The sequence below is a fragment of the Lepidothrix coronata genome, unplaced genomic scaffold (genome assembly GCF_001604755.1).
Source record: "Lepidothrix coronata isolate B3197 unplaced genomic scaffold, Lepidothrix_coronata-1.0 Scaffold20, whole genome shotgun sequence".
NCBI classification, from domain to species: Eukaryota; Metazoa; Chordata; class Aves; order Passeriformes; family Pipridae; genus Lepidothrix; species Lepidothrix coronata.
The window spans coordinates 5,923,933-5,991,677 of NW_016690200.1; the positions used below are offsets into that span (position 1 = coordinate 5,923,933).

General features: G+C 43.7%; 4 protein-coding genes and 2 long non-coding RNA genes across 8 annotated transcripts in view; 2 read left to right on the forward strand and 4 right to left on the reverse strand.

Moving 5' to 3' along the window:
* PFKFB3 (6-phosphofructo-2-kinase/fructose-2,6-biphosphatase 3) overlaps positions 1-1,687 on the reverse strand; it is a 44,662-nt gene extending 42,975 nt beyond the window's left edge. The window contains exon 1 of one of the 2 annotated variants that reach the window (XM_017807817.1): positions 1,527-1,687. In XM_017807817.1, the coding sequence (XP_017663306.1) occupies positions 1,527-1,542 (16 nt within the window). In that variant the 5' untranslated portion in view covers positions 1,543-1,687. The remainder of the gene's footprint in view (positions 1-1,526) is intronic. The other variant, XM_017807814.1, reaches the window with a different exon arrangement.
* A 2,645-nt stretch (positions 1,688-4,332) lies between these two features.
* On the reverse strand, positions 4,333-5,648 carry LOC108493886. The gene is made up of 3 exons (XR_001873634.1): positions 5,490-5,648; positions 5,126-5,355; positions 4,333-4,419 (listed from the first exon to the last, which is right to left on the reverse strand). It is a non-coding gene; the product is annotated as an uncharacterized LOC108493886 (long non-coding RNA).
* A 123-nt stretch (positions 5,649-5,771) lies between these two features.
* On the forward strand, positions 5,772-6,836 carry LOC108493885. The gene is made up of 3 exons (XR_001873633.1): positions 5,772-5,946; positions 6,428-6,568; positions 6,644-6,836. It is a non-coding gene; the product is annotated as an uncharacterized LOC108493885 (long non-coding RNA).
* Positions 6,837-12,925: 6,089 nt separating this feature from the next.
* RBM17 (RNA binding motif protein 17) lies at positions 12,926-26,496 on the reverse strand. 2 transcript variants are annotated; one of them, XM_017807831.1, is made up of 12 exons: positions 26,415-26,496; positions 24,263-24,403; positions 22,982-23,098; positions 21,944-22,110; positions 20,003-20,097; positions 19,398-19,454; positions 17,539-17,680; positions 16,013-16,164; positions 15,427-15,500; positions 15,012-15,110; positions 14,622-14,694; positions 12,926-14,476 (listed from the first exon to the last, which is right to left on the reverse strand). In XM_017807831.1, exons 2-12 carry the CDS (start codon positions 24,383-24,385, stop codon positions 14,373-14,375), a joined length of 1,203 nt encoding a protein of 400 aa, XP_017663320.1. In that variant the 5' UTR covers positions 24,386-24,403; positions 26,415-26,496; the 3' UTR covers positions 12,926-14,372. The 2 variants fall into 2 exon arrangements, with proteins under 2 accessions (XP_017663320.1, XP_017663319.1); XM_017807830.1 differs by having other exon boundaries at positions 20,003-20,100.
* A 19,028-nt stretch (positions 26,497-45,524) lies between these two features.
* Positions 45,525-60,744, forward strand: LOC108493836 (interleukin-15 receptor subunit alpha-like). The gene is made up of 5 exons (XM_017807720.1): positions 45,525-45,600; positions 54,261-54,446; positions 54,661-54,783; positions 55,439-55,666; positions 60,728-60,744. The coding sequence occupies exons 1-5, from the start codon at positions 45,525-45,527 to the stop codon at positions 60,742-60,744; spliced, it is 630 nt and encodes a 209-aa protein (XP_017663209.1).
* A 3,274-nt stretch (positions 60,745-64,018) lies between these two features.
* On the reverse strand, positions 64,019-67,739 carry LOC108493837 (endonuclease domain-containing 1 protein-like). Its single transcript, XM_017807721.1, has 3 exons — positions 67,573-67,739; positions 65,103-65,593; positions 64,019-64,127 (listed from the first exon to the last, which is right to left on the reverse strand). The coding sequence occupies exons 1-3, from the start codon at positions 67,729-67,731 to the stop codon at positions 64,019-64,021; spliced, it is 759 nt and encodes a 252-aa protein (XP_017663210.1). The 5' UTR covers positions 67,732-67,739.
* Between the last annotated feature and the right edge of the window lie 6 nt (positions 67,740-67,745).

Here is a 67,745-nt window from a genome sequence, read left to right on the forward strand (position 1 = left end):
GATCTGCCTGTCATTTCTATCACTGGGATCCCTGCTGAGGCTGCAGCGGGGCCACGGGACCTGCCCTCCAGCATGAGAAGGTCCCTCCCATCTTTCCGTGCTCCCCACCAAGGGCTCAGCGCTTTTAAAGCCTGACAAGTTCTGCTTTCCTCCCACCGCCCACCCCCCAGCATCTCTCCTTCTGCTCTAAATTAGTCCGTTTATCACCTAAAATTAAATCAAGATCTGCAGTCTGCTGCTCTGTCAAGATGCGAGGGTGTGAACCACATCACGCTTCGCTGAGCCTTAAAAGGCGACAGAAATCTCCGCGCCCGAGATAAAGGTTCTGTGAACATCACTGCGGGCAAACTGCCGCACGCCCAAAACATCCTCCCCAGCGCAGGCAGAGGTGAGAAAAACAAATCCAGCCCTCTCTCCGCAATTTTCGCTCCCTCCCTGCTGCCCTTTGATGTCATGCCAGCCTCAGAATGTGACATCTCTGCAGTGTCCCCTCTGCCTCTGCCCCGTCAGCCCCAACACGGCACTGGCTGTCCAATGGTCCAGGACACCGATCCACTCTGGCAAAGCACCTGTGTGGGATCTGAGCACAACCTTCTCCCTGTGTCCTTGCCCATCCCAACTTAACCCTGGTTCCCTGGCTTTTCTGTCTCCTGGAGAAGAGTTTTTCCCCTCCCTTTCTCCTCCCAGTAGAGTTGCCAGGGCAGGGGACCACCACAAAGCATCCCTCCCTGTGCCTCCACCATGCCCGCACATCCCTCCGGGCTGAGGAGGAGGTGACATTAAAGTCTCCTTCACAGCAGCCCGGAAGGGATGTAAAACTCCTCCATAGCCCCGTGGGGCAGCACAGGAACACCCATCAGGGTTTTAGGTCCCATAACTGGGTCCTTCTTGCCCAGTGTCAAGAAAGGGGATGGCAAGGGGGAGGTTTCTGTCAGCTGCTGGGATGGAGTTTTGGGGAAAAGAAATGGTTTGGGGAGCAGCTCGGAGAGCACCACGGCGTGAAAGAGGCTCGCCCAGGTGAGGTACCCTTCCGAAAAGCCATTTACCTCCCCAGTCTCTCCTCCTGGGCTCCCAGCCCCTCCGCTGAGCACCTCCCAAGGACACAAATGAGCGCAGCTTGCCAGTTCTCAGCCTGCATCGCCCCAAAACAGCCCCCGGCAACAACCCCTGCCCAGAACCGTCCCACGTCCTTTTGTCCTCAGCCCTTGCACCACCCAGAGCACCTTGCATCATCCAGTTTATCCCCACGGGCAGGGACAAGACGAAAAGCCCCTCAGCTCAAGGAAGGTGGAGGGGGGACAGTTGCCCTTTGCAGGCTGCACAGAAATATTGCCCCCAAACACAGCATGGAGGGGTGTCCCCCGTCCTCCCCCGAAAGCCAGCGGTGCGGCAAAGCCGGGCACAGCCCGGTGCTCCCGTCTCCTCACATCCCTGCCGGGACACGGACCCCAGCCCCAGCCCTGGACAGGTCCTCCCACCGCTCCGGGGGAGCATCCCGGGGTGTTGCCCCTCCATCCATCCCCTACCTTTGCGGAACGGCATGGGGTAGGGGGAGGCAGGGCTGCGCTCGGACGCCTGGGTTCCGTGGCTGCGGACGCCTTCTCTTAGATATTATATATATTAAAATATATATGTTTCTTCTGTATTTGTATTTTCTTCCTTCCTCCTCCTTCTTCTCTTAGAAGGAAACGGACATATTTGGGCAAAGCCCGGCAGAAACCCGCGTCATTCGGAGGGTGGCACTGCGGAAAGGAGGAAGTTCTTGCAATTTCAGAGCTTTTAACCCTTCGCTTCCTGGAGGCAGCAGGGCTGGGAGAGAGGCAATAGGGACAGGACAAGGAGCTGATGGCCTTAGAAAGGGATGGAAGGCGCTGGGAACGGGTTTTTGGGTTGGTCTGTGGTGAATTTTTCCTTGGTGGGACCAGTACAGAACTGAGTGTAATGGATGTGAGTGGGATAATGGAGTTTTAGGCTCCTGCATCACTTCTGCTGATTTCTGAGCTCAGCAGAACACCGATCCCATCTTCTTTGTGGAGGCACTGGAACCAGCTGGGAAAATTCAAACACTTCCAAAACAAGGGTACCAGAAACACAGATCCCCCTGTTTAGCATCTCCTGCCTGCCCATGTGCAGGCTGGATCACTCAAGGCAGTTGGAAGTTCAGATCCTGCTGTTCTAACCCCCATGCTGAGGATGGGCAAATCCCTCTCTCCCAGGATCATGGGGTTGGGATGAGTCGTGAGCTCATCCCAGAGTCTTGGAGCACCAATGAGGAGTATTATCACCTGGGACAGTTGTTTATTTTTACTGTGGCTCCTTTACTGCCCTCCCTGGAGGTAGAAATAGGCATTGGCTTGGAGCTAGTTCAAGAGAAACACTTTGAACTGTGAATGACTGGAACCCAGCCTTTCATCTTGGTGGTTAACAGTGATACCACGAGCTCCTTGCTGTGTCTTTGCTCCCTGCAAAACTGTTTTTCCCTCCTGAAGTCACCAAGACTTTCCTCAAACCACCCCTGTGGTGTTCTAAAGCCTTCCTGCCCATCTTCTGCAGCCTCCAGCCCCATCCAGACAACCATGATGCTCAAGGTGAAAATTCTTCATCCTCTCCAGTGCAGGGTCAGTCAGATTTGGCTTAATTTCCCCTGAAGAAACCTATTTAAGCCAGTGAGTGAGGAGCACTCAAAAAAAAAATGCCCCCCAGGCTGTTATGAGAGCTGTGGCTCCAGCAGGGATAGCAGGGAAATCAACATCTTACATGGCATTGCTGCCTCTGCCCTGCCTGGGGAGTGATGTCCACTGCACATGGAAATATTCCTGAGCCCCAGCACCCTGTGAGGGGAAAAAAGAACAGAAGATTTGGTGGCATGGGTTGCTGGGCTTCCTTCCAGCAACTGGAACCAGTTACAGCTCTGCCCCCACAGACATGGCTGGACAGGCTGGAGTTGCATCTGCCCAGGCAACTTGAGCAGGCAACCATTTTCTTGGGGAAAAATCATCCAAAAATGGAATTTCTCAGGACATTTAGTAACCTTAAATGGTCATAGGCTGGGAAAATTTAAGGCAGGTGGGTTGGACATCCATGTGCTTCTGCCACACAGCCCAGAAGGTAAAGGAGATCTCTTCTTCACTCCAGGTGATGGTCCAACATCCAGGCAGAAGGGAAGGACACCCCAGCCACGCCCAAGGCCAGGGCAGCATGACCCAGGAGCTCTGCTGGTTCACCCTGACTCTAACCCAGTCCTCTGCTTTGCCAAATGAGTGATATTCCTTGGAGTGATGAGCTTTCAAATCCCTATAAAACACAAAAATAGATTTTTACAGTTTTATTACCCAGTATAAATGTGGATTAGCAGATCATCTCCAGGAGAGTATTTTCAGCACATGACTCCAAGGCTTGGCAAAAGAAACAGCATGAAAAATACTCAGGGTTAGACCCAATAATGAACTTGAGTGTCTTGTCCACCGAAATACATGTTTGGATGCTCATGTCCAAGTCTCTTGTCCCTAATATTGTGCTCAGTGCCTGCATAGCTTGGAAGGGGCTTAACTCCTTGTGCAGTTTTTTTTCTGCAGCACTAATCTTGCCTGGACCCTGTCACTTCAGCTCCAAAAACTTCCCAGCAGGAGCATTTTAGAGCCTTGTAGGTGTGACCAGGTCCTTTATCAGAGGATGATGGATCAGGTCCCCATTAAGGTGCTTCTGTCACGTGGTCCCTGCTCTCGGATTTGCTCCAGTCATTCTGTGCCTTGGCCCAGAAAGATCTCAAGTGGAACCGTCTTTGGTGTCCATTTTCCCTATGGGAAAATTCCAGAAATCAGCTTCCAAGCTCCAGCCAAGGCCATCACAGGAATCAGAGCATCTTGTTGCTTCATTCCCTGTATTAGATACTATCGTTTTTCACCCACAGAAAGCACCTCAGGCATCTCAGTGGTGTCAGGCAGTTTAAATAAAGAGAGAAGACTTCAAACATAGTCTGGGTACTTCTGGTGGATGAGGATCTTCACCCCTCACTGACTGTTCAACAGCTTTCCTGTCTGGGATCTAAAAAGAACAACATAAAAGAACAATATTAATGATAATTAAAAAATTGCTGAGAATCAGGCTGGTCCCAAAAGAAGGTTTAGATTAAACTAAACAAACTATGGTCCAGGACAGTGAAATCAGGGCATCTCCTCTCGGCAGAGCACAAATGCCAGGCTGCACAGTCAGAGAGGGTGGCAGTGGCTCAGCATCACTTGAGGTTTTCAGAAAAGTTGGGCAAACATGGTGGGAAAGGTCTCAGCCAGCACTGATCATGCCCTGGGGCTGAGGGATGCTTCTGGAGATCTTCCCAAGTGCTGGTTTCCATGGGAGAGGCACTCAGAGACTTGATTTTTGCCAGCACCTTTCCCAAATGTGTCCTGTAGGAAGCTGTCTCTGAAGGAAATAAAAGCATAATTTAATGACTATTAATATTTTAGGGGGGTTGACACAGCAAAGGGTCCTTTTACCTGTCTCCCCAGGCTTAAACCCATATTTTGTAGAAACACAGAATGGTTTGGGTTGGAATGGATCTTAAAGACCATCTCATTCCAAACCCCCCACCATGGGCAGGGACACTTTCCGTTATCCCAGGTTGCTCCAAGCCTCATCCAACCTGGCTTTGAACACTTCCAAGGAGGGGGTATCCACAGCTTCTCTGGGCAACCTGTGCCAGTGTCTCACCACCCTCACAAGGAAGAATTTCTTCCCAATATTCCATCTAACTCTGCCCTCTGGCAGTTTGAAGCCATTCCCCCTTGTCCTGTCCCTCCATCCCCTGTCCAAAGTCCCTCTCCAGCTCTCCTGGAGCCATTTTAGGCCCTGGAAGGGGCTCTAAGGTCTCCCTGGAGCCTTCTCTTCTTCAGGCTGAACACCCCCAGCTCTCCCAGCCTGTCTCCAGAGCAGAGGAGCTCCAGCTGAGATGCAGTGACTGCAGCCCTCAGCTTCATCCTCAACCCCAGAAAAACCCTCCTTGGCCAAGATGGAGATGGAGACTGGATTGGCCTTCCCCACCCTGCACTGGATCCATAGGGATGCACAACCAGGCTTTGTATCGAGGGGCACAGAGATGAGCTCAGCTGCTCAGCATTTCTGCACATACCTGAGGGGAAGCTGAGATATCCTTACCTATACAGGGAATAATTGATCTTTATATCAGTGATTGCCCAGCCAGGAAATCAGTATCAACTCTCCTCCCTTTCCAGTCAGTTAGATAATGGGTGGGAGCAGTCTGGGAGACAGGAATGTCAGTGCTTTTCCTGAGCTGGAGCCACGCAGTCATTTCAGCTGAGAATCAGTCACGGGGATCTCCTTCAATACAGGAGTTGTACTCTACAAGCAAATAAGAATGCAAACAGCTCCTTTGAAATATTTATAACATCTTGAATGGCTTGTGTGGCACAAACCCAAGAAAGACAAGGGTGCTCGTAATTGCTGGCTCTGGGTATGTCAGGGGATGTGCTTACATTGATTGATCTGCCTTGCATAATCCTATTTTGTCCTTTTATAGGATGTTTGGGTGCTTGAGCAGGCTGAGAGCTGCTCTTGTGCCTAAGCCAGCCTCCAAGGTGGCACTTCAGTGACCAGGCACTGACAATCACGCTTTCGTTTCCAGCCCATGCCCAAGGTGTTTGCTAATTTTCCCAAGCTGCAGCAGCCAGAGACACCTGGTTGACAAGGAGGTGTTAGGTCATAGGTCGGACTCGATGATCTCAGAGGTCTTTTCCAACCCAGTCAATTCTGTGTGATTCTGTGCATGGTACCCAGCTCCCTTTCCCACAGCGAGCTCTCCCCACATGTTGATCACCAACCTGATTCTTCAGCCTTGCAAATTTAGCAGAAGAGAAAGTTGCAGAGAGGCTCATGGCCTCTCACTGGGAATGGAAATGCTGTTTCTGCTGGGAGAACAGGCAGCACAACCAGGTCATCAGGGCTTAATATGCAGCAGGGACTGGGAACAATAAGCTTTTGGAGACTTTGCAGCCAACCTCCCCCCCCAGCCACTAAAACCTGACCTTGAGAGATTACTTTTATTAACCTTTGGTATTAGAGCTGTCCTCTTCATATCTCAAAGATTAAGTGCTCTATAAAGGTGTGGGGACGAGATTAGATTAGAAAGATACAGGTCAAAGACTTAGGACAAGGGGGAATGGCTTTAAACTGACAGAGGACAAGGTTAGATTGCAGATTAGGAAGAAATTCTTCACTCTGAGGTGAGACACTGGCACAGGTTGCCCAGAGAAGCTGTGGATGCCTCATCCCTGGAAGTGTTGAAAGCCAGGGTGGACAGGGCTTGGGGCAACCTACTGTAGTGGAAGGTGTCTCTGCCCATGGCAGGGGGTTGGAACTGGATGATCTTTAAGATCATCATCCAGCCCAAACCATTCTATGACTCTGTGACCAGGTATTCTTGGTGCCTTGCACAGCTCCAGATCCTGGTCTCCTGTTTTGCACAGTTATCAGCTTTTGGGTTTTGGAGAGGAAGAAGGAACTGGACAGCATTTCCCAGGAGTGGTCTGCAGGCAGTAGTTACTGCAGCTGTCAGGTACAAACCCTCATGGCTTTTCTACAGCTGCCAGCTCCAGCAGGTTTCTAACGTGATTTTGCTCTTCCCATGCAGGAAACTCTCTCTCCCTTCTCCATTGATTTCCATGGCTTTGAACTGCTACCACATACCCAACCTGGCACTGAAGAGGAAATGTCACATTTGGAGACACAGCTGCATTCTTCTTCTGATGCATCCAGAGCGACAAATAATCACTTTTACTTCACACACTCCAGGCTTGCTCCTTGCCATGGAGTTAAACCCCCCCCATTTTTTTTTAATCAGAAAAAAGAAAAAGTATGTATTGATTTTATGATGCCAACATCATTACTTTTTAATATAAAAGCTGATAGCGGCCTCAAGTTTCCAGGCTTTTGTATTCCCCAACACTGCAGGAAAAACAAAAACCATCAGGCTTTTGCCCATGAATAAATCAACACACTGGATAGAGATAAATCGAAGCGAAACACTTCTAAACGATCAGGTAGAAATCCAAGTGAAGAAAGGGCAGGAAATACATGACTAGCACTGTGATAGCTGAAGATATTTTCAAAACTTACTTGATTTCCCTATTAGCTGTAAATTCCTGACTTCCTTGGAAGAGCTGAGCCCCTGCAGGAGAACATGATACTTCTGAGACAGTACCTGTGGATGCTACTGTTATGTGGGACGATGTGCAGAGCTGTAACTGGTGTGGTGCAGGGAGAAGGGCTGGCTGCACAATCCTGGGTCTTCCTCTGAAATTTGTGCTTGAAGCAAATCCTCAAATCCCACTTTTAAATTTTGCTTTAAGTCTTTAAATTTTGCTGGGCAAGTGCATCACCCCCTCCTACAAAGAGGGAAGACAAGTCACTGGGAATTGCTCCAGCCCATATCCTCTCCCAGTGATTACTCTCCATCACTACAACTGCACAAACCCAGCACTCTCCCAAAGCAGAAAAACACAAATCCCCACCAGTTTTCCCTTCCCATCCTCCCAAGAGGAGCAGGTGCTGGAAGAGCCTGGTGTGTTTTGCTAGAGTATCATTTGAGTTTTGGTTCACAGTTGCTATACAAGTTTTACAAGTTCAAAGCAGTGAAGTCCAAAAATGCTGCCCAGCTTTATGCCTGGGGCAAAAGGTGGAGAAATCCATGATGAGATGAAGGCCTTTGTCTTGGCAGAACCACGTGGATTCCTGAGCTGTTGACTTGCTGCAAGCTCCCAAATGGAGGCCAGAGATCACACCTCAGAGACTGGGAGAGGGAAAACAACTCAGGGGTATGAAGTGGCAAAGATGCTTAAAAAATGCTTTGGCAAAATCCCCCACATTCCTCCTAGGGGAGGAATAAGAATCAGGAGAGAAGAAAGGAAATGGTTCGGCATCTTCCTGGGAAAGATCTTGTTTTCCATACAGTTGACCTTGTCTTGGGCTTCAAGCATGGGATACAACTTGTGGGAGATGGGGAGGAGCACCAGCCTTCAGGCTGCCCAAGCAGGGATGTCCTGCACAGCCCAGTGGGAGCAGGACAGTGGTCCCCTGTCCCCTGCTGTCCACAGGTACAGGGCTGAGAGTCTGGGGAGTGGTAACACTGTTTGGACATAAGACATAAGGCTGTGCTCTTACATTTCTATACTAACTAGAATTAAATGCAGCATGAATCCCTGTGCTTTGGGATTTCCCCATTTCCTGATGCTAAAAAGAAAAGGAAAAGAAAGGAAAAGCCATAAAGCTGCAATTATGAGCTCTGCAGGGATCAGAAATCAGAGAAAGCAGGTAAGAGAGGAAACATCTGCAGGAGTATACAGGCTATCCCTTCTCCAATTAATGCAATGTTTCCTTTGGCTTTCATGTGTGTTCTTCCACTGCAGCTTTTCCACCTCGATGCCCACTTCCCCCCCATTCAAGTAGGAGTTTGCTCACTGAAATGGAAAGCTGTGTTTGCACCCGTGCACAGAAAGCCACGAGCAAGACCCAGCCCTGCCTAAAACAGACAGACAGCAAGATCCCTAAAGGAGCACAGCTCACAACGGGATCACATTTGTATTTACTGCCAGCTACTGCACAACTCTGGGTAAGTTACCAAACACAGGCACACAGACAGGGACTTTATCATCCATTTTTCTCTCTTGAGGAACATAAGTGGAAGAATTTGTGTTTGCCCAGCTTTCATTCCAGCAGTTATAAGTCCTGCAGACTTTACAGTAATTTTTTTCTCCTTGCCACTAACTGGACACAAAAGTATTTTTGCAGTAAAAAGGAGGTAAAATCATGCTGGGCATTCAAGGCAAGTGGGCACACCTATCCCACTGACCTGCTGAAAAAGAAAGGCAACCTTACCAATCTAAGCATTCATTTAGAAAAAGTTTCAGAGTTCATAGATCCTTTGGTGAGGAGGAGGATCCTTTGCTCCTGACACAAGGCATGAGTATCTATCATTACATCTAGGGCTGCCCAGGGGTTAAAGGCTCTGGAGCTGGCTGGTGCTGTGAGCAACTCATATAATTGCCAAGTTTTGCATCCTTAAAAAATCCTTTCTGAGGCAGGAAATGTCACTAAAGTCCTTTGAGGAAAAGGTCCATTTTTCAGCAACCTGGTCTAGTGGAAGGTGTCTTTGCCCAGGGCAGGGGGTTGGAACAAGACAATCCTTAAGGTCCCTTACAATCCAAACCATTCAATGACTTCATGAGTCAGAACAAGGCAAAACAGATGAATTTATCCACTAAACTACATCACAGGTGAAAAACACTTGCTTGAAATGCATTTTTAGGCCAAAGTGGGACAGAGATGAGGTTCACATATTAAACAAACAGTCAAGGGTCATGTGTCCTGCCAGGAGCTGCCTGACCATCTCCAGCTGGGCTTTGCAAACCCCTTCTACAGCTGTAACCAAAGCCAGTGGTGGTGTGTGAGGATAAACCAAACTGATGGGATGATAAAGGCACTGGGGTTGCTCTTTAACTGCCTTGCAGCTTGAATAAAATCACAGCATCACAGGGCAAGAGGGAAGTCCTTTATTAGAAGTCCTGTTTACAGGACACACCAAAAAAATTCCCAAGCCCAGGCACTAATCTCAAATCTATCTATGAAAAGCCACCTCTCCACAAATCAGCATAGCTGAAAGCCAAATCTCCTGGCTGTATCTTTCCCTGCTCAGCAACAGCAAATTAACAGTCAGCACACACTGCCAACACAGTCAACCCCTACTCCTCTTTAAGGACAACTAAGGGCAGGAATTCTCCTAAGGACTCAATCATTACCACACTGTACTGCAGTTATTGGTACAGGAAGTGCTTGTAAGAAACATAGTAAGTCCTCCACGATCACAAGCAGCTCCTGCTTTATTGGGAAAAGGAACAGAGAATTTTAATTCATTTCTACAATTCTAGAGTAGCTAATCCTGAACATTGTTTTTTATGAAGGACAAGAAGATCATTAGCAGCAGCCAGCATGAATTCACTGAGGGGAAGTTGTGCATGACCAACCTGATAACCTTCTAGGATGAAATGACTGGCTTGGCAGACACTGTCACTAATTATCTGGATGATGGGGCAGAGTGTGGTCCCAGCATGCTTGCAGATCACACCAAACTGGGAGGAGTGGCAGATACTCCAGAGGGTCCTGCTGCCACCCAGAGGTGCCTGGAGAGGTTGGGAAGAAGCTGGCAGGAGCATCATGGACCTCAACCAGAAGGGCCAAGTCCTGTACCTGGGGAGGAACAACCCCAGGCACGAACATGGGATTTGATTTAAAGCAACTCAGGATGATCTCAGTCTTGCTCAGGGCCTCTTGCACCAAGTGCTATAAGGACAAAGTACTCACTCCCTCATTAGACTTCTGCTTGTGGAGCAAGAAAGATCTGAGAGGTTCAAGAACCTCTTTGAAACCTTCCATGTTTGTCCTCCTACCTTTAAGAAAACTATGTGGGGTTAAAACGCTTATTTACCCCTGCAGACAAGGGTAAAATACCCTGACACACTCAAACCTTCCACAGGACCTTGGTTTCAGATAAACCCCTTCTAAAGCAAGCACCTACCCAGACTGCAGCACACAAATTACAAATCCTTCTGAATTTGCTTTAGAATCTAAAGTTCAAGGATAAGAGAACTTGCCATTTTCCGCTGTCAAAATAAAAAGCAGCACCACAAGGAATGTGGTTTTTGGCTGCATAGTTGCAAGTACAGGGCAAGAGGGTGTAATCCCAACTCTCCAAACCACCTTCTGCATGTTCTTGGGCAAGACACTCCTTGTACCTCCCTCTGTGTTCAGACAGCAAGTTCTTTGGGGCAACAGCTCTCACCTTTCACGTAACAGTGGCAAAACAAGCTTAGATTTTGACAGTAGTGTTAAAAATGTTCCCTGTGAGCTCCAGCTCATCAGATTTTAGTCTGACATGGAGGAGGCAAGTGATAAACCAAGAGAAATTCAACTTAGGCTAAGCACATAGTACAATAAATCATAACCTGTGTGCTAAATGATGGGCTCTGAAATAGCTGCTACTGCTCAGGAACACCTTGGGGCTGTAACAATTAGGGAAGCAATGAAGTCACTAAATCCCTGCTGTTAAAATAGCAGCCAATGTTCTCAATTAGGAAGAGAACAAGGCAGCAAAGGGTGATGCCACTATGCTCTTAAGACCTCAGCATTGCTAATGCACCAAGCACCTCATTCAGCCCCGAGCTGACACGTCCTACACGTCCCTGTCAGCTCCTTGTTCCCTTCAGGACACTGTCAAACCTCTCCAAGTAGACATCTGATCCAGATTCCCAGAAGCAATGAACAGTTCATACTTAGCCTGAGAGAAGGTGCAGTTATTCAGCACATTATTCAGCACACAGAGAATCACAGCACTTGCAGAGGCACTTAAAACGTGGAATTAAAGCTTAACTTTAGTAAATTGTACCTGAAAGACATCCAACGCTTCAGCTGAAATAGAATAACCAATCCTGCAGTGCCAATAAGGCAAATGCTCTTAACAGCCCATCACCCTCTTCATTTCCTGTAAAATCAGAACCTTCTAAGGCACCACACAAAAAGAGGAAACAAAAATCTTATTGCTTAAGACCAGAGTCACCAGCACGTACCTTACAGAAAGAGGCGGCTGCACAATTTCCAGAATGCAAAGATAAGCAACCAAGCAAAACTTGGTGGCTGCAAAGAACTCCAAATTAAGTGCTGCTGAGCCTTTTGAAAGGGCACTGATGAATCACAGAGGAGAAAAATGGATGTATAAGCAGGGAAAGCTGGAGGTGTTAGATAAAAAGTCATATGAGAAACTACTAGAAATAGAAGTCAGTAACAAGATTCCAGAGGAGCCCAAATTCTCCAGCAGAGAAATAAATTCAGAAGCAAATTTTTCAAGGCATGCAAGATACAGCCATGCCCGAGGAAGTGTGAGCCAACACAACAGTGTTGAAGAACAGGGAGAATGTACATTTGCAAAAAAATGCTTCCTGCCAAGGAGATTATCAGTGACGAGTGAGACCTGACCATGCTCAGTCAGTGTGTCTGACCCTTTGCAGGTCTCCACACCTGTGCACCTGTTTGTATTGGCTGTGGCAGCACCCCAAGGCCACCTGGCTCCAGTGCCATGTCTTTGTAAAGCACCCACCACAGAGATGAAACTCAGGTTTGTAGCTCTGCTACCACTTTAGTAGGTTTGCTTGTGATGCTTCAGTGACCCTACTGTACAGAAAAATATCTCATTTATAGCATCAGTCTCCTACACAAAACACTAAATGAACAAAACCTCTCCTAACGTTTTCATGGATAAATGTTACCCTTGTCTTCAACCACAATAAGGATTTTTAGAACAAAATGATTCAAAAGTTGCCAATAAAGTGATTCTCAGCAAATGGAAAACCTCCAAGTTATCAGACTGGAAGCTCAAAAGCTGGTATTAAACAGCAGAACAGCTGGTTAAAGACACAAAAATTAGTGTGTGCACCTCAGGAAATGCTTACAGCCAGTCACCCAAAGGTATTTGCTGAAATAAGAGCCATAAATAAATCACGTTGCTTGAAGCCAAGTTGTATTTCAAGCCAAGTTCAGATCATACTAAATCTGCTATGACTGCTTAATTCTTTACAGCAGCCACTCAAATTATCTGACTCCTATAAGCAAATCTATGCTAATTCATATCAGGCCAATCTCTTTGTTTTACTACAGAGCAGCAAAGGCCTTAAAGTGTTGCTCAAGGTCAAAGAGAAAACTAAGAGCAGTAGAATCTCTTACTGCCCCAAGTCCTGTGGTTTTGGTGTTAGTCAGGCCTGCTCCTCACCTCTGTTCATGAGGGTTCCTCGGGGTGGATTAAGGCCTGACTCTGTGGGCAGGCCTTGTGCAGCAAGAGAGCAGAGTAAGGAAGCCAACACACAGGAGGTAAAATACAAGGCTTTTTTTAAAAATTCTGTTTTACAAGCGAGTGTTTGTACAGAGGTTGGTGGAACACAGGCGGACAAAATAAGCCAAACACAAGACCAAGGGTTTGTCATAGAGATCTGCAGCCAAAACTTCATAAAAGGGCAGCAACTGGAGATATTCACAGCACTGAACTAAAGGTCTATACACCCTCCCCCCAATACATAAATGTAACAGGAAGAAGACATCCAGCATCATGTTTCAAACAGCTAAATTGCCTTCAGAGCTCACAATAATTTCAGCATCTGCACAATTCTGGGTGCAAGGGGGCACAGAAACAGCTGCCACCATTGCAGAGCCACCTCTTGCCAACTCTTTGTCACATGCTGTTCCCAAAAGAAAAGCAAACATAAAACCTGAGAGCTGTGTAGTATTTTACATTTAGTTAAAAATAAAAGAGTTGTAGTGTTTAGTAGTTCAGTTTGTCAACTCTTCAGATTTTCACACGAGAACTTCCCTCCATGGCCTCCTACTTTGAAAACTTCCACAGGCACTCAAGAAAAAAAAGAAAAAAAAAAAAAAAGGAGGCCTAAGCCCGATGGTATTTGACCTCAAATATAGAAATACACACAGAGAGAGCAAATGCCAGGTTTGAAATGATTAAACAAAGTTAGTTACCTACGTGTGATGTTGGAGGAAGTGAGAATTTGACGCCTGGCCAGATACAGGAACAAGTGTCCCTCAGTTCTACCTACAGCATTTCACTAAGGGCCTGTGATCAGTTATGCCTGGGTATTTCTAGCACAGACTGCCTGACAGCACAGAGCTCCTGCCAACAGTCCATTAAATTCCTTCCTCCTTCCTTTTAAACATGGATTTTCTTTGGGTCTGGGAAGACAGACAAACTCATTCCTTGTTGCTTTAGTCTCCATCCTGGCATAGAAAGTATTGTCCTGGAGTCAGGAGAACAAACTAACTGCCAACTGTCCAACGAGCCCAAATCACTGGTGTGCAGAGACGAGGACTTAGGAGAGCAAGGCTCTAACTCTAGGAGATACCACCAGGGGAGAGAAGCATCACAGCACGTAGTCCTTGTCCAAAGCTTCCCACTTATCGTGGATGCAGCACAGGGACTCCATGATGAAGCACCAGAACAAGGAAAGCAGGAATACAGACAAAGCATCTCCTCAGCAGTGGGTTTTCAAAAGAACAAAGTCATCTGAAAGCGCAACAAACCCCAGGATCCCCAGAGCAATAAGCAGAAATGTGCCAGTCAAAACCACACAGATGTGAATCTTTCAAAGGGCTTTATATTACAAAAAAACATAGGTCACAACGAATGTGAAAAATCCATTCAATGAGGCTTGTTTCCAGTTTGCTGGGAAAGCTACTTTTCTCTTCTTCATTCCCAGTCTACTGCTGAAAACGTGATTGCCAAAACAGTGACACCTCGAGCCAGATTTTTAAAATCAAACTTGCTCCGCCAGATCCAGCACTCTGAACTTGTCCAGGTTGTAGAAACAAGCCTTCACGACTCTGCCTCCAAAATACCTTCCATTTAGATCCACAACAGCTGGAATTGAAACCAAGAGCACGTCAGCAAGCAGCAATTCAATAAAGTAAACATCTCTTTAACTCAACAGTCTAATCAGTGAGACTGTTTAATCTCTCTACAAAAGGTAACTCTGAGGGTCACAGGACACAATTTAGGATCCCACCTTTGATGGCAGATTCAACCCGTTCAAACTCTAAAAATATTCTTACAGCTTCATCATCAGGGGCACCAGGGATCTGAAACAAAACAAAAGCCCCAAACCAGAAGTGATTAGAACAATAGCAAGCCCACTGTTTTAAAGTGCTGTTCTTCACAAAAGTAGTGAAGGGAACAAAATAAAAAGGTTCCAAAATCACAGTACCCCGAGATTTTTGCCCAGATTCTGACACTGAAAGTTTGTATCTTACAGATATGGAAAATCCAGAATCCCAACACAGTGAAGCACCCTGAAAGATCTTTTATCTATGTCCCTTCTCTTAGGCAGTAACACACCAGTTGTGAGGGACAAGGGCCCAGTTTTACTTTCAGAGTAGCCAAAAAGATCCTCTCTTACCTCAAAGATGACACATTTCCCAACCTTGCCATATTTCTCGCATTCCTCCTTCGTTTCAGCTTCAAGATCTTCATCCACCTCTCCAGCGCCCACCATGTTCTGAAAGTTAAAAGAATAAACCCAAGTCACTGGGTGGAGTCTGTGCAGATGGTTGTGTAGATAAATTAGAGATGCCCTGTGAACTGTGACCATGCATGCTTTAAAAGCTCAAGAGCCACAGGAGGAGAGAGGGGAACTGTACAATTTAAAGCAGCGTTAATTTGAAATACTTATCTCAGGAATACACATATTTTCTCCAGAACACAAAGCACCACATCTGTGCAGGCCAGAACCTCTGAACTACGCAGAGTCTTGTAAGAGGAACGTAAGTTTTAACATTTCAACATCAACACATGTTCTCTGAGTCCCAACTTACCCTTAGTAAGACCACTTTAGTTGGGCATTTCAGTATCTCGGTCAATGGGTTGGAATCTGCTTTCTTGCCCGTTTCTGTTACAAAGACAGAACAGTGAATCGTGGGTAAGATAAGATTAAAGCTCAACTGGGGACTTTTATCAGAATCTTATTGATTGAAAAATGGAATAAAAGCCACAAAATGTAGTTTCATATTGTAGGGGAACAGTTATTCACAACTTGTAGCTACTTGGAAGGACAATAAGCAGAAAAATCAATTCTAGTTATGTGAATTAAGTTAGAACACTGACAATGTACTGACAACGTACTGCTTCTTTGGGGGAAACAATTCCTAAGTTCAGAATTGCATCAGATTCCCTAAGAACTAAAAATCAGCTCTCCTGACTTCCAACACTTGTGCTCAGGCAGAGGTGCTGTGGGCAGGCTGAGCTAAAAAACATATACAGGACTTCACAAGATAAAGAAGATAATTTCCACAAGAACGAATAGGAGCCATTCTTCCAACTCCAGTATTTTCTCCAAGGAGAGATGGTAAAAAAAAATCCATGAGCTTCATTTCTCAGGGACTTGTTGTAGGACACAATTACCTTTCTCTGTAGACTCGCCAACGATGATCTTGCCACCCCTCTTGCTCGTTTTCTCTACTGACAGTGCTGTGCTGAGCCCCTGTTCATGCTTTCCCAGTCCCTGGCCCTCTCTGAAACCATACTTCTGCATGATTTTGTGAGCTACTGTCCCCCTGCAAAGAGAAAAAACATCAGTTAGTGAAGGTTTCTTCCATAAAACATTAGCACTGCATTACTCCCGACTGCTCAAATATTCTACCTCCTAAAATCTCCTTACACAGAGACAGAAAACATAAGAGCTTCTACAATTTACAACCTACTATCTATTAGTTCCAAGTTGGTGTAAGCTCCAGAGGACAAGACCTTACTAGCCCTTCCTACAAGAAATCTGGATATCCTCAGTATTAATTTAAACATGTCTAATTTTTCTGAATTTTCCAGAGCATCTTGAGGCAGCAACATCCCCAAGCTATTTCAAGGTACATTTTTGTAAGAACCTTACAAAAAGCACCTCCACTGACAGGTTTTGAAATTCCTAGTGAAGGAACAGTCAGAATGAAAGCATACCTACAGGTGTCAACATTTCTTTGGTGACCACAGCTTGACAGGTCCAGACACAAAAAACATGTCATGGTGTACTAGCTTAAACCACAGTAAATATTCTATGCTCAGTCACCCCCATTTTATCAATGGGCAAACAAGATAATAGAGGAAATGCAGGATCAGTGACTACATGGCTATTTCCTAAGCACAGTACCTGAAACACACATTAAAAAAGGCCAAGAAGTCTGGCTGTGTAATGCTGAAAGATTAAAACACTAAGTCACTGAATAAACAGACAATTGTGTGGTCAGGTTAGGTCAGATTTTTAGCCCTTCCTTCAGTAAAGTGAAGGTCCCAGGGTACTGCTAACTAGAGGTGGTAATGACAAACAAACTGGTCCAACAGTACCAAGTTTGGTTATCCTTTTTTTGGACAACTGGAAAAAAAACAAACTCAAAACTGAGGTCTCTAAGCTGTTTTTAACTATAGATTCATCTTCACTTTGTTGCCACAGTAGGAACACAAGCCTTACACACAAGGCAGAAAAGTAAATGGGCAGGTTTGCAGCCACAGCTGATACATTCAGGTAAACATGCTCTGAATTTCTGAACAAACAAAGCAAAGCTGAAATGATTTGCCCACTGGTATGTAGCAAATTTAAGACAAAGCTGAATAAGAAATCTAGAGGAACTAACATACCACCTGTGTTTTCCTGTATACTCCATTAGCTTGGCTTGTACAGGCCATAAACACTTTAAACTGGAATGTGGCTTCAGAACTCACTAAAAACACAGTGTGGAGTGCAACCACCTCAGATGTGTTTCCCTCAATCCAGTTAATCCACTGTCTTCTTCTGTACCCTGTCAGTTTGGACTCTCTGCACTCAGAGTAACCACATACATACATGGGCTGTGTTCTTCTCCACTGACAAACTATTTTAGCTTTTGGTTTCCACCACTTTCCAATGCCTTTTTCCACAAAATGTGCAGCAGTCAGTCATTTACCCCATGTTAGCAAGGAAGGAGTTGCTGGGTCCCGTGGGGGAACGAGGCCTCTCTGGCTCATCATACACTGGAGGAGGAATTGCTGCTTTGGAAGATGGTGCCCGAGGTCTGGACTCCTCTTCATATGGGAATGATGCTACAGCTGAAGGAAAAAACCAATTTGCTTTTTCAATAAAATCCCAACAAATTATGAATAAAAGCCTCCCACATAAATCCAAATCAGAAGAACGTTTCCTTCGCATGTGTTGTTTTAACATCCTGTCACCTCTCTCTCACTCTCAGAAACAAGATTTGAGTTATTCTGGATCTTCCTATGGATATAGATACCCACAACTCTAAAATATATTTATTAAACTCTTATTAAATGGAGAAAAAAAGCATTAAGAGGCCACCTGGACTACAATGAGTTTATCCAGGCAGAGGCCAAGCAAAACTGAGAAGGCTCATTCATGAGGAACAGAATTACAACAAAACTGGATCAACGTACACAGCTCCAGGTCCAAAGACTGTGAGTAAAAATACACTTTACATTTACACAGAAGAGAAACCAGTCTATTAAAAAGAATGAATGCAACTCATCTCACTGAGAATTTCTGAACTGCAGCTCTTCCTGGGGGATGGAGATATACCTGGACATCTCAGTCATACGGGTTAGATTGCTAAACTACCTTCCACTGACAAGTCTAATGGAAAAATGTAAAAAAACAGGTTACAGAACACCAAAGAAAATATGCAGAAACACTTTTGAAAAGTCTTTTGGACTTCTATGAGACTGACTTCATTTTAGAATATTTTCTTGGGAACGAGTTCTTGGATCTAATCAAATAAAAGGTCAGGTGTGAAGTTTGGGGATGTCATATGAGGAAAAAAAATCCTATTTGAGCAGCAAATGGATTGGACTTTTGGATTTCTGCTACAGCAATATTTTCTCTTGTTTTTCCAGCCTAGATTTAAGCATCAAGTAAGAAGCCATACAAAGGTTTCCTTGTGGGATCATGTCACATTTTAAAAGCACTCCCCCTCAGGATATTTGTACCATTTCCAGCCTATATTTACTTTTCACCCAATTGCTCTTAATTATTTACTCAAAACATTCTCTTTCTGTTTTTGATGTTTACACATGTCAAATGCCTTCACTATTATATTACTCACTTAAGCTTTGGGTTTTTTTTTTTACATTCCAGTCTTCTCATAAATAAACTGAGGACTCCCAAAGGAAAGTTTGTGCGCCTAGGATTCTTTTTTCTTATTATTTTTTAGAGTAGACAACAGACTGCTAATTATTTTAATTTTAAAGTACACAACAGTTAGACATGGGGAAAAAAAAAGGGAATGGTTTTGTTCCTATGGCAAGATGATGCCACCTCGTGGACAACTGTGATCTTCACTGAGGGAAACACCAGTGCACACCCATCTCTCCAGCTGAACTGTACCCCTGAAAAACTTACAAAATTCTGTCTGTAGTGCATAATCCCTTCAGAAAAGATACTCACAAAGTACTTCCTAAAGCAAAGGGCAACAGAAAAATTCCCTCTCCACGCTGTGGAGGCTTCTAGTCTACCCAGAGAAACCTGCCTGTGACATTTCTTTTTCCACATCAGAAGTAACTGAACATGGTTATAACACCCCACTGCGCCAAACCACTTCTCCAGCAACATAGAAAGAGTCCTTCAGAACACAGATGTGAAGCACAGCAGCATCACAGGCTCCCCACAGCTTCCCCCCATCAACAAAGAACTAGTACAAGTCCTGCTGCCACAAAGAATCCTCTGGGAAAGGCAGGAAGACTCAACTGAATAGCATGCTGAGTGAGAAATAAACACTGCTGGGTTGAGAGAGGAGGGTTTTGTAGTACTCACGTTCTTTGTCCTTCTCAACCAGAGAAGTGGGTGGTGCAATGGCAGCTCCTCCCATACCTATGAGTAAAAAGGAAAGCAACAAATTTGGATGACATCACAACAGACATGCATTATTGACTGTAACTTTGCTGCTGAAAGACAACAAAGCTTAATTTTGTTTATGCAAGGACATATTTCACCACCCTGATCCACATCATCTGACTGGCTCTGAGAGCACTGAAGTAACAAAAGCAGGAATGATGAGCTGAAAACTCAACAGTGATTCTCGTAGCCTGATTTTATCTCCTGGCTCACTCGTCTCCTGGAACCTAAACCATGCAGAAACTTAACACAGGTATCCATAAACTAAGGTAAAAAGAGGTCTTTTCACAAATAATTTAGCTGCCACCTGCCTCCATGGAAGAAAAAAAATCAGTTTTCTGCATTACAACAGTAATGCTGTAACAAAATGCCAGATTTATTCTAAAGGCTCAGAGACAACTGTGGACTCATCTGAGGAAAAGAAACACAGAATCCATGAAACAGGAATGAGATTGTGCATTCCCCCCATCCCTCTTTTTCCTCCTCCCCTGTCTCCCCATCAAAACCACAAGCAGTTCCCTTACTCCTTTTCCGTCTCTCCCTTTCATAATCTTCATCTTCATCAGAATCTGGATCTGGTCTTCTGGAAAACCCACTGGCTTCATGTCTGTCTTTACGTCTTCTAGGAGACACAGTAAGTTAGGATAAGAAACCATCAAAGTTAACTCTGTGCCTTAATTTATGATCCCACCTTTGCAGTGTGAATTATTCTGCCCCACTCCAACTGGCATTTTACCATGTTTCCCATGAAGGTGTAAGTAAACACCTCTATTATTTGTTTCTCTGCTTTTATCCTCATGGGGCATTTTTTAGTGAAACATAAGATGGATCTAAAGCAAGATTGTTTTCCACTTACAAGTCAGCCAGGAAGAATGTATGGAAAGGAGGAAGCACCTGAATAAATCTAGTTCAAAGAGAGCAGAGTTAACTGAATGACTACAGACATTAATTAATCACCCTGCTCTGGACAGAATCCCTTATAAATTCTCCACCACAGGCTATACAGAGTCATATCATTTACTCAATTAAAAAAATCATCATGCCTAAACATCCTTGGCAATTAAAGTAAGATTCAGGCATAACTTCTAACATTAAGTGAGGAATTCTTCAAGAATTGTTTGCACTTCAAGTGTTATCTAATGTGACCATGAAATCACTCATTTTAATACTTCAGAAAAAAAAGGAAAAGCATTTTTTCCCAAAAGTTAAGAGCATAGCTTGCTGCATAAATCAGATCTCACTCCTAGCACAGCCATCAGAACTGTGCTACAGGATGCTAAAAACAGCTCTACTGTGGAACCACACAAAATTTCTGGATCTCTACCCTGTGAATGCAAAACAAATGTACAGCCTGTTGTCCCAAAGCAACATCTGATGCAGGTTTGGCTGAGATTGCTTCCCCAATTTGAAGTCAGAATGCATTATGCATTTTTCACTTCCTTTCTCTAATGTTATGTATAAAGACTCTTGGCCCACACACAAGTACAAACATGACTACAGAGCAATCAGTGCTGAAGCTGTGGGAATGACATCCCAGATTTCTGAGGTCTTGCATGCCAATGGGGTAGAGCCTTAGGCTTCCTCCTCCATCAGAACAATGAACATATAACAAAGAGAAGACAGAGAAGTCCAAATGACTAGAAATATTAATTTCCACAATCTAAACAGGGCAACAGATCTGTAATTCCACCAACTTTGTACTGTGACAAAGATAGTTTATTAACTTCACTTAAATTAAGCAAAGATAATCTTCTGCCTGAAGATATTTTACCACTTATTTCAATCAGACACTGAATCTGCATTCAACTTCCTTAATATGATTAGAAAGATTTCTTACTGCAGGGAAAGGGTATTAAGGTAATTAAAGATAAGTATATTTTTTTTTTTTGTGCAGAGACAAAAGAGTAATAAACACATAATTAACTTACTTAAACTGAATGCAGAGTATCAAAAAAAGGAAATGCAACTATGACTCTCAAAAACTGTGCTAACTACATCTTTAAAACTGAATGCATTCCTGGATCAGTCTGTAATATTTAGGAGCAGAAAGGATTTTTTATCATTGAGTGTTGAAATGCCTTTCTGCATTCTGGTTACACTGACATCTAATACTATAAAATACCTGCAAGGTCAAAGTCTTACAATGATGCATGAAGTACCCAAATATTGCTGCTGTTATTGAAACAAAGTAAATTTGGAATACAGAAATGTCAAATTTAGAAATCTGATATGCACTTTTCAGCCAAAGAGGCTGCAAAACTGAAAATTCTGATAATTTTTGCACTGTTAGGTGACTTCAGCAAGAGAATTAAAACATTAATTAAAGCACTGCACTTGTTTCCACAAGCACAGGGTGCTCTTCACTAAACCCTTCAGAATTTCCCTGAAATCGTTTGGAGGGATAAAGCTAAACAAACTGATGTGTCTGAGTGTCAATATGCCACGAGTTCACACAAAAGCCTTACTTTTCTCTTTCTTCAATCTCCTTTTGCCTCTCCAGCTCACGCTGCCTCTGTCGTTCCTCTCTCTGGCGTTTCACCACCTTCTCGTAGTCATTTGGGAACATGGGATCATACTCATCTGCCAGAGGAATCAACACATCTCCTGCAGAAAAACCACTAGGGACGGGATCCTTTAAAAAAAAAAAAAATGGAAAAAGGAGCTTGTTCAGCTGAGATCTGAAAACAACATCCAGTTGGAAACCAAGAACTAAACACTTCCAATTCCTGACTCCTATAATGGCAGGTAACATCCTGATCCCACTGTGAACAGAAGAAATCTTTGCTTTACTTGAAACTAACACTTCATCCAGTCTCTCATTACCTCACATGAATCACCCCCTCCCCTTGCCAAACACAAAGCAGCAGCAAATCCGCATGGACAAGAATTTTTCAACCCCCATTAATTCATTATTACAAGTTTTACAGTTTCTTGCTGCTGCAGCCATCTGCCAGGGTCCTCCCACACAATCTCATCAGGCTTTTTCATCAGCTGCTATATGATACCAGAAGAGGTACACAGGCTGTTCTCCTCTCAGCTGAAAGAACTGTTTCAGAACTATCACCTTTGAAAAAGCTTCAGGGAGAAAGTTTCTCTACATTCCTCACCATGAGAAATCCATTTTAAAAGGTTAGGTGGCTTTTCTTTTATTTTTCAGTTGACTGTTTTACAGGTCCAGTTCTGGTGCAATCACAATTAGTTATTATTTACCTGACCAAATTGGTGTCTTGCCAAGTACTTTGAAGCTGTCCAGGAGAAATACTCCAGGAACACTGTTTTATAACTGCACATTAACCTTGGTAATTCCATGCTGTACCACATGGAAGCCTGTATTAAATTGAAATGCTCATTAACTAAAGAACTCTGAGCAGAAGAAGACATTTTCAGAAAACAATCACTTCTCTGACCACTAGGAAAGATGATGAAAAAATAAAAATAGAGACTGCAGTCAAAGAATTCCATTTCCAAAACATTTGCTAACTTTTTAGCTGCCTTGGTCTTACCTTTAACCCAGCTGCTACATGAGGTGGCGTGTCCACGATCTGCCTCTCATCAGAGGAGTTCCCTCGTTTCAGGTCAATCACTGGAGCAAGGACTGTGCTTTGTTTTGTTCTCTGACTCTGCAAAAAAACACCAAACCACAAAATGTCTAAAAAAGATAAAACAGTTTTCTAAAAAGCAGCTTGATATACTTTGCAGTGGTAGGTGAGTGGTCCCAGGTTCAGACTAGAGCCAGAAACACACACTAAAAATTCAGACCATCTTTTCAGATGAGTTTAAACCGAGTCAGGTTGTTAAGAAGTTTTATTCCAAAGATCTACTGTTCTTCACATTAATCATCTGATAACATATATTAATCTATTCTGAACTCTGAGTTTTCTAATCCTATTCTATTCTTCCATTAGTCTATGGATATCCTGTACATCAGTTACATGGACAAAGAATATAACTGATACAGTAGTCATTAGGATTTTATTCATGCACTTTGTTCCAATTATCAGCTAAATCCTGCCCTCAATTTCACCAGCCTAAATCAGGAGGAATTCCAGTGAAAAAATGCTGTGCCTACTTAAGTATTTGGCTACTGCTTTTTTAATTAAGTAATCTCACTACAGAACCTACACACCACAAAGAATACAGTGTCCTGCCTCAACCAAAATATCAACACTGCTCAAAGAAAAAGGGTGAAATACTGCAGCAATAAAAAGAGAAAACGGTTCTGCCAGAGTTTAAACTCAAGGAATTTGCTTGTACTCCCCTTTCTCATGTACACTGGAAATATTTGCTGTAAAAATTTCTAGTGCAGGATGACTTGCACTTTAGCACTGAAAGCCTTTTAAAAAGCAGCATAAACTGATGCAAACATGTAAATATCTGATGCAAAATGCCAAGAATGATCAACAGCCAGTAGTGACAACTATCAATCACAGCATGACCCTTATTTACTCTCAGAACAAAGAAAAAAGCTTAATCTCACTATCTTTGATAGTTAAATCTGAAGATCAGCTTTTGGCTCTGTTCATTAAAAGCTCTGAGGTCTGCAGCACATACATCAGCTCTTCATTCAGTTTTAATTTTGCAAGAAACTCTCTAACATACTTCAAGAAACACACATCTCACCTTTTCCCCCGCTCAGTTTTGCTGGGTTCCTTGCTACAAACTCACAGACATATCCCAGCAAAATTACCCCAAGTTGGTATTCTAAGGTCACAAACACAATGCACCGATCAATAACATGCAATAATCATAAATAACAATAAAGCAAAACCACAAAGGGACTATACCTTTGCTTGTGTGAGAGCTGCTTTCTTCACCTGCAGCTGAGACTGCAGCAGTTTGAAATTCTTGGACCAGCCTTCTGTTTTAGAGTCGCTGGTCTCAACTCCCAAGTCATCGTAAAGTGACATTTTTTCTTCAATTTAAAACTGAAAGACAAGAGGAAAAAAACTCCAGATGACACAACAAACCTACTTCCAGGTTATGTGCTACTAATTTACATATGTTGGTACACCATATTTTTACATATTTTTTTTTCGAAGCCAGGGAAAATTTAAAGTAGTAACATTTTTCTGGCTGGTAGCAAATAGTCATGACTGCATTAAAAAGTAAGAGTTTGAAAGGTAATGAAAACTGTTCAAGCATTAACAAGTGTTGGAAACTTCCCAAAATTATTTTTGCACCATTGGATATCAATCATTCGAGGCTTTGAAGGAGTTATACAGCAAACACTGGTTCACAAAGAAATTCAACATTATGCATCACATGGGCCTCAAGACTTCTGAATCAAACACAAATTATTATTTCTGCTGACCTTAAAAAACTGTCCACACAAACATGCAACCACTGCAATCAGCTTCCTAAATTTCACTACTTTTTGCATCATAAAGGAGCATGCTTTTTATACTAAACAGACTTGTCAGAGTAGTATTAAGTAATAATTTCCACAGCATTGAAAGGCTTCTCAAATACAGAGAATTCACACACATATATATATAAAAAAAACTAGGCAGGTAACATCAAGAACATGACATGAAAGATATCATTTTGATATTGCATCTGACATGGATGGAAGAAGAGAAATCTGAATGTCACGTGAGGTCTGTCACCTGTGGCACAACCTGCAAGATCATTATTTAGCCTCTGGCAGGTCTGGATTGCAGCACCTTCACCTCAAAACTTTAACTTCTTAATTTACAAGCAGCACTGATTAACAGCCTGCATTGAAAGCTTATAAATTCATCAAGAAGATACTGATCCCAGAGATGTGACAGATACTTGGGAGGGAAACTCCTGACATACAGGAGATGCCTATTGCTGTGGGTTTAACTTATGTGCATTTAAACCTGTGGAAAAAGTCTCAGAGGCAGCAGACACCAAATACATTACAACACCAAAACGTGGCAAGCTCAGCACAAATTTTTAAAAAAACAACCACAAAACACAACAATTTAATCCTGCAGTGGAATATGAACAACCAGGCTCAGCACGAAGGAGTTTAGAGCAAGAAAAGTAGGTGGCTGCACTCCCTGGAGATATTAAATGTATGGGCACAGGGAATGAGACACAGAGGGGGTTATAGGGCACAGGGTGAGCACAGGGCACTGCAGGAGTTCCCACCTGACACAGGGGAGCAGGATTTAGGCAGCAGCAGTGCTGCTCTTCTAGGGGAGACAGGATGCACTGGGGGGGAATCACAGAATCAATTAGGCTGGAAAAAAACCGCTGGGATCATCAAGTCCAACCTGTGACTGACCCCCACCGTGTCACCCAGCCCAGAGCACTGAGTGCCATGTCCAGTCGTTCCTTAAACACCTCCAGGGATGGGGACTCCACCACCTCCCTGGGCAGCCTATTCCAGTGTTTAATCACTCTTTCTGTGAAAAAATTTCCTCCTAATGTTCAGTCTAAACCTCCCCTGATACAGCTTGAAGCTTTGTCCTCTCATCCTGTCCCTTGTTCCCTGGGAGGAGAGCCCGACCCCCACCTCGCTCCCCCCTCCTGTCAGGGAGTGGCAGAGAGCAAGAAGGTCCCTCCTGAGCCTCCTTTTCTCCAGGCTGAGCCCTCCCAGCTCCCTCAGCCGCTCCTGCTGCTCCAGACCCTTCCCCACCTCCGTTCTCTTCTATGGATAATGATGGATGGATAGGGGCAGGGTGCAGCCATCGCGGGGAAGCGACAAAGGAGCTGCACCCAGGCTAAAAGAAAGGTTGGGCTGCGATCTCTGTCATGTCCAGCCCTCTACGGACACAGGGGCCGAGGCGGGGGGGGCAGGCCCTGACCGCCCCCCCCCACTCCACACAGGCCCGGACCCCTCCCAGGCGTCGCTGAGCGGGGTACATCCGCCCTCCTCCCGCCGCGCCCTGCCTCCCCACACCCTGCGGACTCCGGTGCCGCCTCCCCACCGCCCAGGCCGAAGCCGAACCCAGACCCACCGCTCACCCGTCCCGGCACCGCCGCCGCCATGAGCCGGCGCTGAGGCCGCCGGGAAGGGCCGTCCCGCGCCTGCGCACTGCGCCCCGCGCCGCCGCCGCGCTGCCGCCCCCTGGCGGCGGGAGGAGGGAGCGGCACCGATGACCTGCCCACACACACACCCACCGTCCCAGTATGAACCAGTACGGGACACCCCGTCCCACTATGAACCAGTATAGGGCACTTCGTCCAGTATGAACCGGTACGGGGCACTCCGTCCCAGTATGAACCGGTACAGGGCACTCCGTCCCACTATGAACCGGTACAGGGCACTCCGTCCCACTATGAACCAGTATAGGGCACTTCGTCCAGTATGAACCGGTACAGGGCACTCCGTTCAGTATGAACCACTGCGGGACACTCCTTCCCTTTATGAACCAGTGCGGGACACTCCGTCCCGGTATGAACCAGTACGGGACACTCTGTCCAGTATGAACCAGTATGGGGCACCCTGTCCCAGTATGAACCAGTGCGGGACACTCCGTCCCGGTATGAACCAATGCAGGACACTCCGTCCAGTATGAACCAGTACGGGACACTCCGTCCCGGTATGAACCAGTATGGGACACTCCGTCCCGGTATGAACCAGTGCGGGACACTCCATCCAGTATGAACCAGTATGGGGCACCCTGTCCCAGTATGAACCAGTACAGGGCACTCCGTCCAGTGTGAACCAGTACGGGACACTCCTTCCCTGCATTAACCAGTATGGGGCACTCCGTCCCAGTATGAACCAGTATGGGACACTCTGTCCAGTATGAACCAGTATGGGGCACCCCGTCCCAATATGAACCAGTACGGGACACTCCATCCCTATATGAACCAGTATGGGACACTCTGTCCCAGTATAAACCAGTACAGGACCCTCCATCCAGTATCAACCAGTACGGGACTGGGGAGGGAGCCCAGTGCCCAGGGGAGATGCAGGATGTAGTCCCCAGATGGAGGCAGTGGAGGAGGCGGTGGGAAGGCTGCTCCCCCCTCAGCTGCCCTCGTTCAGGGCACCCCCACCTCGGACGTGACAGCACGTTGTTTTGACAGAGAGAACCCAAAGAAGAATAGCGAACCCCAAATTCCTTTGGGTTTTCACAGTCCTCATGGCGTGTGATCTGCGCTCTCAAAAAATCACAGAGTGGGTTGGGTTGGAAGGGACCTTAAAGATCATCCGTTTCCAACCCCCTGCCATGGGCAGGGACACCTTCCACTATCCCAGGTTCTCCAAGCCCTGTCCAACCTGGCCTTGGACACTTCTAGGGAAGAGGAATGCACAACTTCTCTGTGCAACCTGTTTCAGTGCCTCACCACCCTCACAATCAAGAATTTCTTCCCCATATCTCATCTAACCCCATCTTCTTTCAGTTTATAGATGTTCCCCCTTGTCCTATCAAAAGAGATGGAAGTTATTCCTCTCACAGTCTGCACACGACTTTCATCAGGTCTCTAGGGTGTTCCCTGCAATAACGTTTTTAAAGGAGGTGTATGGAATCACGAAGCTAGAGACAAATAATAATAAACAGAAGGTAAAGTTTATTTTGGCAGGATGGTTCAATGCCAAACAGCAAATATTTTTGGATGCTCCATATAGCTCATGTAAAGAAAAACACTTCAAATCCCATTGGTGACAACAATAACAAACCCCTCTTTAGTCCCACGCTCAGAAATTGAATTATTGTTAAGGACTTTTCAGATCTAAGAGCCTGTGTTGCTGCTGAGGAGGGAAGAAATATCATTACAGCTGAATTGTGAGGATTTGGGGAAACAGACTTGAGTCTAGAGATACGTCCCTGCCATATGATGAGCTGCCATTGACCCTTATTAGTTGGAACTATACTGGAGTTTGATTTAGGAATTCGACTGGCAGAGGGCAGGACTGTATTTATGCCCAACACTATTTTCCTTGTATCTTATATCACAATTTTCTACAGTGTTTCTAACTCCTTGAGAAATCTGTGGTAGCTTATTGAATGAGTAATCTGACATCTTGTCTCCTTGGGCATTCAGCATTTCCAGTTACTTAACAAGAACATCTTAAATTTGGGAGGAAAAAATGGGAACAATGATATGAGACTCCTCTGAGTTTGACAACGCAGTTGTACTGAGAAAGTGAAGAAGAAAGAAAATTTCTTTCCCATCAGACATCCCTGTCTTATTCTGGCATGTTTGTTGCCATCACTGCCACTAATACTGAGGTCACTGGGTAATTGTTGTTGCACGATATTTAGCTATTTAGAAGTATTTATTGCACTATGTCATTTGGGCTTAAAGACTGATTTGGTCTGCAGAAATAATTTTTGTTTTCTGAAGCAATCCTTAAAATTCTGTATCTGCCTGAGCCTGGATTTTACCCAACCACACCAAATTCCCACCCCAACGTCTTGCACTAATTATTCAATGTCTTCTCTTTGACAGTGGCAAGGATGGATTTTCGTTTTTGCTCATACCAAGCATGTCAAATCAGGTGAGCTGAGCTTTCTAAGAATTTTGGCCACTTGCACCACATGAAAAAGCAGATAAACATGCAAGATTGTCTGCAAAGCCAGGCACAACCTCCAACCCCAAAGCAGATCGATCTGGCACTTCAATCTCAAAATGTTACAGACACTATCTCTATATGAATCAGAAGGTCTTTATCTCCAGCATTGCTTTCAGCTGTGCTACTGTGCACTTTATTTCCCCACAGGGAGCTGAAAAAATGGTGTTAGTAAGTAAAGATGCTACTTCCTCTCCTACTTATGCTGCTTTTTATTAACACAATCTTCCTAAACACATTTACAGGTATGTCTGTTTTCATAAAAACAGTGAAAGCTTCTTAAATACCAGAAGAAATTGTTTTCACTTTATTTATGGAGGATCTCCCAAGTATTTTCCTTTGGTTTCTTGCCTTAGCAATGCCTGCATTTTTTAAAGGAAGGCTGGATATAATTCACAATCTGTAACCTTGTGGAAGAAAAAAAAAATCAGCAAGACACTAATTTTACAGTGTCAAAATCCCATTAGGAAAAGAACCGGCATCCTATGTTAAAGGAAGGAGTCAAATAATTAATTGCATCAAAAAGGACTGAGAGAAATCACTGTGGATTGAAATGTCACAGAGCAATAGCACAGAATGACAGTCACTGGGAGAAACCAAAATGAGGTTAGAGTCTACAAAAATGGAAAATATGGCAACAGCAGGAGATTTCAGTTCCTCCTTGGAACAAGTCACAACAGGGAGGGCAAAGGCTGAGTTATTAGACACATAAATAACTACTTATTAAAGCCATGAATCATAATTCACAAGAAGAGAAGCAGCTCTTGGTTAGGTCTGGAAAGTGCATTAGGCATGGATCAAAACTGATCCATCACTGTTTGTGATAATAACCACCATGTACTTGTACACACCCATTTAGGAGCAAAGGATCCAACAGAATCCTGCTCATTAAATTGAGGAAGGCTGCAGGCCGGTAGAGAAATCTCACCCAGCTGCCAAGTGTGAAGGTCCCAGGTAGACTGGAAATGGAGGAAAAATTGGTGAGGTCACCCCCAGCACTACACATCTTGAAGCCTACGGATTTGTGGCTGAAATCTCCTTTTCAGCTGTATCTGCCAAGGTGGGGCAGCACTGGCCAGCTCTGTGCCTCCAACAGACCCTTGATGGTACTGAAGTCTGATCTTCCAACTATCTTTATTTTTTTCTGTTAGGATTTCAGACCTCTCCATCTTGGTGCTTTTCCTCTTGAATCCCACTAATGGTTGCTGTGTCAGCAGTCCTACCTCTGTACCTGCCTTTCTTATCTCATGTGGCCCTGTCTGTACCTTTTCTTGCAGCTCTTTCTCCCAGCTTAGCAATTTTCCCATCAGTTTGAGAGGAGTTTGGTGCAGCTGGGTCTCCTGAACTCGTGGGAGAGGAGAGGAGGGAGATTATGGAGATGAGGTTACAGGCAGGATCAAAAAGCTAAGAATAAACTCCCAATTTTCCCACTGTGAGAAAGAGCCACCAGCCTTGACTGGGACCCCTCGTTGTGCCAACAGGTAACCTGAAAAAAGTGAACAACCAAGGTGATAAAATTTGCTGTGGATCCCAAATTATTCAGAGTAATCAGCCAAAAGCTGAAAGGAAGAAGTTGCAGAGGGATGGTGTGACGCTGGCTGGGTGATGAGATGGCAGATGGGACCCAGAGTTAATGAATGCAAAGCAATGCACACAGGAGAAAATAGCACTGACAAAACACACACAGCAGCAGGCTCTAAATCAGCTGCTTCCATTAAGGAAAGAGATGCTGCATTCATCGTGGATAATTTTCTAGAAATGCCTACTCAGTGCTCTGAAGGAAGCAAGGAAGCAAACAGGCTGCTAGGAAGCATTAAAATTTTAAAAAAGGGGAAAATATCCTCATAAATCCAACACGCACATGCACCTTTGAGTGGCCACCTGCACTCCTGGGCATGTCATCCCCTCCAAGAAGCAGCAGTGCAACACAAAAACTCAAAGAAGTCAGATGTGTTGGGTGAAAAGAAGCAGTTGAAGGGGACCCTGAAAGCATCAAGCACCCAAAATGGTACAGAAAAGGTAAATGGGGAGTTTTCATTTTTCTCCCTGATGGTGATCTTCAAGAAGATGTAAAATGAAGCAATGCAGAAGGGGAAAAAACCAAACAAACAAACAAAAAACAAAACAAAAAAAACCCCACAAAATAAACAAACAAACAAAAAAACCCACAACACAAAAAAGTCAACCTGTAAAAGCCTCATTTATTATAATTTTCCTGAAGCATCAATAGCAGTGTGTGGTGGATGTGGATCATCTGTACCACGTTACAGATCCCCTTTGAGGGTGAGGGTTGCTAATATGCCAAAATGGCATTAGAGGGCAGCACATAGCAACCTAACCGGAGTTTTTTGAGGTGGCAATCGTGGTTGTGGGAAACCACCCCTCAAAACCTCTGAGCATCAGGAGAACAGAGCAGCTCTCACTCCCACAGGTGGGAAATGGTGGGGACCGCAATGTGGCACAAAAGCAAAATATCAGGACTGATGAGAGCACTTTATTTGCTTTCCCCCCCCCATCCCCCCCGAAAATACTTGCTTGATTATCATTGTCATCTTCCCAATGATCTTCATTCAGCTTTGCCCACGTGGCAAAAATGAAATACGAAGAGGAAATGCCAGGGGAAAATTCATCCTGGCTTCGGAAGATTGACTTAAGTTTGCTGGCTTGAAAAGCTACTCCATGAAGTAGCAATCTGAAAGAATTGAAAATAGTTAGAAAGGCATTTGAAATATTCGTTCTTCTGCTAAGGGAATAGCTGAAAATGTGACTATGAAAGCAATGACGGAAACTTTGTCTCTTTGCCATATATAGAATAACCCAAACCCCCAAAAAATTGTGGGTTTTTTTTCCCTTATATTACTTATTTCACATTTCTACCTAGTTTCATACTTGGCTGAGTTCCATAACGAAAATGAGTAAGAAATGAGTAAGAAATCAGAACAGAAACATTTCATCACAGATGAAGTTTCCAACACACATATTGCAATATATTTGATCACAACTAAAGGAAACTCCATTTCTATTGACACTGCACAGTGGAGTGTTTTTGTTTGGCCACCAATGGGAAAAAAAATGCTGTAAATGAGGAAATGGCCATTTTGTCCTACTTTCACTGTCTCAAGCTAGTTTGAGAAACTGAGAAAACGTGTGAAAACGTAACAGTGTAAATATTACACATGACTAGACTCAGTACAGATGGGATGTCTGCCATCACTGAGAGAAAAAAATGCTTGTGCTGCTCTGCTGGAGGAAGGATTTGGATAAGAAGTTATTCAGAACCCTCCTGTGTTAGCCATAAAGTGAGTCTTTGTGCCAAAAATGCAGGTTTCCTACAAGCTGAAAATCCCACTGTCTGGGGCATCAGTAAATTGGGGGGATTTCAGGAGGTTTGTCTTTCTAGAATCCCGGAAATCTGTGTTGAAAGGGACCTACAAGGATCATCAAGTCCAACTCCTGGCCCTGCAGAGGACCACCCCAAAAATCCCACCATGTGCCTGAGAGGATTGTCCAAATGCTCCTTGGACTCTCTCAGTCTTGGTGCCATGGCCATTTCCCTGAGGAGCCTGTTCCAGTGCCCAACCACCCTCTGGGGGAGGAACCTTTGCTGGGAGTTGGACTCAATGATCCTTATGTGTCCCTTCCAACTTGAGATATTCCATGATTCTGTGATTTTATGGAAATGAGAGGGGACAGGGGAGGGTTAAGCCTCCATTGCACTGGTCATCAGCTTTAGAACTAATAGCTTTGAGACAGATTTTGGAAGCCAAGGCAAACAGTGAGGGAGGGTTTGGAAGAGAAGGAGAAAATCAGCTTTATGGTCTGGCTTGTCTTCCTTCCCAACCATCACTGTGCATGCCTGCAGTGAGAACTTTCATTTCAACATTACCATTTTCCCTTTAGTTCACTCCTATCAGAGCCAAACATTGGCTGAATCATTTTTTTTCCCCAAAATTTCAGTAGCTTCTATTTTTTTTTAAAAGTTGAGTGGTGTTAAGTGTTACAGTGGAGATCCTTTGCTATTTGACTTTTCTACAGGTTTGAAGACTTTATGCCAGGTTAAATTTAGAAGGGCTAGTTCCCTTTTAGAATCATTTATCCCCTTCCTAAAATATTGCTTCAATCTGTTGCAGGTTTAATAGTGACTTTAAAGCATTTCCTATGGGTTTAAGATCCCAACTTGAGCCTGTTTGAAGGATTCTGGTCATCTAATCTCTGTCCATGAAAGCAACTCGAGTACTCAAAAAGAAAAGGAATCTCAGGCAACAATTTTCACCATCCATTGAAATGTGTTAATGAAAGCTCTATCCAAATTTACAGGTACATTTTTTGGACTGAAATAAAATTCTGGATTTGAGGTGAAATTCTAAGAATTGTAGGTTGTTACCAAGCCATGTGACACCACTATGGAAATGCATTCGTACTGATGATTCACAGTTAGGGAAGGTTATTCTTCTGCTTGCTGCAGATTTATATCAAATTCTCCTGAACAACTGTTTTCAGCCCAAAACAGCTGAATCCAAGAGCTTTGGGTTCAAAGAGAATTCTCTGCTGTCCTGTCATGGTGGCCATCACAACACTCCTGGCATAAACAGAACTGTTTGGTGTTAATAACACATTTATGGGCACTGAGGTGTTCACAGACAGTACCAGGTTGACCAGAGAGGTTGTGCAGTCTCCATTCTTGGAGGCTTGCAAGACCCAACTGATTAAATCCAGGTGGGATCTCATAACCAGCTTTATCTTTCCAATCCAAATTATTTGATGAGTCCAGGATAATTTCTATGGCTTCGTTACTTGCTATATTTCTCCAGGCAGATGAAGGAGAAGATTTACCATCCAGGCTTGCTCTGGGTTACCAACCAAGTGCTCTGATCACTGGGTAAATTTGCAAAAGGAATTCTGCTCCTCCATTAGGGATTGCCAGCTCTTAAACAGAAGTTTAGCTTATTTTCCACATATACAGCTTTTGTGCTGGGGCATGGTCTCATCTGTCTTTTTCTATGGATTTCTTCCCATGTGCTTTGTGTGCAGCATCCTTGGCCCTAGAGTGTGTCCAATGGCATTGATATTCCAGGTGAATTTTTGAAGCTAAGAAAAAGCTGTGATGTTCAGAATCTGCTGAATGAAGGACTGCTGGTTTAGGGAGGACTTACACATCAGCCCTTCAAGATTGTCTCTGCCACAAAGGTGTGTGGTGCAAACAGAGACAGGTACACTGGAACATCCTCATCCTTGACCAGTCTAATCTAAGTGATATGACTCTGGTTTAGGATTCAGACCCAGGCAGCATTTTCCAGCTGTTTCAAAATTACACTTTCCATTTCATAAGAGGACCGTGTATATTGGATATATGGACAATTAAGATCAGGTATGACGTCTTATACAATTATAATATAATTAATCTCATCCAGTTTTAGCTCTCTAAAACTGAGATGCCCAGCACATTTTCAAGCACATGCTACGTCCATGTTTCTGGAAAATAGTCCCTGGAACAGCACTTTCCAAATGTGCTGGGACACTTTCCATATTCCATTTTATATCCCAGGACTTACTCTTGTTCATAGTTTTTCATGTTATAAGAAAAGAAAAAAATCATTGTGTACCTTGAGGTTTTTGGTAACTTTACAATTCACAAGATACTGCTGGAGTAAGAAACAAAGAGTTGTGTTTATTCGGAGTATACAGCTCATAAAAGAGAAAAAAACTTTTATATGTTATAGAACAACCCAATAACTGGAAGTTAAGACAAGGTTAAGGACAAAAGCTGATTATTTTGCATTTGTTTAGATAGGATTTTTTGTGTCTTCCTTCAGATATTCTCCTGATTATTGAAAAGGGCCTGATACTGAACTACACTGATGGGTAATCTTGCCCAGCCTGTCAACTCTTCTGTTTCTTAAAAAAAGAGCAGTGTAGGCAGAGAGAGAGTCCCTTAAAGTCCTTACTATCTGATCCCACCGTGGATCAGATCATTGTGTCATGGAAGGCAAATGGTGAGAACTGAACACTGAGCTTTCAACTTTTTAAATTTGACAATGTTAACCATGTGCTTTGTTTTTCCTTCTACTCTCTTTCCAATACCTTAACTGTGAGCATTGTCCATCCTTCTGTTCCTGAAAAACAAGGAAGACATTAAAAAAAACCCAACCCAAACCTGCTCTTCAGGTAAACAGCATTATCTCCACCATCAGAGCAGACCACATGTGCGTAAAAGGATGTGCTATCAAAAATATCTGTAATGGTGACCTTAAAAAAGTACAAGAAGTGCTAATGAATTTCTTGTTATTTTAGAAAGGGACTTTCTTCTCCGTTGGTGCAGAGAGCTTCCTGAAGCAAAAACAAATGAAGCTCTTCTCTCTCTCTTTTTAAAAGATAAGGTAGAAACATTTTGACTAAGCTTGTGCTCTGTTGTTTTCTAGCTATTCAGAATTCAGAGGAGATGCCTTGAATGATCCTTTGCCCTGGAGAAGAGAAGGCTCTGAGGAGACCTTAGACCCCCTTCCAGTGCCTAAAGGGTCCCCAAGAGAGCTGGAGAGGGACTTTGGACAAGGGCCTGGAGTGACAGGACAAGGGGGAATGGCTTCCCACTGCCAGAGGACAGGGTTAGAAGGGATATTGTGAAGAAATTCTTCCATGTGAGGGTGGTGAAACCCTGGCACAGGCTGTCCAGAGAAGCTGTGGCTGCCCCATCCCTGGAAGTGTCCAAGGCCAGGTTGGAGCAACCTGGTCTAGTGGAAGGTGTCCCTGCCCATGTCAGGGAGATTGAAACTGGAGGATCTTTAAGGTCCCTTCAAACAGAAACCATTCTGTGATTCTAAGACTGTTAAAGTCCTGTCTTTGCTCAAAGACTGCATGGCATCAAGCAACAGAACACCGAGACACCTCTGCAATTAAAATGAACATTTTTCCAAGGAATTTATTGTAATCAAGAGCTTACAGGTGTAGGGCAAGGAGAAAGGCAGGGAAGTGACTTCCCCAAGCTACATTTGGAGTTACTGGAAGAGCCAAAATTAGGATGAGGTGCTTAGCTATCTCCTCTGGGCTCATTCTGCTGATGCTTGTTGCCTTTTGCAGCAGGTCCGCTCATCTGGTTTCCCAGCTACATTTGTTGGTTATGATTTCTCATTTTAAAGCCTCACATTGGAGCTGGATGTTGCAGGGATGAAGCATTCCAAGGGCAGACCCAGGCTGTGACACCATGGGGAGCCCATGGCAATGCTTGTGACCATGAGTCAGTACCAGGAGCTCTGCTCTGACAATGTCACTTTTTGGGGACCATGAGAAGCTGAGGTTTGGATGTGCATGACCTCTTGGGATACCACAGCAACCAGAATGCCAGCCTAGTTTCCATTAATACAGATGCAATTAATGTCTTTGTGCAAAGATTTAGTTTTTTGAATCTTCTTTATCCCACTGAAGAGAGATGACACAGAAATAATCATCTTGGTGGATACTCTTTTAACCCTAAACAGCCAAGCAGGTAGATACTATCATTCTGTTACAAATTATGTTTTAATATTATTTTCCATCTATTCTTTTTATAGCATTGGAGCTGCACATATCTGGTGTAGCATCTGGAGTGCTTTCCACTTCTAATTTTAAATGACCTGACAAAACACTCCAAATTGAGGAGGCTCAGTGTATGGCTTTTATTAGTCATATCAAATATTTCAGGTTTTCCATTTGCTCACCATGAAAACGGTTAATGAGATGTTTTTTGAGTGCTACTCTTTGTACAATGCAGGTGACAGATACAATGAAGATGGTCATGAGGGCACCTGAGTGAGGGGCAGTTAGAGCCTGGCTGATAGGAAGTAAATCAGCCCTGGAAATAGTTCTCTCTTTACTGCTTCAACACATGTGACATCAGCCTCTGTGTGTGACATGAGGTCATGTGAACCCCTCTACTCCAAATATTCTCACTTAATTACTAATTTCCTATATTAAAAGTAAGATACAGTTGCTAGTCAAACCCTCCAGATGAGGAAATGCTGATCTCTGGAATTAGAAATAAAGAATTTTAGGAGCTGGGACCATTCCACTTAGGACAGAGCCTAAAATTGTAAATGTTTAATGCTTTTTTCATAGGACTATACTCTCCTATAGGGCTGTCTTTGGTTATCAACGTGCAGTGATCAAAGTAGGCAGGACTTCAGAAGGGCTGAACTGTGATTATCAGAGGCATCAATAAAGAAGAGGCTGCATGTACGTCCAGAAGAGAGATAAAAGATTCCACACGTTGTTTTTTTCATCTGATTTCCTGCCTGCACTGAGTGTCACCATTCCCTTTCAAAGCACAAGATCGCCCCATACATGATGGGATTCTGCTGGATGAAGGTGATCTCCAGCAAAATTTGCACATTTCTTGTGCAGTTGGTAAAAACAGTCAAATTCAAAGCTGATTGCACTCACTGTCTGAGCTCAGCATTTTGGGGTGAGGACCTTTTTTCAGCACTGAATGCTCTCGAGTTGTAATGAACTTTGTTCCTGTTGTTCCTGACCTCTGGGAGAAAGTTTGAGGCCATTTGCCCCACACAAGTGATTCCTCTGCAACCTGTAAAGCCAATCACTGGGCAGCTCCCTTGGCTGGATGGATGAAGGTGGTAAAATGAGGTCTGGCTGCAAAGTGTGGACAGTTCAATTAATGGGGGTCAGAGGGGAACTTCCTCGGGGTGAGTGTACCTGTGTTGAACAGCCTGATAAACAGCTGCTGTTTTCTTGGAAGAACAGCTACAAGGAATGAAATGTAAACTGCTTTATGGAAATAACTCCTGAATTTCATTAGCATGTTTTGCAGTCAGCTTGATCCTGTCTAAGGTCACCTTCCTGCTTCCTTCTTCTCCCATCCACCAGAGAGGCACTGATCAGCAAAGCCCTGAACAGCACAAGTGTTAGGACTGGTGTGGACATCTTGGACCTTTCCACACTACAGATTTGCCATCTGCAGTTCATTACTTTCTCCTTTAATTGCATTACCCTTCAAGAATGAAGTTGCCCGCAGCTCAGCCCCAAACCTGCTGTGCTCCAGCATTTATAACCTGTGCACGACACCACAAGAGGCAGAGGGATGGTGGGGTTGGAAACAGGGTCTGGATCCGGGACACTGGACAAATATCTAGCTCATCTGAGGGAAGGGGATAAATTTGATGGTAGAGAGGTTATTTCTGCCAAGGTCCCTAAGCACTGAGAGACTGTTATAGACACCGAGGGCAACACAGGGTAATTTTTGCTCCAAATTATAGCAGGTGGAGTTTGTTTGAGACAGTTGAAAACCTGGTGGGAGGTTTGGTGACATCTGCAACATTTGGGTGCTCTGCTTGTTTGTAGCCAGTGCAGAGAAGCAGACACTTCACAGTGGAGTTCATCTCACCTCAATGCAGACACCTAAAATAGGTCATCAGAGCTGCTCCTACTGCTCTTCATTGACTGTGAGGGCAGGTGACCAGCTCAGAAGTCTGCATCTACACCAACATCTAATATTAAGTGAGAAAAGGTGAAAAACACCTTGTTGATCCTAAATTCTCATCTCAGCAGTTAAGCTTCCTCAGGAGAAAGACATGGAGTGCTATGAAATCCTCCACAGGCTTGTTGAGTTACTCAGAGCTTTGCACCTCAAACATCCATCATCTCATGGTCAGGGAGACCTCAGAGCAGCCTTCCAGTACCTAAAGGGAGCTTACAAGAAGGCTGGAGAGGGACTTTTCATGAGGGCATGGAGGGATAGGACAAGGGGGAATGGCCTTAAACTGAAGGAGGGTAGAGTCAGATTAGATATTAGGAAGAAATTCTTTACTGTGAGGGTGGGGAGGCACTGGAACAGGTTTCCCAGAGAGACTATTGATTCCCCATCCCTGGAAGTATTCAAGGCCAGGTTGGATGGGGCTTTGAGCAGGTCTTTTCAGGTCTAGTGGAAGGCGTCTCCATCCATGGCAGGAGGATTGGAACTGGATGATCTTTCAGGTCCCTTCCAACCCAAACCATTCTGTGGTTCTATAATTCTATGATTTTTTTAATCCCAAAATCTCCATTCCAACACCATCCTTCTCCACTGCACAAATAGTGCTCAATCCATGAAAATGGTGCTAGAGTAACAGTAACAAAATGGACCATGGAGATCTAACACAGGGAAAAGGATATCCACCAGTTATCTGTTCATTTAATATCTGAACCATAATTTTCTGTCTTCAAATGTGCTTCCTTGATATCCAGGGCAATGCTTAATTGTCCCATTTTAGTTTGCCTTCATCTACAACCTCTTGAACACTGGTGTCACTGCAGTGTTTGAGAACAGCTGAATGTACATTAGAAAATTGCCCTACAGAGAAAATCCTACAGCAACCACAGGAAATCGTGATTTTGAAATTACATGCTCAATCATGAGGTCTACCTTTTGTAACAAAGCCTGAGTTACTCTGGCAATAATTTGAAGGATTGCACTTGAAGCTGTGAGAAGAGGCTTTGAGACTCATCAAAAAGATGTTGGAGAAAGTCCTGAGCCTCATTAGGGACAAAAAACCAAGGCATGAACCCTTATTCTGCACTGAATAAAAGGGTCAGCTTTAATAATTTACGCTGAAGAAGGAAAAACTCTTATAATTTTCTGTTTCTTTAGCCTGGCTGAAGAAAAATGCATCCCGAACTTTCTACATTCAGCTTTTAATTTTTTGTACTCTGTACTTCTTGCCTGAGTGCCACACCAATTTTCTCACTTGAACACTAACATTTCTTGGTTAGTGGTTAGATCTAGAAACTTCCAAGTTTTTCAGGTTCAAGGATTTTTTAAAATATTTCCCAAGAGTAGTATTTGCATTTAGTTTTTCCTTTTTTTGCATTTCTATAAGGAATCCTCAAAATCTATACAGTTCAGAAGCTCTTTTTTGACTCCCAGGGAAGGAGGTAGATTAAGATCTAAGAACTGAAACGCAACAGTTTGCTTTAATTTCTGTGGTAGAGAAATTAGCCTGAGTTCTTGGAACATCTACATCAACTTCCTATGAGGTGGTAAATTCAGAGCTGACTCAACAAAATTCATACAGCCAAGGTTAACTGTGCCTTCACTGAACCAGAGTTCAGTGCCTTCCAAAACAGAAGCATCTACTCAGCTCATGAAGCTAAAGAAGATGCAGAAAGGTGCCTTATGACATGCAGCAGAAAGACTTTTAATGGTGGTCTTCAACCACTGGAAGCTCACTTAGTAATATAAGGGCGAAAGTTGGGATGGGAGTCATATAATGTAACAGTTTGTCATTTAAAACTTGATGGAGATCAAGTTCATCTCCCCCGATTTCTGATGCCTCTAAAAAGGATATCTGGCTTATTTAAATAATTTTTAAGGTACAGCCCTGCCCTACTTGTCTTCTTTGATGATAAAGGGAGTCTAGACAGCCAGCTCAGGTGTTTGCACTGGTTGCATCTTGCTGGACTACGAGTCTAAAAAGGAGGAAGAGCACAATCCTTACCACCCCCTAGACTGTAGTGCTGGAAGAAGACTTGAGGGGTCATCTAGTCCATGTTTAGATCAGTTCCATCACTACCACTGCTCAGGCTCTTATCTAGTCCCCCTCTCTATCATCGTTCCTCAGACAGCCTCAGGGTATTCAGCCTTTTCTTTTAGAAGAGGTTTCCTAAACTATCTTGTCATTCTCACTGCTTTCCTCTGAACTGTCTCCTGCTTCTCCATGTTTTTGTCAACCTGTAGTGTCCACAACTAGGCACAGCACTTTATCCATGGCTTCATTGTCCCAACACAGAACAAGGGGTTTCTTTGCATGTGTTACACATTTCAGAATTAAAGTTTTTAATGTGTGACATTGTGAGTTGGTCTTCTGCCTGCAAGCCCTGGTTCGTTTTCTGAAGATCAGGTATCTATTCAGTGATGGCACTACTCCATTTCACTGTTTTATTCTGCCTGTGTATAAAACTTGCACTTAATCTTTAAACTGCATTCTAATTTTTTTTTTGTCCAGCGTATTGAGGTCACTTTGAATTTCTTTCCTGCCCTCTATAGTTTCTCCTGGCCCAGCATCTTCTGCAAATGCAGTGAAGTTTGTCTATATTCATCATCCAGGTAACTGTTGAAAATACTGAATAACCAAAGACCCACGTTCTAACCCAGGGACCACCTTTCAAAGCATCCTTCTCTTCTGGTGGTTAATCAGTGCCACTCAACATGCTCTTCCATCCGACACAGTTCTGAACCATTTTAAGGGCACTTCCTTTTCAGGGATTTTCCAATCACTTTTGTGCTCACCTCATGATTCATCTAGGATATATTTCCATAACTTCACAGATAATGTAAAAATTCTCTTTGCATTTCCGTTGTAAAATGGAAATCAAGCAGAGAGAGAGGATGCCTTGGGTAAGGAGCTCACTGCAGAGGCTGTGTTCAGACTCGTGCACTTTACAGCATTAAATATACTTGATTGACTATACTTGATGGTAAAAAAGGAGGAGAGAAGGAACAGATATGATTATGCAATAATATGCTTCCTTTATCAATTTAAGTTCCTGATTTTTTTCTGCTCAGGCCAAAGGGCTGGTGATTGCAAGTAAGAATAGGAAGGAAGTTACCTGTACTATTCAGTTGTATTTGCATGGGGAAATATTAAAGAACCCAATCTAGGCACTGATGTATTAAGGAAGTTGTGCCAGCACTCACTACATGGAAACTAAATATATCAAGAATTTTTCACATAAGCCAGGAGTTCAGCTGGACACTAAGTCTGAGGAGAAAGAGACTAAAAATTCAGTCTCCTCCAGATGTGCTCATTAGACACTGTTTTATTGTAATAATAATGTGCTTGGTGTCTGATTTCTGGGGGATTTTTGGCTGTTGCTGTATGCTAACCTGATAATTTTTGAGAACAGACAAAAAAACCCCAACACAATGACATGTTGTGGTTTAACCCCAGGCACCAACCAAGCAGGATTTGATTGATGAATTAAGCCCAACACTGAGTACTGGGTTTGCAAGGCTCCTTTCAGTTTTATGGTCCTCACATATTTATCACAGAACTCAAGTGAAATCAGTGAAAGGAATAATTAATAAGAGTGTAATGAACCACATCCAGAATGTTTGACAGGAAAGACTGTTGTCAGTCACTAAATAAGCAATTTAAATTCTATTTCCAAATTCAGTAGGGGTTTTCAGGATGGATTTCTCTCGTGCAGCTGAAGCTGCCTAAAAGACCCATGTTTGGTTTAACCTAGTCATGCTGGTTTAACCATTGCCTGCAGATGGGAGGGAGAGAAGTTGAGAAGACTGATTCATCTGGTGGATGTGGATGTCCAGAAGAGGAGGTGAATCACTCTCTAGATGCTCTTGTTGACTCTCCATTGACTCAAGGGGGAACTTTGGCAACTGTGCTGACTGTAGAACTCCTTCTTGAATTGAACCCAAATCCTTGCAAATACCCTTCACTTCAGATGAGAAATTCGTGTGCCTCGTGTCAGTTCCATCTCGCTTTCATGGGAAAGAAAAAGTGATTAAAACCAGTTTGACCATTATAAGTAATTAGATTGGATGAAAAATTTCTGATGGTCATTTCAGGGACTTGGTATAACTGAGGCTTCCCCATTCCTCCGCTTTGCAGCAGAGCTGGATGCTGCTGTGCAGGTTGGGAAGGGCCCTGTGTGTGGCCCTTGTGCATCCTGTGAGTCTACAACCACCATTACCATAATTTTAAGGACATATAAGCAATACTGATTACAGAGTTTATTTAGCAATTAAAGCCACTCCCAGACCCTTCCCTAGGAAGCTCGGTATAAAATGTTATTCCCTTGAATAGAATATTTGTGTAAGAGTGATTCGTATCAAAAAAAAGTAGAAGAAAACACAAAGCTTGTTTATTTTAGTGAATTATGTGGATGTTTATCACTTCTTTGAACTGAGAAGAGCTACAGTAAGATCACAGTGTTGTCCTTTCTTCAAGCTGGCTTAGAAACCAGTTTAAAGAAAGGACAGACCCCCAGACCAAATGAGTTTGTGTACTTAGTTTTAAAAGCACTTGCAGGATTTCAAAAGGCCCTTGTTAAACCTAGGCCAAAAAAAGCTGGAGCTGTGAGCTGTGCCTGTGGTTTGCTCCCTGACAACTCCATTTGTGCATCTTTTGCGGTCTTGTGGCACTGAACAAAAATAATCTTTATAATCTTGTCTGTGGTGGTCTGAGCTACGTGAGAGGCGCCTTTCCTCCCAGTCTCTGCTGAAACAGAGAACTCCTCCCAGCAGCAAAACTCTGGTGATCAACGGAAGAAAGTCAATGAGCAACGGAGACAGCAGCACCTTCTTTTCCCCCTACACCTTCCTAGATCTCAAGATGCTTTTTTTTGTGTTTCCCTCCACCACTTTCCAGGTATCCACTGAGTTTTCACAGTCCATCCCCTCCTTTATAGCCACACCTAATTCTGTTGCTAATATCTCATGTTTATCATCTAAATTATAATGCTAGTTATGATTTTTTCTCATAAGCCCCGTTTTTTTCTGTGCCTGGATACCTTTCCCCCTTGCTGGGTCCCTCTGTTCTCACCCTGCCCTTCTCTGCCTCGCTCTGTTTCGGGTCAGTTCCTTGCAGAAGCACCACCGTTTTTTTTCCTGGAATCGTTTAGCAAACTGACCTATTTCACAAAGCTGACCTGACTAATACCTCTCACAAGCCATAACCGTTTTTTTCTGACCTTTAAAGGGCTTAAACGCCGAGTTATGGATCTTTCTCATGCAAACTGTGTTTGCAGCAATTAACCGCCTGGGGTCACCGTTCCTTTCAGTACAACTCACATTTCACGTTCAGACCCGGATAAAAACTCACCCTTTCTAACAAAACGTAAATGGCTATTACCCACCTACACTGAGGTTTGCAGCTTGAAAGCAAATGGCTACATGAAAGATTGAACTAAAGGACTGCAGAAAAGGTCCCCTATCTCTGTCTTCATCATGCAAACAGGTATGGAAAATTAAATAGTTTGGCCAGGCAAGAAATAGAAGCAGATGTTGTGGAGTAAATCCCTGCACGTCCAAAGAACAGACCCCATGTTTAGTGAGGAAAGGAAAAATTGTGTTTAAAAGTTAAGGATTTCTTTCTGGGCAACATAACAAACATGTTTTACCAGCCCAGATGGCCACAGAGTTCAGGCAGTTGCATATTTCCAGGCATCTTGGAAAAAGGTAGAGAACTGGGGACTAAGACTTTCAGACATATTTTTCAGGAGTAAAACCCTCTAAATCCTTCAGTGGGCTTTGGCATGAGCTTTTCTTATTATACTGTTAAATAGGGAAGATGATTTGATATTAAATCAAGGGCAGTAAATATCTGTGGAGCACAAAGCAGCCCTGGGGTGAGCAGAGCATTTTACCCACAGCAGTTGCTTCAGAAGGTTTGCTTGTTCTCCCTGCCCTGTTGCATTTGGATTTGGGAGGTAATCTCCTGGCCAAAGCCTCATAGCTGACAAACCCCCCAAGAGGACTTGTCACCTGCATCAGTGAAGCTGCACAAAATCTTTCATGAAAAGGGCAAAGGGAGATTCATCCAGAGAGAGGTAGGAGATTGACGAACGCAGCTGTAGCAGCATTTAAAAACGTTTCACATCAATTTCTTAGCATGCCTGTTAAGAAGATTTAATTTATTAAGGATTTATAAGGCAGAAGTAAATGTCTAGCATGTAGTAATCATGATAGAATACCACAGTTAGTTTAAATCTGCTTTTACCATAGTCTATCCCAATTACTTCTCTAGATACTAACAAGAAATTATTTCTGTGGAAGTGGCTAAAAAGAACCTACATGAAGTCTGATACTTCCTTGATCATTTCCAGTTTTTCACTGACATTTGGAAGAATTTCACTGAAGCATTTCACATCCAGATAATTTAGGAACAAGGCAAAACCTTTCCCTACCTGCCAGCCTCATCCTCATGGGGTTTTTTGTTTGTTTGATCAAACTATCCATCCTTCAGAACCTCAGCTGTGATTCAGAAAAACTGTAAACATGCTTACAACAAAAATAAACACAATGTGGCTTTATCATCATAAGCAGAAGACCTCCAAAAAGCCAAAAATATAGCCCATGGAACCATCCCTTTGTAGACAGAGCCCACAGGTGGTGCCTGAGGTCCATCGTCGTACACCTATCAGACAACTATTCCACAGCGATGGTCCCTCTCCAACATCCATCCAGCCACAGATTTGGAGTTCAGTGCCTGCACAAACCTACCAAAATCTTACCCCTTTCTACTGACCTCAGCTGTAGTGAAACAGCTCTGGAGTCAGCAGCTCTGATGTGTCAAACCACTTCCTACTCGCGATGGCACGCTCCGCCACGCCGAGCATGAAGCTTGATTTCCTGGATAAAAGCTACTAATACCAGAACAGAAAGCAGCCTTTATTCTCTCCCGTGGAGCCAGACAGCAAAACAACTATTTTCTGACCAAAGTCCTCCCTGCACACATGGGGTGATGCTCCCCACTGCTCTAACCATGCAGTGACTGGCTCCTTGGCTTGGTTGGCAGCAGCTCATCGCTTCTGAGGAACTTCACCGTCCTCGGCGGTGCAGGGAAGAGATGTGGACAAGCCCCATGGAGCTCAAGTGCCTTTTGATGTGGCTCTTGTTTGGATTCGTCAAGGGGAACAAGCGAGGTAAAAGACTATTTTTGCCTCTTGGGGAGGGAAAATGTGATTTGGGTTTCTTTGTGGGGGTGTTGGAGGATGTTCGCAACATCCCGACGCCTTTCAGCTAAGGAAAGATGTTTAGACCTTAAGGAATTTATTATTCTAAGGAAATGAGAGAAATGGGTTTTGTGGCCACAAACCATTAGCTGCAGAAAATCCAGAGCTTTACAGGATATTTTTCATCTGAGTAACGTATGTATCCTCCAACTCATCATTGGAACAGTGGGCAGATCAAAGCAGCCTTGGGTAGCTCTTTGAATTTGCTTTTTCCATTTTGCTTGTAAATTCAGCAAATATAAAAATAGACACTGAAATGTCAGTACCTCTGTAGGTAAAATTGATGGCAATGCCATTAGTTAAAGGGCACCATCCAAATTTGCTACAGGTACTACAGATATGAAATATTTTTCAGCCATGCCTCCCAACCAGTAGCACCTATAAACTGTGAATGGAGGCAGCTAATTCATTCAGCTTAATTTTACACATTTATAAATGGTGATACTGCTTATATTTGGCTTGTTTATTGCGACAGGTGTGTACATTGAGAAACAGTCTGGTGATATATATTAGTGTATTTGAATTTTGTTCAAAGGGGGAAAGAAAAGTCTTCCATTCTCAGTGCTCCATAAAAGTGATATTTCCTGCATATTCTGTAATTCTGTGATGATGGTGTCCAGGTTGAGAGGTATGAGCACATACAGCCTAAGGCAGGTTCTCAGATACGCTGGAGCTGTAACTGCTGATGGATCATCTTTAGCAGGGCTGGGAATTTTACTCGGGGCTTGCCATCCCAAGGGAAGAGTGTGTTACTAACGACTAAACTCATTAATGCAGGAAGGACCTTCACAAACGTTTAACCCCCAGGTGATTTTTTTTTTTTTTTGGTCATTGAAGTGTTTTGCCAGTAAATGCTGTACCTTCTCCTTCACGGGGCATTTTCCCTGGCAAATGAAGTGCCAGTGCCCACGGAAAGTGTTTCAGGGAGTGCAGGAGCATCTCTGCGAGACGCTCAGCCAGAGATGCGTCAGTAGGATCAGTTCTGGGATGAGTCAGGTTCCCCAGATCACATTTTCTGTATTACTGTGCCTGGAACATGTTGTGAAATTTCCTGCTGGCAAGTCTCGTTTATCAGAAATCTTTCTGGTTTTTTTTGAAAAAAAAAAATAAAAAATAGAGGGGTGTTAGAGCAGTTGCATTTTATGCTGTTTGATGTGATTTAATTTGCTGGTGAATGAATAAATGCAGAGCATTGCATTCTTCACTGTATTACTAAGCTCTTCTTTCCTCAGCTTCCTGTGTTTATTTTCAATGTCTCTCTCAATGTTTAAACATAATATTTATATATATATTTGTAATTATAGAATATATATATGTGTATTTATATAGGTATCTCCCTGCAAATAATATGCTAAGTTAGAAATACCACCTTTTACCAATTAAGGGTTTTTAATTGTAGAGACACCTGAGGTATTGTGGCTGTAAGACCTGTTGTTTTTAATTCCTTAGGAGGATCAACAAGGAGACCTGGGAACAGATATAAGCGAAGTAAAAGGAATAGGCTGGGTCAAAGTGGTCAAAAATCAACCATGTCTCAGCACATATAGTGCTTTTCTTATTATTTTGCCTCTGTCTTTTCAGCTCATCCCAGCATTGCATGTTCAAGTTTGTAAATAGATCCTGCCCTAAACATTGTTTGGCAAAATCCACTACCAGGAATAAGCATAATTAGAGGGAAAAGAATATAAAAAGCCCTTTTTTTACAGAACAGTTTCACCAATAGATCTCAAAGTGCTTTGAGAAGGCAAAGTTCTCTGACAAAAAAGTAGGAAAACTAAGGTGTGGGATGATCATTCATTTAATAAAAATTAAACTATTCCTTAAAGAGAAGAGAAATGCCGACTTTCTTGTGAAGATCATCACATTTATCTCCTTTACTCTGCACAGCAGCAATACCTAGAAGCTGCAGGCATGGATTAGGCTTGAAGTGAGGGTCAAACACAAGGTAAAAGCTGGTCTGTGCTCCTACAACCTTTCCATCTTGCTGTTCATCTCACAGGAATACACTGAATAGATTTGCAAGTTAAACCTGGAAAGGATTAAAACCCACAAAAGAAAGAATTTCATTCAAGTGAATTTCATTCACACAAGATGGGTACCAGATCTCTGTCATTTAAATGAGAGGAATTTCTTTCCCATTATACTTGCATATTCGTGCTGGCTCCCATGGATTTGAAATGCAATGCAGAATACATTAAAGCTGTCAAACATGTACAAGTGTTTCTTGTAAGGTCAACCAGAGAAAAAACCTTTATAAACCTTTCAGCCACAGTGGCCCTCAGCAGCAAAACGCCCAATATACAGCCTCAAAAAAAAAACAAAGGTTAAAAAAAATTGTTAAATATTGTGATGCTACAAGCAGGTATTACAGAGAGAGATCCTGCAGTATCCACTTCTTCCTTCCTCTGGAGAAATTATCTTCCCACCTCATCAGAGATGAGATGTTATGTCCCTTCCTTTTATTGCAGAAAAAAATCCACTCTTTATCTACTTCTGGAAAGCCACTGCTTTTGACTTTGCTTGCTATTGCCTTCAGAGTGTTGCAATTTTTTTCTCCCTGCTTTCTTTCTCAATGTACAGCTTTGTTTCTCCCGTTTTCCCTGTTGCATTAAAAGCCCAGCTTTTGGATATTTTCTACCGATATTTTGCATTCCCTGACCCTGGTCCTGAATCTTGGAACAACCTGGATTACTGAGTCTCTGCTCCGTCTCCTCCATGCTTCTCCAAAACTCACAAATCCAAAATCCTTCCATGGCTTTCCTCACTTGACTCCCTGTTCCTCAGCCCTGCCAGGGTAGCAGCACTCTGTTGTCTGCTGATTTTTCTTTATGTTCTTGATTTGTAAAGCCCTCAGATAAAGAATATACAGAATATACTTTCCCTTGTTATGTGGGAAAGTATTTCATGCAAGGCCAGAAAAATCATCTACATGTACAGAAAATTTCCATCTTCAGAGCTTCAGTAAAAAGCTCCATAACAATGCGAAGTCCAAAAGTCAAATGAGGTGAAATCAAAAGAGCTCCACCAGACCATTTTTTCACTGTTACCCAAGACAGGGACACACACTTGTCAGATCATCCAATTATTTTCAGAGAGGATATTCTCTGCTGTCCTTTCAGTCCTACAAAAGGCAAGACTGAGAAAGTTCCAGGCAAAGAAAAGAATCTGAATCTCTGCTGCTGCTTAAAAAGCCAATTTTCTTTCTCAGTAATTTGTTTTTCCTTTTAGATGAAGACAATAAAGGCATGGGTTTTACTGAGGCAGCAGATTTAAGCGAAAATGTAGCCAAATCTATTCAAACTCCAAATGTTGCAAACCAAAACAAGGCTTTCATGCATGATATTCTCAAAACCTGACTCTGTGTTCTGCTACCAAACCATGTGTCGTGGTTCCCTTTAAAGAGTTTGATCTCTGTGGCTTCACCACAGAGCCAAGGATGTTATAAACACCCAGAAACAAACACAAATGTTCTCCATTCTTTGCTTAGTACATTTTCTATGCAGCACTCCGTGCTCAGGCTAGTTTTCCTCCCTCTCCCTGCTTTAGAAAGCACTCTCCCTCTTTCCTAATGCTCTTTCAATTCCACATTTTCAGTCCAAGTCCCCAGCTCGGCCTCCCTGATAGGGTAGGAGTGAGATTCATCAATGCATTAGGTAAATGACCCTAATTATCAATGTGAGCATGTAAGAGGGTTCTTCCACCACTGTAGCTGATAAAAACAGAGAAGCACCTTTAAGCTTTGCTTTGGAGAAGTTAAATTAGGTGTCTGCTGTCTTCTAGAGAGGTCTACCCAGCTCCACTTCTTACAGAAGGTGCTAAGAAGGCAGATTCCTGAGGCTAAAATATGCTTAGCATGAGAAAACCTAATCCACTGTCCAACCAACTCTGGCCTTGGTGTATATGGAATTGTTTTTTGCATTAGATTCCACTGCCTGGGTCAGTGGCAAACAGCTGGTCAGCATCATGAAGCCAGGAGATAATATAAGTGCATTTCTCCCAAATCTAGTTTTCTGTGGTCCTACAAGAAGTTAATGGACAGCTCCTGTTGGCTTATATTCCAGTTTATTTTATACTGTCTTTCCAACAGAGACATTTGTACAGCAAACCCATCAGGCACTGAACTGCCTAGTCCTTAAGATAGGATGTGCCTCCTCTCCACTGTTGGGAATATTCAAACCCATCTCCTGCCTTATAAGGCTGATCTCCCTCACTCTTTGCATTAAAACTTGTGCCTGGTCAAATGATTTTATAAGATAACGTCTGTGTAATCTTATGTATAGCTAATTAAAATCCCACAGACAAATTACCATAAACTTGAGGTCTGCACTCTAGCCCCACAGCTGGCATCTATTCCCAGTTTACAAATCCACATAAACAGTAAATGACATTAATAGGAGGGGAAAGAATCCTGCAGAGCTGAGGCTTGCTTGTTAACAGACCCTTGGGGAGTAAGTTTTGAAGTTAGAAAAATTTCATTACCATTTCGGTCCAGTTGTCAGTATCGATTCCTTCTCTTCACTCACACCAGTTTCATCTTCAAGAGGCCATTTAGAGAGCACACAGTTTCACACAGCACATGAATCCTCAGGGCTGCTCTGCCTCTACAGACACATCTGGGGAAATATCTTCATTTTGGCCTCGTTTGACTTCTTGCTCACTCTGGGGAGAGGTGCTTTTCCTCTCTGAACTGGGCAGGTGTGTGAAGTGCCTGGTTTCTTCCACTGCTTCTGCCCAAATCTTCAGAACAACCAGTTTCCTACTGATCCTGTCTTACTGCCTTTGTATTTAGGGGAAAATCATCCTATTTCTGCACCTTGACATTTTAATTTCACGTCAGAATAATGTCAGTGCTGGTGACACACAGCCACGTGACAGAGGAAATTCTGAGTTCAGGTTGTCATGGTGTGACTCACTGTCTGTGTTTTACCTAATGCTAAAAATACCTGTTACAAAATTTTCCCTGTTCACTTCTCACGGACAAAAGGTGTTGTTCTGATGCCTCATCTATCACTGCTCTGCCAACTCAGACATGAAAAAAGTAGGCAGGAGAGCTTCATAAATCCTAATACTAAGAGCAGTTTTGTGGTTGGGTCCGTAACATACGTGAATGGGAATCCTCAGGGAAGAAATGAAAGTGCTGAAAGAACTCATGCTGATGTAGCTACTGGGTTTCTTTACCTCCACTAAGTCCTGTGTGATACCAGACAACTGATGTGGATGTCGAGGGCCTCTGAAACACCTCAAATAGCATCAGGCTTCTTAGCTTAAGCAGGGGTAGCAGGAATCCCACCTATGTTTTGGCTCAGATGACAAGGCTTGCAGGTCTCAAATAATTTATCAACTTCTCTGACCCCCAGGAGAGGCAAAAATACTTTTTATGTTTCATGGATGTCTATTGTCTGAATTCACTATTGTCTGACTTCTCCTTCTAATTCCAAGGGTTTGTCTCCATCTACTTCATGATTATAATTGAAACCATCTCCAGAATTTCCAGAATTGCTGTAGGCACTAAAAATCCACTAATATGGGGAGAAACAGAAATTCCCCTCTGCCTCAGGAGAGCTACGTGTTTTCACAATTCTGCAGCTGATAGAAGGGGTAAATCCCATGAATACAATTACATCAACCTCTCTGGTCCATTCAGTACCTCTAAGTTCAGAGAAATGCATTCCCAGGGTACTTTTGGAGTGTGGGAGATAAGAATGACAGGTAGAGAGATGATGAATCTTGTGAATTAAGGAAAGGGAGAACAGTGGACATTGGAATTGAAAGAGAAAAAATTAGTGACACTGAACACCTCACCATAGGGATGAAAGATTAGAATATGTGGGCAGGGAAAATGAGGATGCAAAGAGAACCTCAAGAGCTATGAAGGCTATGTGGGGGGCAGTATTTTAAACCAATACTAGCAGGAGTCCAGCCCTGGAGCAGCTCTGTTGGATGCAGAACCCAGTGAAAGCTGGGCTGTGCAAAACTGAGCCACCACAGGCTGCGAGGCAGGTTCTGCCCAGGTTTGCTGGCTTTTTGTAAGATGAATATCTTTGTATCACACCAACTCAAACAAATGGACAGACTAATTCCCGACCAGATGCAAAACAGCAAAAAAAAAGAGCAAAGTTAATTTCCCCTAAAAATCAAAATTCTAGTGAAGGAGTAAATTTATACTGCCATTCCCTAGTTCCCTACCTTCTTCCCATTCCTTGGCTCTTTTACCACCCTCACAGCAAGAATGGTGATTTTTTTTAGGAGCAAATCATGCAGTTTCCTTGGGCACAAGGATGGAATGAAGTTTTAGGCATGCTTCACTCCAGAGATCATCCTGTGTAGGGAATATGATCCAAGACTTCACCAGGTCTGCTTCCTCTCTGCACAGTCTTCCCATATTGTACCAGGAGGTCCCATGGCATGAAACACAAGAAAGACATTGATGGGCTGGAGCATGTCCAGAGAAGGGCAATGGAGCTGGGGAAGGGTCTGGAGCACAAGTCTGATGAGAAGTGTCTGAGGGAGCTGGGGGGGGCTCAGCCTGGAGAAAAGGAGGCTCAGGGTGGACCTTATCACTTCAACCTGACAGGAGGTTGTATGGGTTGCATGTTGAGTGCCTACTTGTTCTTGAAAGATGAGTAGAAGACCACTTAAAGACAAGCACCCCTGAAGATATATAAGATACTTTGGGACAGTGAAGAGCAATAATGGCAATGGGTATCTTGCAATATCTATATTATTCATGCACAGCTCCTCCCAGTGTGAAGACTGGTACAACAAAAACCCCAAAAGCTGGTGACTTTGATATCAAACACATTGGTGAGGAGCAATAGCATGTGAAGAGAACCCAATGTTTTGAAAGGTTATGATGGTTGCTAAGGAGAAGGTTCTTGAAAGTGAAAGCAAAATATTTGACGTGAGAGTGAAGCAGACAGAACTCAAAGGGAGGCAAGAAGAAGGTCACAATGAGATCTAGGAAATTAATCTATCAAAATTCTTTCTGAATCAGAGACAGGAATATGGTAAAGGCCAAAGAAGTCGATGCTGCAGCTATTTAGGTGTGAGAAGAGGTTTTTTTGAGCGATGTGGATGGCATTAAAAGGCTGGATCCTAGGAAGGTTGCAATGTGGGTGAGCTGATCCAGCCTGGTGGGCTTTGCTCGCCGTCTCCCATGTGCACCATTTCTGCACAGTCCTTGTCTGATGTGTGCAAGTTCAGAAGAACCCAACTTCATTTGATCATCAACTAAAACAGTGTTTGCCCTTTATGATGAGTAGGTTAAATGTTGTGGGTTTTCTTAAGAAGACACTAATGAGTTGTAGGTTTGAGTGCCTTGTGCTGAGATTCACATCTGCAGTCTGCTTCAAAGAGGCTTTTGAAGTCTTGAGGGAAACATGCTTTTAGCTTTCAGGGAAAGTGAGAGTACATGATCTCAACTTGCTGCTAATCTGATAACTCTTTAATTTTAATCACCCTGACAGTCTGTGGTAAACCATGTGGTTAACTATTTCGCGTGCAGTTGCTTCTCTCAAAGCCACAGTCTGATGTAGTTTACAAAGCGAATCCTTTGATAGCACGAAGATACAAGGGGATTAAAACGTCCCTTATGCAGATTAGTTTTTAAGCTGCTCACGTGTTTTTCACTGCAGCCTTCTTCGAACATTGTGACTTTTACTAAAGCAGCAAGATGATGAAAAGTAAAAAGGGCAGAAAAGATCAAAGTGAGGAAATGAAAGAAAAGGGCATTGCAGGGCTGGGGCTGGGAGCTGCAGGTTTAGTTGCTGTTGGTCTTTCAAGGAGAAGGCACTTTGGGAGTCAAGGGCAGGCACCAGATGATGAACAGCTATCAGGGATTCAGGAACCTTTCGCAGTCATTCTCAGCGGTTGCTAAGGCTGCATTAATTACGGCTGCAGAAAATGTGAGGACAAGATGACTAAGAAATTTTCCTCATAATAGCTGTTACTATAATGCATAAGCATAAAGGGCCACAGATCGTGCACCCAAAGATGTGGAGCGCCAGCCCTATTGCAACCAGCCTATCTTATCTTATAATTTCTCAGCCTTTAGTCCTTAAATGATCATTAAGTACTGCTTTTATCAACTTCTGGGTCTCCAACTCAGATTCAGTGGGCTTTTCAAGTGCACTGAAATGATCTAACTTAATTCATTCCAACTTATTGATAAGCGTATTTAGACGTGATTTGCTGATGACACAACACTTCACCTCCTTGTTTTGGGACACGTTATATTTAGGTTTGCAAACTTATTTCACAGTAAGCTGCTCTTTGGTGTACTCAAACAGAACTGTGAGTCTACACCCATTCCCAGGATTTGCTTATAGATGATTGCAACTTTTAGTGACTTAGTTTGGTTCATTGTGCCTCACTCCATAGGCTCAAGGCTGCACACTCTGGTCCTACTAACTGCTCTCCAATATGATTGTGTACAGCTTCATCAAGAAAACGTTGGTAGTGTTTCGTGTTGCCCATCTGCTGGACATGTCTGGTATTCAGAAGACAGAAAGATGTGAGATGGATAAAGTAGAATGACAGGCTGTCCTGATTCTTGGGCTTTCCATTTGCAGAAGGTTGCCCAGATCCTCCAAGGATTGAATTTGCTGATGTTACTGCTGAAATGTATGTGCCAGGGACCAAGATGTACTATGTATGTGACAGTGGTTATGACAGAAAAAGTGGCCATCACCCAGGAATTCAGTGTAACAGTGGACAGCAGGGTGCCTTTTGGGACTACAGTGGATTTGAATGCATTGGTAAGTGAGTGTTGTCCTTTTTCTATACGTGGAGGTGTTTTTCCAATGCATTAGTTGGTACAAAACACAGCTGGGCATTAACAAATGATCTTTTGTGCTTACCTTTGCAAGTTAGAACTTGAAGCAGTTCCATCCCACCTCTGAAAGTTTGGGTGCTCTGGCTTAGTTCTTCTCTTTGTCCTGCTGTAATTCAGCAAATGTAACTTCTCCTCAGATAAGAACACTTTGCTGTCAACGGGTCCCACGGCCGAGTTACATTTTAAACAGAAGCCAGAGAGTAAAGCACAAAGCCCCGCACCCCAGAAGCAAGAAAACTTTTCAGAGTTTGATCAGAAAGGTAAGTAGGAGCCCATCCATTACTGTAAGACCTTGTAGAGGTGTTTTTCCAATGAGTTAGTTAATATAAGACAGAGCTGGGCAACGCTCTAACAAATGATCTTCTGTGCTTATCTTTGCAAGTTAGAACTTTAAACAGTTGTATCCCACCCCTCAAAGTTTGGGCACTCTGGCTTTGCTCTGGTATTCATCCTACTGTAATTCAGCAAGTGTAACTTCTAGCACAGACGAGAAAATTTTGTTGCCAACAGCTCCCACAATGGAGTTAGAATTTACACAGAAGCCAGAAATTAAAACAAGGAGCCTTGCACACCAGAAGCAAGAAGACTTTTCAGATTTTGCCCAAAATTGTAAATAAGAGCCCATTCAATAATGTAACACTTCTCACACTGATTTCTATGGAAGCAGTGTAAAAGTGCTGAGTAATATTTAACTACTTTGCAGACAGAGGGAAAAAAACAGTTGCTGTAATATCTTGGCCAAGTAAGTGATATGATGTAAGCGAATGAGTATTTTATATCCTAACCAAGAATTAGGAAGGCTTGGTATATCCTGCTTGTCTGTACCTTGTAAGAATACAAATCATAATTCTCAAGAGCAAAAGCAGCATGTAAAATCTATCTGCTTCAGCCGTGTGCTGCCTTCTGATCCCACAGATTTTTGTGGTCCCCCCAAGACTGTTCCACATGCCTCCATAAGAGTGAAGAAACCCTATTACATGGGACAAGTGCTACATTTCAAATGCCAGAGTGGTTATGATAAGCGACCCCCCACCTCTGGCACCAGCACGTGCGAGAAGGGGAACAGCAACATCACCTGGACCCCCCTCGACGTGAGATGCACCAACGGCAGCAACGCGTGGCCACCACAGACTGTTGAGCCAGGTGAGATGGTTTTTATTGCACCACATCACCGTCATGACCTGTTCATGCAGGGTCCAGACCACCCAACTCAGCATATCAATCCTAGGGAACAACCTGTTGGGGGGTTCGGGATGGAGGGATCAGGTAACTCAGAGCTCCGACGTGGAGATGTCATTTCTGACTGCTGGAGATGACACCTCTGGGGAGGACACAGGTGCATCCTACTTTGTCTTTCATACTAACTGCAAAATTGCGTCTGTGACTGCACTGAGAGGCTCTCTCTGGGCATCAAGCAGAGCTACTGAAGATGGACAGACCCAGCTGTGCACACCCTCTACAGTCCACAGGCTTCTATTACCCTCCTCTGGGTCAGTGAAGTGAAATGAATTTTAATGAGGTGGGAGCCAATGCAAGGACAACATGAGAGGACTTTTCCTACCAACAGACTGGAGAGAAAAAAAAAACACCAGGTTTCACCAGTACTTTGAGTTTTAAGAGGAAAATAATCTTGCAGAACTGTAGATGCCTACTGCATAGGTGCCCACATCTGAGTTGGATTGCCTTTATAACCAACAGAGGGGATAGGTGTTGGTGGCACTCTGTTAGCTGCCCTATTTCACATCTATTTTAGATGAATTATCCCTTGCAAAGGCTTGTTTCTCCCCAGTGACTATAGCCCAGCCTGGAGGACTATCTCAGAGGCCACACAGAACAGTAGGTGAGAGGAATTCCAGCCCTTGTGACCACACCAGACCATGTGGCAGAGCAGGATGGTTTGGGCAGGTCCTTTTTGTTTGCAGAGTGACCTCTCAGGTGACACTTGGCCATTGTTGGCTCTCGTTGCTACTCTGATTGTAAGAATGAATGGCCTGATTCACCTGACACTCTCTTTCAACATTAACCCAGGACTTTCTCCCCTATTTCATAGATCCCTCTGTTTCCGTGTGGTGCCCAGTTCAGAGTGTTCCAGGTACATCAGTAACAATGTGTTGTCTGGTCTTTCCTCTTCCATCACAACAGTAATATTTTTTCAATTGAAAATTTCACTTGTTACTATCAGGGTGAAAGTACTTCTTGCTGTATGTTGCTAATCCACCAACATACCAGTCCTAGAAAATGATACAGCCTATTGAATGGTCAGAAATTATAAGTATTTTAAAATTACAAATACTTCAAAATTTTAAAACTAGGATGATGAATGAAAAAACATGAAACTGGAAAATTAAATAGGACCTCCACTTTTAATTCAGCAGAACAATAATTCCAGTTTCCTGCAAAATGCACTCAAACCTAATCAAGGTCAGGTCCTTGTAATTAGAGCATCAAACATTTATTCCCCTAAAGTGTTGCTTTTCTATTTGTTATGATGTGATATCTTCAGTGAAGCTTGATAAGAAATATCCCCCCCTTTCTCAGTTCTTCCCCCAGCGCTCAGCACAAAGAGATTTATCAACAGACCACTCTTCAAGAACCTCTTGTTAAAAACCTCCATATCTCATACTGGCACAAGTTCAGAGATTCCTTTCAGAGATAAGAGAGAAATCCAATGAATTTTTTGCACCAGGGAAGTTCTGGCTTATATTTCTGGGCCCAAACATGTCCTGTTTGAAACCATGTTTGCAAATCCTAACTTGGCACTTTGAAAGTCATCCTTCCCAATCTCATACGAAATAGAGATCTTAGATGGATCCCATTCCAGTTCACTTCATGCCCACCATTAACAGATATCATATCAGCACATATGTTGATATCCAGGCTGGAAACATCTACTGATGGCTGAGAAACAAACATGGCAATTATTAATTCTTCTGTGCAGAGGGGGAGCCATCAGACTCTACGCTCACCACTGCTTTGATGCTGGAGCAAGCTGGTTCTTTGCCTGACTGTGTCCTCATCACTGCTATGATGCTGTTTGTCAGAAGAGAAAATTGACACAAAAATCAAGAACTTCTCTCTCTTCATAGGTTTGACTCATCCATCCCTTTCCTCCTCAGTGACACTGCCAGTGACAGGTATGTCATTTTGTTAAAGACTTCACTCAATCACCCAGAGCAATTATTTTGCCTTTCAATTTGCTGTTCTACCAAACAGCTCTATTTCTGTTAGAAAAGCTAATAAATATACTTCAAGACAGACCTACGTCCATGTATTGGGCAAGTTACCAGAGACAGCATAAACAGATTATTTAAGCACTTAAGCTTTTTATAAAGAAGATTTCTTAGGCTCATAAGGGATGTAAAAGAAAACAGATCAACCAAAAGTCTAGTTTTTAAATTAAACCATTTTCAGATTCTTCTCTGAGACTTTCTGTGAATTCAGTGAATCACTTCAATTGGAAAAAAGCAGGAAAAGAAAGTAAATATTTCAATGATGTTTTCCTTTCACATTTTCAGAGGAATAAAAAAAAAGATGGTCAAACAAAACGTTTCCTCACAGCTAAACTGATGCATTTAGATCAGTCTGCAGAGATTTTCTTCTCCCCCTTCCTCATCTTCCATTCAGCCATTAGCCTCTGAAATAGAAATAGTCTCTTACTGTGCCTGTGCTCAAGACTTTGCACAAGGGCTCTTGATTCCAGCTGGAGTCTGCCAATGACTGTGGTGCACGTTATAATGAGGAGGAACAATGGTGTGACATAAAGGAAGGAAGGATATTGCAAATTACTCCAGAGACCACAACATGAGTAGTCCCTGGCCATTTGGCTGTGGTCAATCTCTAGTTCCCCAAGTCACCTCTGACTAGGTCCTGTTTGCCCCAGGGAGCAAAAGCAATGGGGCAACATGGAAAAATTCTGCAATTATTAAGATAACACCAGATGCTAATGGTATTGATTTTCTGTTCTAACAGCTATCTGTTTTGTCCTGCTTGTCATTCTTGCTGTCTTTGTGTGACTCGCCAAGCAGACAACACGGTAAGTGGGATGGAACGAGGGAAATGTGAAATCTAAACAAAAAATCCCCAGCAGTGGAAGAGTTATTGACAGATCAGCCACCTCCCTATTGCACTGCTTAAATTTCTGAATACCTTCTTTGGTATTAAATAAGTGACCCTGGGTTTTGGGTTGTCTGGTTCAGCTATCAAGCACTGGCACAAGGAAAGGAGGAAGCAGAGCTTTTGAAATCAAAAAACTTTGGAACGGGTTGCCCAGAGAGGCTGTGGGCTCCTCATACCTGGAAGTGTTCAAGGCCAGGCTGGATGGGGCTCTGAGCAGCCTGGTCTAGTGGAAAGATATCCCTGCCCAAGGCAGGGGGGGTTGGAACTAGATTACCTTTAAAGGTCCCTTTCATCCCAAACCATTCTGTGATTCTATGATTCTAAAAAGCTTTAGATGGATGAGATGGCTTTGTCCCATCCAGTGTGAAAGTGAGAATGACAGTTCAAACAATGGGCAGAAAATTAACCCCATGGGGAAATTAGGGCTAATTATGCAAATATGTGGGTTTCAGATAAATTTGCACAGTCAGTCTTTCTCTCCCTGGCTAACTAACCTGTGGGAAGTCTGGGGAGTACCTGCCACCACAACCACGTAATTCTGTTTCCCTCATCCCCCTGATTTCTGAGTCGTGTCATGACAACTTTGTGCTTCAGACCTATTTTAGTCTGGCCTCCTGGCTGTTTCTGTTACTACACTGAGATGCACCAAGACTGTTCCTGTTCATGGGCTCCTCAGCCTTATTAAACCAAGATGTCCCTATCTGACATTTGAGAGTTCTCCTCTTCTCCTTCCTCTTTGCTAATCCTCTTCCCCATTTCTCTTCATGTTCCTTACTGATAACTGGTTGCTCTTCTTCTTAGCTGAATGAGGATTTTTCTTAAAAAGGAGGAAGGGAGGACCTTGTGAAACCACATCAGCAGTGGATTTTTGCCAGTTCATGACAGGATGAAGCCATATAAAGTGTAGATAATATTTTGAAGCATGCTTTAGTGAAGATGGTCAAGCATGGCGCAGATTGTAGGATTTTGGGCCATTGTATGATTTCTGAAAATATAGTAAGTGAAAAAGTGTCAAGAATTATCCACATTTTACTGGCCCTGTGGTGGAAGAAGTGATGAAATTGCTGATATCAGACAAGATAGTAACTGAGTAATAAATGAAACAGGAACTGAAATCCTAAGTGGTGTCTTCTGCAAAAAGTACTCTATGGTTTCTCCTAGTAAATATAGAAGAAGTCATAAGAAAACTTACTTCTTCCCTCCTAGTAAAGTATTTTTCCCATTGTAGGGAAGACTTCTAAGGGAATTGGGGTATTCAGATGCAAACTTGTGAAGTTGATGACTTGTCACAGAAGACAACAGGTTGGTGCAGCAACTCCAACACCACAAGTGGCAAAAGAGGAGGAAGCCTGGACACTCAAATCCAGTGTGTGAAGGAGGTAGAAAATATTGCAGCTTAATTCTTGCGGGGATAGAGTGACTTTCCACCTACAGAGTACTAGTTGAAGGAGTGCACCCCATCACTGACAGATGGGGAAAGACCCCTGCCTGAAACTGCTTCCCAAAAACACTTCTCCCTGTCCTGGCATATAGCAGATTCATTGGTAATATAACTGCAGCCCCTCCCAAGCGACCAGGAGCACATATTGGCCACTTGACCAAGCGCATTAGATGGTGACACTCTCATTTCAGCCCACACAACACCTTCCCCACAAACAGGCCTGCTTTGCTAGTTACCTGATGTCCCCTCCACTCCCTTCCCTACTCAGATGGGTCAAATGCAGTCACACTTTTCTCCTTCTCAAACTGTTCCTCTTGGAAATTAAACCCATTTACCCCCCTGCACACAGGCTGAAAATGTGACTGGATTCACTTATAGTTCACATGCATTCATCATCACCCCCCTCTTCCCAAGTGTTTTGGGCTAGTCCCTTCCACAACAGTTACTACATTATTGCTCCAGCTCAGACAAGGAGCTGTAGATTGTGGCAGCTGATTAATCTGACAGCTCCTTTCGTAGCTGCAGAGAGCGAGAGAACTCAGAGCAAAGCCATTTGAGGACAGGCTCAAACACACACAATACTTGATGTGTACTTATAAATTACTGCGAATTGGTGAAGCCTGAATCGTTCTTCTGCCTGTTTTTAGCCACCTCAGCCTGGTAAGACGGTTTTCATCTGGCTGACTGCAAGTGTCTGTGTCTGAGGCAGACAATGGGAAGGAACAAGTCCCTTTACAGAGCAGTTTGTCTCACCCTATTGCCCAAATATATGTAATAATAAATATGTATTATATATTATAATAATAAATATATTATTATGTAATATATGTATGTGTATATTTCTTTATTTAGGCCACGTATACACACAGACACCTATGCATACACAGATATATAGATATAGCTATAGATATACACATAAAATTATTTGTGGTCTACTGACACCTGTTTCTCTGCATTGACTTGAACGATCCCGGATTGACCAGATTAACTATAAGTGCTTATGTGTCATATGACAAAAGCCAAATGGCTTATAATTCAGAAGGCATGAGGTCTTGGTGCAGTTTTTTATTTTAAGATAAAATGTATATGTCATTCTTTTACTGGTTTGTATTCCTGTTGACTTATTCTCATTCTATAGCCTTGATATTTATATTTCTCATGGCTTTTTTTTTATTCCTGTTGGAATAGGACTTATTTGTAATACGTCTTTTACCGAGTAAACGCTCAGTCAGGTCGCGGATTGCACTAAGTTGGGTGGGAGTGTTGATCTGCTGCAGGGTGGGAAGGCTCTGCAGAAGGATCTGGACAAGCTGGATCAACAGGCCAAGACTAATTGGACGGGGTTCAACGAGACCAAGGGGCGGGTCCTACACTTTGGCCACAATAACCCTGTGCAGCACTGCAGGCTGGGGACAGAGTGGCTGGAAAGTGGTCCAGTGGAAAAAGACCTGGGGGTGCTCAATAGCACCTGGGGGTGCTCAATAGCAGCTGAACATGAGCCCAGATGTGCCCAGGTGGCCAAGAAGGCCGATGGCATCCTGGCTTGTATCAGCAACAGTGTCGCCAGCAGGACTAGGGAAATGATTGTCCTCCTGTACTCGGCACTGGTGAGGCCACACCTCGAGTGCTGTGTCCACTTCTGGGCCCCTCGCTGCAAAAAGGACATTGAGGTGCTGTGGCAAGTCCAGGGAAGGGCAACAAAGCTGGTGAAGTGTTGAGAGGGTATGTCCTGTGAGGAGTTGCTGTGGGAGCTGGGGCTGTTTAGCCTGGAGAAAAGGAGGCTCAGTGGAGATCTTATAGCTCTCTACAACTCCCTGACAGGAGGTTGTATCCAGGTGGGTGTTAGCCTCTTATCCCAGTCAACCAACGACAGGATGAGAGGATACAGTCTCAAGCTGCCCCAGCAGAGGTTCAGATTGAACCTCAGGAAGAATTTCTTCACAGAAAGAGTGATTAAACACTGAAACAGGCTGCCCAGAGAGGGTGGTGGAGTATTCAGGGAATGACCGGACATGTTACTTAGTGCTGTGGTCTCGTTGACAAGGTGGTGATTGTTCAAAGGTTGGACTTGATCATCTTGGAGGTCTTTTCTAAACAAATTGATTCTCTGATTCTGTAATTCTCTGATATGGCCCTTCACTCTGAATGAGAAGGAAGGTTTGAAGAGAAAAGTAGAGGAAGCAAGGGTAAAGAAAGCCATTTTCCTCTTCAGGCATCCCTTTTCTTCTGAGAAGGGCCACAGGCATGGATGGCATAAAAGGAGACAAGTTCCAAAGAGATCAGTGTTATTGGAAGTGTAGGGAGTAGCCATTCACACAGGCAGTGGGTATTCAGAAGGAAACTCTCCATTTGACAGTGCTATCTTCTGCATGACTTGGAAGCATAAAAACACAACTTGGTTTTAAAAGAGGGCTTTTAATTTATGTTAGATGTGAAAATACCTGTAAGTTTGACGTGTGCTTTGCAAAGAGAGGTGTGTGCTTGGACTAGTTCACAGATTTCCATTTTATGAGCCTTATCTGTCTTATAATGGTTTCATAAAGAAAATTCTGGCAACATCATTGACACTGAGAAATTTTTATGTGCAATATGTAGGAGTGCTCCTCCTGTGCCATGGGAGTAGGAGCTGTGTGCTGGAGTGATCTGTGTTACTGACTGCACTTCATGGGGCTGAAGGATGGGCAGTTTTGGATCCTCTGTTTGCAGCCATATGCCAGGACACAAGCTGAGAGAGTTGGGGGTATTCAGCCTGGAGAAGAGAAGGCTCCAGGGAGATCTTAAAGCCTCTTCCAGTACATACAGGGGCTTCAGCAGAGCTGGAGAAGGTCTTTTGGTGCTTTCAGAGGGAACCTGAATGTGACCTGGATTGTCCAAAGCAGCTCATATTGTAGTGGCCTTACAACAGAGCTGATGTTTACACAGACATTACTAATTATCTGTAGAGTTTTCCATGAGCTGCTCTTAGATGGAATTACATCTGCTGAGGAAAGAGATATTTGAAAGTGCAAAAGACTTCATATGCTTGAGGATTTTCATTACTGTTGGAGCTCCAGTATTTGCACAGTTGCTGTGCGAAAGCTGTGTGCATAAATCACATTGGAGGGGAACCACACAATAACCAAGAGAACCAGTAAAAAAATAAATAGGGAAATTCTCCCACTGTGTAATTTGTCTGAAAAGGTTTGCTGGTTCTTGTGTAAATGGAGTGTAACTTCAGAGGATCCTATCCAGATACACAGTAGTTCCTCAGAAACTGAAGGTGTCGAGTTAGAAAACTTGTAAAACAGGAAAGTTTGGCCTTTGTATGCAGAGGATAAGTTGGTTAAACAAACCTCTAATATTGACCTGATTTCTTAGTCTAACTCTGGGTGTGAAAAGTCTTATCGGGATGACACTATTGTGGGTGTTATGGCATCTTCAGGGTGGATTTGGACACCCTTCCTCCTGCAAGGATGCTCTGGGGACTGTGACGTCACCAGTCATGGAAATTTCAGCAAGAAGCAACTTGTGGTTTATATATAAGATGACCCTGCAATCCAGCACTGAAGTCATTGATTTTTATTGTGAACTACTCAGGAACTACATGATCTAGCACACACTGATCTTTTGATTGACACATTGAATACATTGATTATATTGAATACACTGAAGACATGTCACAAAATCATTTAGCCATAAATCTGCAGAGAAGGTTCAGAAGCACAGCAGAGAATGAAATTATCCAAGCAGAGAAATTTATCTCTGGCTGGTCAAAGCTTCCTGTAGATCTGGTGCCTGAGCCTACCTATCTCAGACCTCAGCTCCTGCTCCTACAAGGTGCAGGTTTCAAAAACAAGCCAACAAAACCTTGTCCCAGCATCACAGAATCACTGAATTGCTGAGGTTTGGAGGGACCTCTCAAGATCTCCTAGTCCAGAGCCCTGGTCAAGCAGGCTCAGCTAGAGCAGGTTGTCCAGGATCATGTCCACTTGGGGCTTGAGCCTCTCCAGCAATGGAGACTCCACAACACCTGTGGGCAACCTGAGCCACCCTCGTCCCACAGCCTCCCTAAGGAGGCGAGGGACAAGTCAGCAGCAGACTCTGAGGGACAGCTAATGAGGAGAGGAAGGAACTGAGACCTGTCTCTGAGCAGGGAGCAAAAGGGAAACAAGGCAAAGCCCTTCTGGTCTCACTGAGAAGCTCTGATTTCCTTGTCCATGGGCTCTTCTCAAGCTGTTCCCTCCAGACTGCCAGGGCAAGGACTCACCCCTAAGAGCTCCCTGCCAGGATGGGAAGCAAAGCAAACCAGCTGGAGGCTCTGCTCACCTCCTTCTCCCTTTTATCAGGGCAGGAGGAGGAGTTGCCCTGAGGGACAGAGCTGGAAACCCACCAGAGAAGGGAGCAGGATGGACACTGCACAGGACATTGGTCTCCATCTACTCTTCACTCATGAGACCCCACCTGCAGTGCTGCCTCCAGCCCTGGGGCCACAACATGAGAAGGACACAAACCTGTTGGTGTGGAGTCCAGAGGAGGCCACAAAGGTACTCTGAGAGCTGGATCACCTCTGCTCTGGAGACAGGCTGAGAGAGCTGGGGGTGTTCAGCTGGAGAAGGCTCTTAGGAGAATTTAGATCCCATTCCAGTACCTAAAGGGTCTCCAGGACAGTTGGAGAGGGACAAGGGCATGGAGTGACAGGAGAAGGTGGAATGGCTTTAAACTGGCAGACTACATATCAGGGAGAAATCTGTCCCTGTGAGGGTGGTGAGGTCCTGGCACAGGTTGCCCAGGGAAGCTGTGTCTGCCCCATCCCTGGAAGTGTTCAAGGCCAGGTTGGACATGGCTCTGAGCAACCTGGTCTAGTGTCCCTGCTATATTTCAGAGGGGGTTGGGACTGGATGATCCTTGAGGTCCATTCCAACTCAAAGCATTCTGTGATACTGTGATATGTGAGAAAAGCCCCTGAGCCGTTTACACCCGGGATGTGAGGGGTTTGTACGGGGACAGGAACTGTGGAAGAGAGAAACATTTTGCATTCCATACAGCTGGGCCAAACTGTTCTCCAGCTGCCCCAGAGTGAGGTCCCAGACCTGGTCCTGGTTGTTCTCGGCAATGGCCGCCCAAGCACTCATGGTGTTGTTCTTGGTCTTGCAGCAGGCACCAGACCAGATGTGGCTGGGTACATTAACCCTCCCATTGGAGATAGAGGAGTTCCCAGGCACAGCCCCCACAATGACATAGGTAGTTTGACAGTCCTGGCTTTTATTGGCCATCATTTGCTGCTCATAGTTTCTCCAGGCATGTCGGTTGAGTTTTTCATTCATGGGCACTATGTTGGTGAAGGTGAAGGTCACATTCCTGCTGTCCTGGGTGTTGTGGTGGCCATTGGGGTTCAAATAGCCACAGTCCCAACCGCTGTTCTCATAGTCTGTGTTGACAGCCTGGCTTTGCATGATTTTCTCTTTGGTGATATTGTATTGATGTTCGAGGGTCCGCACTGTTTGCATGTTTTTGGGCAAATTTGAAAGTATCAGCTTGACAGGTAAGGAAGAGGAAAAGGTGTTAGTATTGGGGATGGGAGTACTGGAGCAGGTTTCCCTGGAGCAGAAGTCTCCAGGTGTCAAGAACACATTTTTTCTCTTCTCAGTCTATGGAAACATATGAATCCGAGAGAAATCCTATAGCTGCCACTCTTGGATGAACTTAAAATCTTTTAAGATAAAAGAAGCTCAGAATTTGACTGCTCTCCTTTTGACTTGTGACCTTTGTGATCCAGCCTGCAACCTGCATTGGGAGTGTGGCTGCATACATGAGATACTGAGCATTTTCCACTCTGGCTTTGAAAGAAGAAAGGTCTTTGGTGAGAAACCTTCCCTGAAACAGCTGGTTCCCTTTCAACCTGTCTCCAAACCCACTTCTACCACAGATCCTCCCACCCCCAGTCTGTCATTCTCTGATTCCATCTGTGGCTGCTACAGGTGTACCACACTCCTGGAACACCAGGGTTTACCTCCTGTAACCCCAGACACAGGGAGATGTGTTGAGAAACCAGTCCTAGAGGTGAGCTTTCCCAGGGGGGCTACAGGTCACTGCAAGGATGAAGCCTTTTTGGTCATTAACCAAAAAGACCTCAATGCAAATGGGATCTGCTACTGCAGTCCTAATAATGTGTCTCAGAGCTGATCTGGGACAGGGAGCATCTTCTGCAGCCTCACTGAAAAGAAGTTAGAAATGATCAGCCTCTTCAAGAGCTCATAATCCCCAAAGAGTCCTGAGGAACCCAAGTACTGAAAAGGACCTCTGAATAAAGTTACCAAAATCAGAGTTTGCACGAGGCCTGGCTCTGTGGTCCAGGAGTAAAAGGGCCAGGTTGGATGGGGTTCTGAGCAACCAGGTCTAGTGGAAGGTGGCCCTTCCCATGGCAAGGGGGTTGAATTGAGATGATCTTTGATGTTCTTTCCAACACAAACCCCTCTATGATTCTATGAAACAAGACAAGCTTTTATCCCAGCCTTAAATGTGGAGACTGCAGTGGTGCAATGTCATATTAGTTGTTTGAGTTCCAATGAGTACAGAGTGGAAATGTTTTTTTTTTCAGAATTCCAATGCCTTTCTGTTCATCTTTGGAAACACATATTTATTCTCCCTCTGGAACAGAGCAGATGGCTTTCTTCTGTGGTTCATGAATACCTAAATTCCATCCTGGTACTCTGTCCTTGGAAATGACCTGAACTTCCTCTCTTTCTGTTCCATAATTCCCTTGGTTTTTTTTACTGGAGGTCTGAAGGACATTTGGGAGAGCTCTGTTGTTTGTGGAGCTCTGAGTGTCTGGTGGATTCTTCTGAACCAAGCCTGAGGCAACAGTGCACCCCCTTCTGACTGGACTGACACTGATGCTCCTCACTTTTCACTGCCTGAAATATCACTCAATACATTCCCCAGGGTTCACCAAACCCTCTCACCACTCAGTGTCTGTGCCAAGGCTTTTTCCCTGGGCCATCTCACCCAATTCTGAGTTTCTCCTCACTTCTCTCACATCACTTACAAAGACAAATGGAGTCCTAACTGTGAGAAAGTAAGCTCTGTCAGGGATGCAAAACAGCTCAGGGCAAAGTGAAGATCAGAATCCAGCAGGACTCTTGGTCCCCCAAATTTAGCTGCTGTTGGATGCCTTTTCCCCATCACTTGTTCTCCCAGCACAGCAGGGCACAGAGAGGGAGGTCATTTGACTTTGGAATGGAATGGAATGGAATTTGCCTTGATGTTGCTGTCAGGTCAATGCAGAAAACTGGGCACCTTTGGGATAGGACTCCTCCTACTCCTGCTGCTGTTTGAAATGCATCAGAGGAATCATGCGATGTAGGTGTTTGAAGTGAGATGAGATGAATCCCACCCAGTGGGTCCATTTGCAGGTGTGTGTATGGGGGTGGGACAAAATAGAGATGTTTGATTAAATGCTGCAGTTCATCTTTTAGTGACTGCAGAGTGAAATGCTGTAAGAGAGGACACTCACCTGGGGCTCAACTGTCCATGTGTGGTTTGTGTGGAACTTTCCAGGCTTGTATTTGTAAGCAGAGTACACGGGAATACGCCTGTCTTTGTCGTACAAGGTGGCAAAGAAACGCTGGTTGTTTAAGGTCTGGCAGATCCAGGCTGGGTTCTGTGGCTTCATTGCTGCATCTGGGG

What these genes read in the sequence shown, in the direction of transcription:
- RBM17 (XM_017807830.1), bottom strand. Translation starts at nt 24,385, where the DNA reads ATGTCACTTTACGATGACTTGGGAGTTGAGACCAGCGACTCTAAAACA. An exon ending in CAGCTCTCACACAAGCAAAG is followed by an intron (nt 23,099 to 24,262) that starts GTATAGTCCCTT and finishes GTTTTTTTGCAG; the next exon opens with AGTCAGAGAACAAAACAAAG. An exon ending in TGGCGAGTCTACAGAGAAAG is followed by an intron (nt 15,501 to 16,012) that starts GTAATTGTGTCC and finishes TCTTTGTAACAG; the next exon opens with AAACGGGCAAGAAAGCAGAT.
- LOC108493836 (XM_017807720.1), top strand. Translation starts at nt 45,525, where the DNA reads ATGTGGACAAGCCCCATGGAGCTCAAGTGCCTTTTGATGTGGCTCTTG. An exon ending in CGTCAAGGGGAACAAGCGAG is followed by an intron (nt 45,601 to 54,260) that starts GTAAAAGACTAT and finishes TTCCATTTGCAG; the next exon opens with AAGGTTGCCCAGATCCTCCA. An exon ending in CAGTGGATTTGAATGCATTG is followed by an intron (nt 54,447 to 54,660) that starts GTAAGTGAGTGT and finishes ACTTCTCCTCAG; the next exon opens with ATAAGAACACTTTGCTGTCA.
- LOC108493837 (XM_017807721.1), bottom strand. Translation starts at nt 67,731, where the DNA reads ATGAAGCCACAGAACCCAGCCTGGATCTGCCAGACCTTAAACAACCAG. An exon ending in CATGGACAGTTGAGCCCCAG is followed by an intron (nt 65,594 to 67,572) that starts GTGAGTGTCCTC and finishes TTACCTGTCAAG; the next exon opens with CTGATACTTTCAAATTTGCC. An exon ending in GAGAACAGTTTGGCCCAGCT is followed by an intron (nt 64,128 to 65,102) that starts GTATGGAATGCA and finishes TCGCCTCCTTAG; the next exon opens with GGAGGCTGTGGGACGAGGGT.